Raw genomic sequence first — 60595 nt, 5'->3', positions numbered from 1 at the left:
CTCTCTCTCTCTCTCTCTTCCTCTCTCTTCCTCTCTTTTTTGAGTTGACAGAATAAACGCAACAAAAGACCGAAGTTTCGCTGCGCTTCCCAATACTTATCCGTACAGGGAATCGCTCTTGTCGGTAAAAGAAATGCTGTCTTAACCAATCTCCCGATTTGATTCATCGATGAGTTTTCCGGGTCAACGGAGCACCGGTCATCCGCCGGGGAGGGCCAGCCTGCAGATATGGCCAGGAGCGCGGCAATTTATGGCCGATTCGACCCGGTAATCTGTGCCCAGCTGCTGATTTAGTGTGCACGTCAGCGTATTATTCGGCCGGCATGGAGACTGATGATGGTGCTCCGGGGTCTATCAGACGGCCACCGCTCGAACGTCTCCATCGGTGCGTGGACCAGTATCAGGCCGGAGCCGCGCCGGCTGGCGGCAGCCCCACGCACGTCCGGAGGGCGTGCGTGATGTCCAGGCCCCATCTGCCGGAGGCGTGCCAGGACCAGTATCACGCACGTCTGGAGAGCCGTGACGTCCCGGCCCCGTCTGCCAGAGGCGTGCCAGGACCAGTATCACGCACGTCTGGAGAGCCATGACGTCCCGGCCCCGTCTGCCAGAGGCGTGCCAGGACCAGTATCACGCACGTCTGGAGGGTCTTGACGTCCCAGCTTGATCTGTCGGAAGCGCGCCCTGCTCTGCGAACCACCTGCAGATAGGCTGGTCGTGATGCAGGTTGGCACTTCACGTCTCACCCCTGACATCGCCATCGGCACTGACGTCGGCTTCACCTTTTCTGTAATATGATCCCATCATTGCGGCGTTTGCCTTATCATCGCTGCTATCGACACCCACGATTGCGCTTCCCCTCTTTTTCTTGCGCAAAACAAGCAATCCTACAACGAGGTGAGGAAAGTGAAAGAGCAGCAGAGGAGGCTTTGACTTTTCAATGGCATTACACACCGCTCTTTAAATGTCTTACCAATCATCAGTGATTTGTTTTCCATCTTTGTGCTCTGCAGACAGTCAAAGGGTCGAAGCCAAAGTCCGAAGTCTGCATTCGTTGCAAGACGCATCATCGGCATGCACCGGCATTAACAAGTCATATGTATCGCCCGTCAGTCAGCGCGCAGCTTCGGACAGCACCCACGCAGCTCCGGGCAGCACCCACGCAGCACAGGGCGTTACCCACGCAGCTCCGGGCAGCACCCATGTAGCTTCGGGCAGCACCCAGGTAGCACGGGGCGGTACCACGCGGCTTCGGGTAGCACCTACGCAGCTCCAGACAATATCCACGCAGCTTAGAGCAGCACCCACGCAGCACAGGGCGGTACCCACGCAGCGCCGGGCAGCACCCATGCAGCTCAGGGTGGTACCCACGCAGCTCCGGGCAGCACCCACGCAGCTTAGGACTACACCCACGCAGCTCCGGGCAGCACCCACGTCGCTTCGGGCAGCACCCAAGTCGCTTCGGGCAGCACCCACGCAGCACAGGGCGGTATCCACGCGGCTTCGGGCAACACCCACGCAGCTCCAGACAATACCCACGCAGCTTAGAGCAGCACCCACACAGCTCAGGGCATCATCCACGTATTTCGGGGTGGTACCCAGGCAGCTCAGGACGGTACCCACGCAGCTCCGGGAAACATCCACGCAGCTCAGGACGGTATCCACCGCAGCTCAATGCGGTACCTCACGCAGTTTCGGGCAGCACCCCCGCAGTTCGGGGTGGTACCCCACGCAGCTCTGGGCAGTACCCATGGAGCTACGGGCAGCACTCGCGCCCCCAGTGAGCACCAGCCTCCGTGCCGCCCGCATGACCCACCACCCGTCAGATCAAGAGGTCACCCGGAACGGCTTGCGGCCCATCTGCGGCCAGCCATACCCGACCCCTCCTCAAAGATTTACATATGCAAATCGGCCCTTCACAGGCCCATCGGAGCGCCATTTCGCGTCCAGTAACTGTGAAGTGGCTGCCGTGCGCCGGGCCTGCCCGATCGAGCCCGGGCCGGTGCCGCACGAGCGGCCCGGGGCGGCGCAGCTCCGCCGTCGCGGCCTATTACTGCCGTGCTTCCGCGGCTGCCGGACTAAGTCAGACGCGTCCGAGCCGTCGAACAGCGAAAACGGCTCCGTCGTCGGGCGATGGGCCGACGACGCACGATTGTACGCACTTGGGGATGGGCTGCCAGTGAGCGGCGGCATGGGTTGGAGGGGCGGGTCGCCGACGGGCGGTGGTACGCGCTGAAGGGATGGGCCGGCAGCGGAAGATTATACGTGTTGGAGTGATGGCCGTTGGTGAACGATTGCACGCTCTTGATGGCTGGGCCACCGTTGGATGGTGTAACGCGCTGGAGCGATGGGCTAGCGTTGCACGGTGGCACGCGCTGGAGGGACGGGCCGCTGGGGGTAGATCCACTGTATCTCTGACCTTTGTTCAGCACACATGAACAGATTTACACAGTGACGGGTTCACCAAACCCGTACCGTAACCGATTGCACAAGAGATCGAACATGCATGTATAGTTTCCAAAATATACATGTGTGTGACAAGCTTGCAATGTTTCGACTAAACTGCGGTTGGCGTTTGAAAACATGTTTGTTTCTGTCATTTTTTCAACACCCTACCTCTGTTCAGTCCTACTCATCTGACAACAGCCGCATCACCCCAATAAGTGAACTGCATCACCCCAATAATAAGAACCGGCAACATTCACACCGATGAAATCCATCGAGCTAACCAAAATGTTAGCAGGAACAAGTTCCACATATCTAATATGAATTTCACAGTATCAACTAAAAATAATGTTAAATTAGCGCGCGGCGACGAACACCAGCGCTCCAATGGGTAATCGACGAACTCGCGGTCCAGAATAGGTGGCGCTGGGAGCGCACCTTGCATTCGCCCAATCAGGGACGTGCGCCATTGCTGCCTCGGGGTTACGCGCCCCCTTCCCTACCTTACCAAATGTATTACTGTGTAGTTGACCAGATTTTGACAGTCCAAAGCTTCAGGTGGACGCGTAAAATAAGAGGATCGAGAACATGCGATGCCGTTTGATGACACATACTATTAATCGAAATCTGTGCGTCGTGCTTCCGCCCCTCCCATCGTAAAATGTCGCGTATTTCCCCACACCCCACCAAATTGCAGACGCATTGCTGGCACAAAGAAAACATAACACGATATTCTGCGAACCTTAAATGTTCACTCACACAAAATCCCGCTCAGTCAAAACATCCTGAGCTAGTCGCACATGCGTCTAAACCTTCAGAAATACCTGAATTTAGTTCTCCATTCAAAGATCAGTAGTCAACACACGCTTCGTCGCTGTTCACACAATGTCATTCACCAAACAACCCGGCCCAGCCACAAACGCAAATAACTAACATGTCACGCTGCTTCACATGAACGACCCTTGGTCTCCATCCACCTACTTCCAGATCAAAACGTGACTCGTGGACCGTGCAGTCTGACTCGACCACAACAGCAGTATGCGCGTGGGCTGGTGGCGATGGAGGGAGTCACAGCGGTCTGCTTCGGACTGGTGGGGAGGGGGGAGGCCACAACAGCCTGACCCGGGCTGGTGGTGGGGGAGGAGATCACGGCATACTGACGTGAGCCGGTGGTGGGGAGGACCTCATGACAGCCTGACCCGGGCTGGTGGTGGGGGAGGGGATCACGGCATACTGACGTGAGCCGGTGGTGGGGAGGGGATCACGGCATACTGACGTGAGCCGGTGGTGGGGAGGACCTCATGACAGCCTGACCCCGGCTGGTGGTGGGGGAGGGGATCACGGCATACTGACGTGAGCCGGTGGTGGGGAGGACCTCATGACAGCCTGACCCCGGCTGGTGGTGGGCGAGGGGATCACAGCATACTGACGTGAGCCGGTGGTGGGGAGGACCTCATGACAGCCTGACCCGGGCTGGTTGTGGGTGGTGGGGAGGTCACAACATTCGTGTTCCAATCTCATTGTCTCTTATACATGAATACGGCTCTGAACGGGGGTTACATCTTTCTTTGTAAAACAGAGTGTGATTTGTAGCCTGGATTTCATCTCGTCCAGACATCAGATTTTTAAGACAAAGCAGCATCCACGTCTCTGCTTTAACCCGGCACCGCTTGCCGTGAATTGCGTGGGATGGCATTTTTGCAACCCATTTTTCAGGGACTAGGGAACGGGGTTCACCTATTCAAGTTGAAATCGGTGTCACGAAGTTCAAGCTCCAAATAACATGTTCATTTTCACCCTTAGGTCACTGATCATGTTGCAGGTCATGTCATGGGAGTTTTTTTGGAAAATCTGCCGTCACTTGCTACTTCTACGTAAAATGCGGTCACGTGAAATCATATGCTGTTAGCCAGCGTTAGTGCAAATGCAATGCAAAGGCTAAGCTTGGAGGCCATTGTAATGCCCTTGCTAGGAAGCTGAAGGATCGATTCCTTCGTCAGATCGTCGAGATCTTAACCTGTTTCATCTCAAAGTCTGAATTTCTTTGCAAAATTTAGGTGTTATGTTTTTTTTTAATGAGATGAGGGGCACCATCGCTTCGATAATGCCGTGTTCCAATGAAAACCGACCTGATTGGATAGCTTACATCCAAGCGTCGAACATTCCATGTATCTTTAGCTTTATCATACATCAGCTTTCAGCGATTGCACTATTTACTGTTGAAGGCTATATGAGTCTGCAACCGGTAGTTACGTACGAACAGCTTCCAAGAAACAGGGCGATCGGGCCGGGCCTCACGAGCTTAAAATATCCCCGAAGTTTGAGCAGGCATCGCTTTGGCCCGCGACCTGACACCTGCGACCTCGCTCGTGACAAAGCGCTTCTATCATCAGATAGAGCTCCTCCGGAGGTCGAGTCTTGACACTGTTAAAGATTTTGTCAAGGGCAGACCTGTGCTTCATTCAAGGTGGATCGATTCATGAACCGAATAATTTTTATGGGTCACGAGTGAATCGGCTCTTTTATATAAAAATTAAGAGCGAATCATCGATCGAACTACTTACTCTACTCTACAAAGTTGATCTACATCGAAAAAGTTAAAATAAAGACCAAGTGGATCGGTTAGGATTGATCTTTTAAAACAAATAAGCAAACGATCATGGTACAGTACAAAACCGCTATGCATTGCATATAAATAAACATTTGATCTAGTATAACTCGTAGAATCAGCATGCAAACGCTCAATGAGGAACGATTCTATTTCGAATCGTTTCAAACACGGAGATGATTATTTGAATCAGAACTGAATTATTGAATTAAAATCAGAACTGAATTATGTGAATCGACAAAGAATCGTTTCACATCAGACAAAGCCTTGATTTGAATCAGATCTGAATCAGCCAACTCGACTTGCAAAACTTGGAATCGAACGCAGACTTGGTCTGGGGACCTTCCGGCTGTTCTCAGTGCCTACCGCTCTGGGCTGGTGGCGCTATCTGGGCGTCAGCTCGCTGAGACAGATGGCGCTGGTGCTTCTCCTTCGCCGACCTGCGGACAGACCGCTGAGTTCGCACGTAGCACGTCAAATCGTTCGTGATCAATGTTTTGTTGCACGACGCTCCTAGGCCATGACACAAATCTGTTCGCCTCCACCTCTTCAGCAGCCATGAAAGGAAGTGTATTACATGCTGGCAGCCTGTGCAAGTGTGAAACTGCAATCTTCCCACGGTACGTAAAACTGGTTTTGTTGTTCGGTGCCTTCAGTCCCTTGCCTTCATCTCTTCTCTCTCGGCCGTTCACCATTGACCTTCTCTTTCTCTTTGCCTAGACCCAGGAGGTTTACCTCAGGTACAATATCAATCCAATGCATCAGCGGCATCGGTTTAGGGTGATTATTTCCAGTAACTTGAATGTTTGGACCGTGACATTAGTTCATGACCCCCTCAGCGGATGAATTGAAACTTACATGACCATGCAAAGGATTTACTGCTTTAAAAACAGCTCCAGAGCTGCTCCTTGCTTGAACATGCACACAATGCGCATTATATTGCATGCAATGGCAGAATGAAGCCAGTTTCTTCTGCCCCAGGTTCGGTTCTCTTTCGAAAGCGAGTCGACAAATAGCAGGTTAAGTCGTTACAAATAGCAGCTTACCCCACAGTACAATTATTGAGATCATACCACGCAGGCTGGCTGACTGCAGTGAACTCTCAGTTTTCTTACCTTTCTGCTTCGTCCTATGGTCAATGGATAGGATGAATAAACTGCGGGGGCTCCATCCCAACCTAAATTCGCCCCTTCAGTTGCCAAAAATGGTCGGCAATCGATTAGTTGGAAAGCGTGCTAAGATCAGAAACACGTAGCATGAGAATTACTTGTCAAACCCAGGCCGCGCAGATGCAGTCTGAACTCACTCACATTGTTGAAACGTGAGAACCTATTCAATGATATTGTCCAGGAGAGCAAAGAAGCATCGACTACAACACTTGTAAATCTCTGCATCCACAGCATATGATAACTGTATCGGAGAATTATCCCAGGCATTTCAATGGTCAGGCCGTTCTCAATCATGGTACAATGCATCCAAATTTGGCCCCATCAAATGCACACGATCCAGCGCGATGGCAGCTATGTAAGGTATGCTAAACAATGGCAGAAGCAGACAATTTTAAATAATGAATAGCATGGCTATGATAAAGCCTGCATTGATATTGTTAACTGTTATAACTAATCTAATCTCATCCCGTCAATTCCATCGGCCGCGAGCTTTGGCTGACGCGACTTGCCAATGAAGAGCGGGAAGTCAATGCCTTAGTCTTACTGAGAAGTCAGCTCCTTGATAACACCAAACACAGTCGACGAAACCCGACCGTTACCGCTCAGTCATAAAACTGAATTCGTGTCGACGAGCCTCTATATTACAAATTGGATGCAATCATGTCGATCTGCCGTCGACCAGTCGGAGAGTCATAAAGTCTGAGGCTGCAGCAGAGAACATTGACCTGAGCGTTCTGCGGTGCGGGCGCGAGCAGGCTGGCAACTGTAAAACTGCGCTCTGCTGTGCTGGGGGGGGGGGGGGGGGGGATCCGCGTCGGAACGCCGGTACGTCGGGCTGCTGGCTTGGCTTTATTCGCTGGGTTTGTGTACTTGACAGCGCTGGGCCGGCGACATTTCTGCACCTTGTTTTTCCATGCCTGATATTCGTTTTCATCATACCTTGTCGTCCAGTTATCCTCGCAGAGCGGTTTGCAGCCAATGAAATCAAATCTGCTCGTAAAACAGCGTCATTCCCCAGATAACAAGGCACTGAACCTTCCCATCCTGCCGATGCAGTTTCATCCCTCGGACAAGTGGCACAGTTCTATCGCAAACGTATGGCAAAGACCCGCTCTCTGTCTGCAGAAGCTACTTTGTCCAACCTACGAGTGTCGAAAGCGCGGTGGCCGGTTATTCCATGCAAGGCTATGCACCGGTGAGAGCGGGGAACTCTAACCTCACACCGCCGTCGTCAGGGACATTAGTGCCACCGGCAGCAGCGTCTTGCCAGACAGAACTGCCATCATCATGGACAGCAGGTCGTCGTCCTCGACAACGGGTCGGTGCTGCCACGAGCACAGACTTTGCCAGGGCTGCCGGTTATCTGGTAACCGTAGAGAAAATCTAACTCGTCGTGTATCGCGACGGGAGGCTTTATTCGAGCTTTGTTTCATTTCATGTCCGGGAGCAGCGGTATCAGCACTGACGCATGTTGTACTTCTCAACAAAATTTGAAGAAAAGCTGCGTAGAATTCAAAGTGCGGATCATTCTTGATATAACTAAAAGACCTTGCAGCTTTGACCGGCGCTAGTTGCTGTCTTCAAACCTCTTTCATCGTTGTCCCTTCAGGACTCCATCTTACTTGGTAACCCTACATGCGTCATGAGATCACCAGGGCCTTATACAAAACGCTAATTCAAGATAACGTGCAAACGGCGTCACTTATTCGCTGCTGGCAGGAAAAGCTATGTTCCGAGTTTTTTATATCCGTGCATGTTCCATTCACCCTTCATCCTGTTGGTAGCCCATAGCTGGTTGTCAAAACGCATGCTAGGTCCCCTCAAAGCCCAGTTCATCACGCTAGCTGTCTAAAAAGCTCATGATCGGGGAATTATGGAGAATTGTCTGTAAAAATGTGAGCGCATATTCCACCAGTATCCCACACAGATATTCCCAAATGTGTTGTAATATGTGGTCCGTGTCTGATTTTACACACGGATTATAATTATAAGCTTCGAGGCATCTGTTACAAGAGATACCTCACTTTTCAGCGCGTAAATGAAAACTATTTCCGAAAGCCAGAGCAGCGGACAAATACACATGATGTGCAAAGTTCTGTCTGCGCCTTGTTGGGATGCTTCCGAAAGAGATAATTGTCGACTTTTGCCTTTCATGTAGACCTTATGCCGCTATTGGTTCTTCAAAGTGACTTTCTTAACTTAACAATAATGTGTTTGCCACAACAGTAGCATCGTAACATTATAATGGCAATACACTGCAAGCTAGCTTGAAGCTAGCTTGCAATGCATAGGACTTCAATAGGACTTGCAGAGACCCAGGACTTCAATAAATACAAAAAATTCGTATTTATTGAAGTCCTCGGTCGTGGAGACACTGGGACAATGTATTTTACCGCGCTGTTGCTGATACACCCATTTTCGAACAAGACGCATAGATGGCTTTGCTTAACATGGGGAACGGCGAATGCGTACGTTTAGGAAATATCCCAGACATGGCTCAGATCCGGCCATATTCTTCTGCAATAGTGAATTTGAAGCCTACTGTACACTGTGCTTCCCCAAAATGACTCTGAATGCCGTTGGCGTTTCTCGGCTCATCTGAATGCCGGTAATCAGCCGTTGACAAATGCTGTAACGAATGTAATCATCAGGGCACAGGCGGTATTGCGTCAGAAAACGGGTACCTACTAGCACGTAGCATCATGTTTTACTACTGTCATATAACCCAAGCCCCGCTTACCGAAACATTCCCAAAATGCACCTGTTTATGAATAAGTCGTTATATTCCGGCTGCAGTCGTCATCCTTTTGCGACCAGCGGAGCATGAAGCCGAAACCTGTGTGGGCGATCCTTTAAAGCCTCAGAATTGGTTATGGTGGGCTACACGGGCCAGCTCCGACAAAGCAAAGGAATTTGCCTAAATTGTTGTGCATGAGGCTTCGAACAATCTGTAGTTGTTGACAGACATTAAGGAAAAGACTACAACTGCTTGGATGTAGTCGTAAACTATTTGTCGCACGATGCAGCTTACTTCCGAAAGCTCACATTAATAAGGCAAATGAGTCAACCGCGCGCCCTTTTACATTTGCAATCCACTTGTTTGCCACTTGTCAATGTGGCATGACAATGTCCATGCAAGCATGGCATGTTCATGCAAGCCAGTCAGACTAAGCGTGCCTCGGAGATGCAAGCCTGCCAGGGAACAAGATCGGGATTGTGACCTGATGTCACCAGCCTCAGGAGATCTGATCAAACCTAAAGCAGCCGTAAGCTTTGTATTCGGTTATAGCTAGCATTACTTCCGATGTCTCAACGTGAACAAGCTGGTTATCAAGGCTGCTATGATGCTGATCAAAGGCCCCCTGGCCAATGCATGCTCGTAATAGCTGTTTACGGATGTTGGTGATAAATCTTTCTGAACACCCGACGCTTTCTTTCGGCTGTGATTAAGCGGGAGCAGCGTCATGTCATTACAGATCAAGCCCAGGGAGCCAGTGACCCGCGATTTGCGGCGCGGGCCGTGACAGATGAGACAGCTGTCAGACGATATCACACAGATGATGCTAAAAAACTAGGCTAATGGGAACAGACGCCGTTGAAAACTGATTTTGATGGGTTTCATCGACGCGTATGGAAGTGCCTTGCATGACAATTTACCAGGCGTAGGTCCACGCGCGCGCAAAGTCACATATTGAGATTTGGAATATTAATAGCGGAGAGTCCGGTCGGTGAGATTTGACCTTTTTAAATGACAAAATTCATTAATTCACAATGATAAATGAAGTTGACATACGTGCCAATTATCATATAACAAATGTTTTGGGTGGATGTTAGCCACAAATAACAAGACCTGATTTCGACCGCATTGTCATGCGTTGGAGATAGGCTTTGAAGAAAGTATTGCTCGCTGTTTTCTAGTCGATAACTGGTACGCCTATAGGCCAAACTATTCCGTACAGTTTTACTTAGTTGTGGCCAGTATATTCTGCCACACCATGCAGTTGGTTTTATGTTTTCATCTACCTGGTTGTTGATGTTCGGCTTGAATTCTTAGAATCGCACCAACACGAGCAGATCCATGCTGTACTCGTGCGCGACGGGCCGCGGTCTTCTGTGCATATCGGCTCACCTTTGCCAGCATCATTGTTCGATTTCTCTTCTGTTAGATGAGACAGTACCATTAGCCTTATTCCTCGGAGAAAGACCAGGAGAATGGAAATATAGTTGGGTTGATATTTAGGCAACGTACCCTCATCGAAACAATAGAAGAAGCCTTCTGCTATTGTTTCGATAAAGGCATGTTGCCGAAATATCACCCCGACCATATTTCCATTTTCCATCATCCCAACTATATCTCCATTTTCCTGGTTTTTCTCCGAGGAAAAGGGCTAATAGTACCGTCTTATCTATGTGAATACTGTTCCTCGCTAATGCACTGAATAACTTACGGAGTTCTCCTCCGTCATTGTAAGTTAGTCTAATGTCGCGGTATCTCGCCGGTGATCGGAATTTGGACATTGTTTGGACACGTGGACCCCTGTTTTAATGGAATTTGAGAATTTTGCCACGTTGACATTTATCGAATGGAGGAGGGGGTATCGTGTTGATATTGCAACGTTGCCAGAAAGCTCACTTGATCAAATACTATCATGCATACGCCCAACGTTTATCCAGCACATTTTCGATTTAGATGGTGCTTCTAGTGCTCCTGAAACCTGTGTGAACGTTTAATTGGTAGTTACGAAGGCATTGCATTCTGGAGGGCGTGACGGCCGGGTCGATCGGACCGAGCCGCTCCAGCTGAGGTCGTTATCATAGGTCAGCTAAGACTCATCTGATCGACTAACCCGCTAGTCATAACTTGCCCATTGGAAACGGCTGCGCATGGCTTTAGTCATGTTGATGTTACTTTACAATTATCAAATTCCTACTTTTATTGATGCAATAACAAGAACTGGTCACCAAGCTCAAATACGACATATGCGTTAAGTGAAAAAATCTTGGGGATGTAGAGCTTTACTTCGTGGTCTGATCCAATATGTTTAATATCGCAATAACAGGTGTTTCATTCAACATGACAAGTGTCACCTAGCCTTGCTTATTTCGTTGCACCTTGTTTGGTGCTTGGGGTAGCGGGATGGAACAAACGCACAAAATGCACGACCTGTGTGACCTGACCTAAAATGCCACAAGCTACAGTGTTAATAGATTTCTCTCGATGAAGGATTCATTTTGACAACCATTAGACAACGCCACTTTCTTCCGCTCATTTCCTGGCGACTATATCTCTGGAGATAGAAAAGGACCTAAATTAGCTAATTCTATCTCGTTATCCTGGGCCTAATTTGATAAGTGAAACAACAAGCTTACGCAATTCTTAGCTGTGTCGTGTAAGCATAAGAGCCTAAAGCAGACGCATGCTCGTGTACGCATAAGAGCCAAAAGCAACCCAAGTTCACTTAGTCTCTCGATCCTTAAGCCATTGCTAATAAAGACTTGCAGATTATACTAAGTTATTTTTGCTTTGAGTCCATGCGACCACATCAAGTGCGTGTATTCGTATTCCTGTTTTATGAAACTAAGCCCTGATTTACCTTATCGCAAGTTACTTGTACTGGTGTTTCATAATGCTTGAGGCCCTAGTCTGGTGCAGTTTGCTAAGTGTTGCCCGGTGTCGCCTTCTACTCGGCTCCAGCCTCCAGCTTGGGATTTTTAGGATCGCAGGATCCGGTGTAACCCGCTCATTCCGAAACAATTTAGGGAAAATCATGCCGCTGGGCTGACTACAAGCGATTCGCACTGGCTCGATCGATTTCAGCGACGTGTTCCACAGGAAATTGAGTGGGTTTTGAACTGAGAGAACCATCAAAGATCATCCACTGCACTTCACAGTCATGAACTTTTAAAGATTTAAGAATATCCCCTGTTTTTTTAGCAGCTTAACGCCAAAAAACTTGCGTAGACTATTTGTTGCAGACTATTTCGAGGTCACCCAGACATTCACGACACCATAAAAACGTTACGCAAATGCTGCCATCTCAGTGGCCGTGCAGTGCTCAAGCCTCGAGGCCAAGACAAAAATACGATCGCCGAATTACTGCTGTCTGACGTACGTCAGCACGACAATGGCATCGATGGCCATCAGTTGTTCTCGGTCAGTTTGATATATTGAGTACAAGTTTGAACACGAAGCACGCTTTGTGCTACATAATACAGGAAATCGGGCGATGGTACGAGTTATGGCAGAGGTAAGACATGGAGTAAAATGAGCTAAGAATAGCACCACAATGAGGCATGCGAATGCGAGTAAACAACGCAAAATAATGAAAAAATATGCAAGAACAACACGAAAAAGGGCCAATACACGCTCACATCACGAAAGTCGGGTTTCGGAAACACGCACCAGCACGCGTGCCACTTATGGGTAGGTTGAATTACTACAAGTGAGTCAGCCCGTCTGCTGCAGTGGCAACTCTGGTACAGCCATCTGGCATTGACTCCGACGTAGTACAAACGGTCTATGACGTAATCAAACTGTGAAGCAGCGAGGATCTTATTCACTGAGCAGCGAAGTGTTGTTGTCTAGAGCAGTCTTTTGCACTTGAAGGCATATCAATAGTTGTAAGTGAGTTGATTTTATCGCATTTGATGTTTGTCTTAATATCTTCAAACGTGAAACATTTCTTTACGAATGTTGGCTACTTCATGAAATACCTAAAGCAAACAACCCAAAAAGCAAAGCTAGCATGTATGGAGTCGTCCTCAGCTCTATCTGATCCTGAAGCTGACATGAAACTTGACTTGACTAAAGCTGAATCTTAATTGTCTGTTATCAGCTCACAAGTTCCTTCACTCGACACGTGTCCCCTCCGTGTCCCTCGCCCAGGCTGTGTCCTCAGTCCCTTCAGCTGCTCTACAGCCATCCTCCAGTCACTGCTGCCGTCCTCGGTCCGTCCCGGTCCCCTCGGTCCGCCTCTGCCCCTCCCTCCCTCCCCGTCTACAGCCAGCCTGCAGTCACTGTCTACAGCCAGCCTCCAGTCACTGCTGACGTCCTCGGTCCGTCCCGGTTCCCTCGGTCTGCCTCTGCCCCTCCTCAGCCCCTCCCTCCCCCCCCCCCCCCCGTCTACAGTCAGCCTGCAGTCACTGCTGTCGTCCTCGGTCCGTCCCGGTCCCCTCGGTCCGTCTCCGCCCCTCCCCAGCCCCTCCCTCCTTCCCCGTCTCGGGCCAGTGTGTCAGATCGTCTGTGTCGACGGAGGCTGTCCGCCCGGCCGCCTCTCGGCCCCGCCCCACAAATCTGGCCGCCCGGGCCGGGCGCCGCTCGTCAATAAACATCTCTCAGCCGTGTGCAGGCCGGGCGTAACTCGGCTGCTCCGCCGGCCCCGCCGATCTATGGCGTCCGTTAGCGTCTCGGGCGGCTGGCGGGACGACCTGCCACAGGGCCGGGCCACAAGTCAGGGCCAGCGCAGACCGGAAGTGACCGCATCCGGGCCGCGGCGGCATCCGCGCGCCGGCAGTGCCGAAGTCGCCGTGGTCGCAGCCGCAGCGAAGTGCGTCAGGTGGCGCATTTCTGACCGGGGCCGGGAAGAAGTGATGCAAGTGCTATGAGAGCAACGTGCGGAGAAAGAAATATCGATAAAGTTAGGTATCGCCAAGACTTTTTGAAACCAAACGGTTAAAATGCCTCTCGTTCAATATTGCCTATTGAGTTGCCGACTGGCTTTTCCGTATGTTGTTTTAAATTCATCATTTAATGGTTAATGGACATCAGGTTGTGGATAAGAGTCCATAGTTCACACGCATGTGCGCCTGTCATCTCACTTCTGGTGGCTCCAGTAAGCCGGTCGGCCGGCGCCCGCCGCATGGAGGCTCGGTTTCATCAGGCTGTTCCTGCCGACTCTGGGAGCGACGCCGGCCGGTAATGGCTGACCTGTGTACCAGGCCACAGCGTGCGGTCGGGCCGGCAAACAGCCCCTGTCGCCAGGAGCCCCGCCGTCAGCGGCGGCGAGTCAGCGGCCGAGTGTCAGTCGGTCGCCCTCGGCGCTGCAGGTCAGGTCGCTCAGGTGCGGCCCGTCGCAGGTCAGTGCTGAGACGCCGTCGCGCGGACCGGCGGCCGGCCAGCGCAGACCAGCGCGACCTCGGCCGCCGGCGCGGCCGTCAGTGACAGAGGAGGTCGGCAGGACGGAGCGGATGCTCTCGCTGCCGCCGACTCCTCCCCGCCGCGCCGCCGTTAGCCGGCGCTGACAGGTGTGTACAGGACGCTGATTGTTTGTTTACGGCAAGGGCCCGCCGCGGTGGTCCAGCACGCCCGGCGGCCGCACGGAGACCGCCGGACAGCGCCCTGAGCATTGTCAGCGCTACCTCGGTCGCAGTGTTCTCATTCTGCAGCCGCTTATCGAATCAGCCCGTCCTCTTCAAACAGCTCTGGCATCGCTGACCTGTTGACATCGACCCTATCCATCAACTAACTCAGCGCACTCTCCCGCTCCGGCAAGACCGACGGTGCCGCGCATTGCGGCCACTCTGATCCGAGTCCGTCACGACTTCTAGGTCCCTGGCGTCACAGTCCGTCACATCTTCTAGGTCTTGACTTGACTCTGAAGCACATGAACGCTCGCTCTTGAGAACGAAGACCCTGTCGCTGGGCAGAAGCAAACGATTGGCCGACCATTCAGAAGTCTTGACTTCGATAAATTAAAAGGCACGTCGAGTGAGCATTTCCACAACGTACACAGTGTCTACACTCCACCCTCCAGACGTCGACAAACAGCGTTCTCAAAGCTTAAGACTGAACGGGATACGACCACGGCGTGATGCTCAATCTCAATGATCCGTGATGATCTCAAATTTCGTCCGAGTTCTGTGCGCGTATGCAGGCGCCGCTGTACTTCAAAGTATCTGCACGTCGGAGTCCAGGTGAGACAGGGGTCCTCGCCGTCGACCCGCGTGGCGCACACTTCCTCCAAAGTGACGAACGACACCGGTGGGTGCGTTCTCTGCCGGGCCCCACTCGCGTCGTGGCGCGAGAAGGCAAGAACGGACACGATCGATAACAAATACAAACGCCCGTGTTATCCAGAGGGGGCCGAGGAAGGGTCGGCGGCCATTACGCGGTTATTGCCGACTGCTGTTGTGATTGGGCTCGGCAGGGCACGCCGGATAGAGGCTGCGCTGGTCGGAGGAGCACGGACTGATAGCCGGATTCACGCCCTTCGCCCCCGGCTCCGACCAACGCGGGAGCGCGGCGTGCGGGCGCAGGCCTGCTGTCTCGTCTGGAGCGGGGCTCGCAGTGTGTCGCAGGAATCGATGTGCTGAGGTTATGCGTGGAAGATCACAGTGTGTGCCGGGAGCTGCTTCACTGACGTCTTCTCTGGAAGGGCTGACGGTGCGATGCAGGGGCTGAGTTGTTCAGGTCATCCGGGGACGTGCTGACAGTGTGCTGATGGTGCTAACATGCCGAGGACGCCCGTGGAATAGGTCCCACCGTGAAGCGTGCAGCACTGGCAGCTTCTGGAAGGGCGAGTTCGTATGCCGAAAGCGAAAAGTGCTCGACCATCCCAGTGGTCTGTCAGAAAGCCGGCCTCTGCAGGACGTCCCGAGGGTCGGTGAACAGCAGCTGGGTTTCTGCAGGACGTCCCGAGGGTCGGTGACAGCAGCATGGTTTCTGCAGACGTCCCCGAGGGTCGGTGAAAAGCAGTCGGTTTTGCAGGACGTCCCGAGGGTCGGGAACAGCAGGCATGGTTTCGGCAGGACGTCCCGAGGGTCGGTGAACAGCCAGCGGGTTTGCAGGACGTCCCGAGGTTCGGTGAGCAAGCATTTGATACACGCAGCATCGCCTAATGCTGTCACGGAAGGCCCCTGACGTCACGCTAAAGATGAGAGCTGGCGTACCTCACCGGCCCGGCCTAGCGAGGGCCGACGCGCTGGACCTGGCTGACGAGGAGGCGGGCTGTGCCCCGGCGTGCGGTGGCCCCTGCGAGGGAACCTGCGCTGCCGAGCTGGCCGATGGCCCGGGCCGGCAGCGGCCTCCGAGCGGCGCTCTCTGCCCACCAGACGAGGGCGGCGGTCCCGGTGGAGGTCACCGGTCCCCTGGCGCCCCCTGCCGGCCCGCTGCCCGCCGGAGACGTCTCTCCAGCCCTGCACCAAGTCCGCGCCCGATCAAGTGCAGCCCGGGCCGTGGTGTCTCTCAAGAGCGGGGCGAACGGCGGCCGAGCTGGCGGAGCCCTCAGCACACCATGGAGCTGAAGGTGGACCTCCAGCGCTCCGGAGCGGTGCTGAGGCCGGCAGGGCCGGCGCGCCGGCCGCCCCTCCTGCGCTCCCAGACAGTAGCGCTGAGCGCCGCCCGGCTGAGTACGACCGCCGACACCCACGGCCGGTCCATGTCGATGCCGGCGGCCGCTGGCGGCACCCTGCCGCCGCTGCACCACCTGCCCGACCAGACGGTGCAGGGCATGCACACGCACTACTACCCCGAGGGCGGCTGGGGCTGGTGCGTGATGGTCGGCGCGGCGCTGCTGCACCTGGCGCCGGCCGGGCTCCAGCTGGGTTACGGCGCCCTCTGCGCGGCCGTGCTGCGCCGCTTCCTGGACGGCGAGCGGCAGCCCGAGCCCCAGCAGGTGTCCGCCGCAGGTCAGTTAGCTGCCTCCGCACGCCCAAGGCGTGGAGCGGCGTGATCGCTCCACACGGAAGCCAAATAGGCCGGGTGAAACTATTGGCAGCGCGTGAACTCTCTTTTTGTCGGAGGTAAATATGAATCTGATGGTGCAGCATGGAAACATTTCCTTCAGAACGCGGTTCGGCCGACTTCCTCTCCAGAAACGTTTGCACAGTGCAAAAACGTGACTCTCATTTGGAATGAGTGACGTCGTAAAAATATAAGCCTGAAATGATCCAAATGTCAATCCATTTCAGAGTCGAGCGGCGCAACCATAACCTACCATGTGCCGTATTTTGGAGCCTTAACAATGAGCTGCTTGCCATAAATGCATCTGAATCTTTCGCTGGAAAGTTGAATGTCGTAATAGTGATGTCCTGACACTACATTCGCGATTGATCAGGGCTTTATTGCCACGAGAGCTGTTGTGCACTACTCCAGGTAATTCACAGCAGCAAATGTGGAACATTGCGTGCGTGCAGCAGGGTGAACATAAGCCGTATTTATCGTTTATATAAATGTACAATTCAAATTTCGTGCGCAACAACAAATGCTATTCTCTGCGCCAGCCAACGCACAGCAGGTTATGAAGAATAATGCTTGTGATTTTGCATACATTACAGTGCTTAGTTATATATATATATATATATATATATATATATATATATATATATATATATATATGTGTGTGTGTGTGTATGTGTGTGTGTGTGTGTGTGTGTGTGTGTGTGTGTGTGTGTGGGTGTGTGTGGGTGTGGGTGTGGGTGTGGGTGTGTTTGTGTGTGGGTGTGGGCGTGTGGATTTACATTGCAATATATTAGTTTACGTCAGTCTACATGTAGGAATGAGGGTATGATTTTTTAGGATTTGGTTGAAGTTAGATATGGATCAAAGCCGTATATGCGCTGACGCGAGGTACTGGCCCAAATACAGCCAGCGTGCTGACGCGGGGGACTGACCCAAATACAGCCAGCGTGCTGACGCGACGAATTGACCCAAATACAGCCAGCGTGCTGACGCGGGGGACTGAGCCAAATACAGCCAGCGTGCTGACGCGGCGGACTGACCCAAACACAGCCAGCGTGCTGACGCGGGGGACCGACCCAAATACAGCCAGCGTGCTGACGCGACGAATTGACCCAAATACAGCCAGCGTGCTGACGCGGGGGACCGACCCAGATACAGTCAGCGTGCTGATGCGACGAATTGACCCAAATACAGCCAGCGTCCTGACGCGGTGGACCGACCCAAATGCAGCCAGCGTGCTGACGCAGCGGACTGGCCCGTGTACAGCACGCTGTATGAGGAGGCAGCAGGTGGACTGGCCCGTGTACAGCCAGCGTGCTATGGAGAGGTAGCCTGCTTTGCAACGTGCACAACGTGCCCAACGTGTGCTTTAATAGGAGACATAATAGACGTTCCATATAAATAAAGAGCACAATGCAGCGCAAGCCTGAATGATGGATTATCTACACCTGAGTGACCGGTCATTGTAACAGCGCTTTGGTAACGGAATGTATGGCGTGTGGATCGCATTCAAATGCGCATAACCCGCTGTGTGCTAGGGTTCTCTTTCCCTGCTTCCCCTTTCAGTCGGGAAGGGGACTAAACGCCGCTACCGTTGATTATTTTGGAACCAATCAGCCGTCTGGTTGTATCAATTGTCCAAAGGTAGAGGTCTCTAACTCGCACACGTCCAGCAGATGCCGCTTAGTTGTAACCTGCAAGCCATTGATGACACCACAGACCATGTCGCAAGTCGCGATCTTTGGAAGCTTTTTTCTGGGTCGGACATCCATTTAATCATCTCAGCCATGCGACTTACTAAAGCTGAAATGAGTTAGACATGAATTATGTTATACCGTACACGCGAACACATCTATGGACACAGTGCCACTGAAGGTCAGACCACATTGAAACATTTGTACGACTACATGCTTCAATTCACCTGCGCCATGTCACTTCGGCGTTGCCACGTAGTGTGGGAATCATAGGTGTGGAAAGCATTTCAATACATTATCCATCTTTAAAGATCTGTCGTGTGACATATTCACCTCTAAGGTTATTCCCAATCAGCACACCCAATACAACGCAGACGTATTTGGGGGGGACCAGTTTAGGAAAGCTGTATCTAATGATCATTCAGGCACTGCCCGACGATTAAAATGTGTTGTCGACGATTTGCACATAACATAGCACGACCTGTGATCAACTGCAGCTGGAATTCCTATCATAAGCCCACGTCACGCAATGTGACTAAAAGGCAAGATGCAGTTCCAGCGCATCATGCGTGAACGCAACACAGACACTGAAGCTAAGGAACGCTTTCAGAGTTTCCCTGTAAAGCGACATTTTAACGTAATGCATGACTACTTTGGTCTTAAGATGGGTTATATTAACAGAACGAAGTCCCAATGTAGCGAGCAGAGACATAAAAAATCTTTAGTCCATTTGGTTAACAGAGGACTGGTGAAGGTGCCACCGTGTTGCCACGTGGGATGAGTTGACCAATTAAACCGTTGTGAGCAAATGCTATCTTATATGCCAACCACAGCTTTTGAATCGTATGTAGGTATTAAGCAGGCCGGCAAGCTGCAATAGGTTGCTTCTTCCGGTTAATCTTATCACGCCATCTTTGCGTGACTTACGGTTACCACAGCCCAAACTCTAACCACGGGTTTTTATCTTTTAGGTGCACAGCAAATATATTTTTGTAGTCGTGGTCATTTCGGACTTATTGTGGAACAAAAGTGAAGAAGTACAAAACTTTCAGCAAAGGATGGGTAGTCGAACATACCTTATCGAACATATTTAATGTTATCACACCTTCTATAGCTAGCACAGGGTCACTAAGGTCATGGTCGTGATGCATACAAGTACTGCATGAGCCTTACCAATCTTTTTCTTCTTCTTCTAACCGAGCCAAATGATTTTTGCTGTGAACAAGGTGCATGACTTACTAAACATGTGCAACACATAAACAGTCGCTGGGACTTTCGACTGAAGATGTCGAAAGCTCTGCTCAGCTGCTTATCAACATGTCTATGTCTGAAAAATAGCTCACGCACTCAGCCTGCGCGAGAACACACTAATGTCGGTGATGTCAAATCCTCCCATAATGCAGTAAGACCGAATATTTTGTTGAGTGACCGTACTGATGATTCTCGCTTGTTATTTCAAAACGTCGAGGCACAGGACGGTCCGCTTTGGCAGACCAGTTGTGCAAACAGGGCAGACGGCCTAAAGCGCTGCACACTGGCGCAGTTTACCAAACAAACGTCTGTCTGTCCTGAACGCAGCTTGTAAGGTTGGCGCCGGGTTCGCTTCATGAGAGAGCTCCTCCCCTCCCATTGCAATATTGGGGAAGGAGGCTAAGTAAGAGCTTAAAGTGCAAGACGTATGACTGACCACTAATGAATCTGATCGGTGGAAACCTATGCAGAGCGCCGACCAACAGCTAACGTCCGAATTGTGCCAACCTTCCTTTAAAACGCAAGCCAAGACGTCAACGTGTGCGAATGAAAACTGATGGCACCGTGAATATATAGCGCATACATGACTCAGAAACACACAGATATCCAACAACAAATGGTACAAACGACCGGATTCATGACGCTTAGGGCCATGGTTTCGACATTTTTGCCTTGACTCGGGCAGAAATCGTGGAGTTCTTTATAACGCTGCCTTTTATAATTGGGAACGACCCCAGCTAATCATAGATGTAGCAGCCAGATATTGGGCGCTCGCGGTTTCTGGGACGCGAGCTTAAACGTAGGTGACACGTTGGTCCGATCGCTCGCTTTGCTGCGTTTTATGGACGGAGTAAAGTGACCAGCATCATGCCGTCATCATGAGAATCATCGCGTTCATCAGCAACATACGGTTTGGCGGAGAGACAGACAATCATGAGATGCGTTGTTCAGGACGCGTCTTATAATTAAGGAAAGGGAAAAGAAAATGACAATGGGGAGCAAGCAGTGGAACAAGGGGAATAACCAGGAAATGCTACTGATTCGGTCTTTCAGCAACATGTTTTCATGTCAAGCAATGCCTACGCTAAAAAAGGTGATACGGAAAGGTGATGTGAAGAATCGCGTACGCAAAGGAATGTGTTACGAAAAATTGCATGGACGGAGAAATGTGTTATGAAGAATTGCGCATCGAAGAAGTGCGATGCGAACATGTTCTATATGCAAGTTTGGCGGATAGCAATACGCGGACAATAACTTGGGTACAATTTTTGGGGTTTCTTACGAAGTTTTGAGCACAGAGAACTGCAACACACACGAAGTTATGCCTGCGATGAAAAGCATTACGACAAAATGCGATATGTATTTTTTTCTGGTGACGCACCGCTGCAGCACTCAAGGCTAAAAATGTAATAGAACTTCAGACAAAAGGGAGGTGTCTAAAAGACATTTGTATGTTAATCGGCATAAGGGAGCTCTGAGACAGCGAATGGCGATCCCTGGACAGGGACAGGGTCTCGAAGCTCATTTCATTGTAATAACTCAATACAAAAATAGCGCCGCACATGCGGTAGGGGTAAAATGTAAAACAATTGCGGTTTGTCACTTCGTACTCTACTGTCGATACTGCCGATGGACAATAAAAATTGGTGTCTTTCTGGGCGGCGTCCTCCCCACTTTCCATATCAACCAGCGTGCATGCACGCCTGGCTCATAACCCCCAAAATGTAATGGAGACACACTCGCGAGGAGTTCTTCTTTTCACTGCTTGATGACGCGACCGAGTCGACCCTTGCCAAGAGGGTTTCGACAGGGCAGAGGGTCGTGACGCCGTTAGTCCCAGTCTGCCCCTGATGCAGCGTCCAGTATGCCGCGACGGAGCTTGCCCCTGATGAAGCGTCCAGTATGCCGCGACGGAGCCTGCCTCTGATGCAGAGTCCAGTATGCCGCGACGGAGGCTGCCCCTGATGCAGCGTCCGGTATGCCGCGATGGAGCCTTTTTCTTTGCGATTGGCTTAGTCGGCATCATAAACTTTTCAGTTGGGCCCCAAGAAAAGGCCCTAATATCTTGCAGTTTCTAATTGTGTCATCCGTGGCCACTTGGCTATGTTACCATCTTAAACGACCAACGGCAGGTGGTCGATGTTTCAGTCTGCGTCCACACCTGTACACCCAGGTAGGTCTCCGCTTGCACGCAGGAATATGACACGACATCTCCCGATGGATTCTTGATGTGCTTTCTCCAAATATCACGCATAACTCACAAATTTTGTCGGACGCGTCACCAAACTGTCAGGATCTGACAGATGATCGATTGGGCGCATGCTGGAGAAAATCTGTTCCATCTATGTACAGCCATGACAATATTATATCATCAATGTAGGTTTGTACAAAGATATTTGGCTGTACGGAAGACTAGTACTTGTTGGTCAGACGAACAGTTCTTGTATCGTTAATACACCGACCCCTGGAGCCAAACCAACAGGTATGTTGCCAAGCTTATTTTATGTATACTTACTTTATTTTAAAAAATATATATGCATATACATGCGTGTGTTTATGTTTGTATACACATGCATATATATATATATATATATATATATATATATATATATATACATGAGCAAACAGATTTTCTCTAATACATGTTTCGGTGAAGGTGACAGCATATTGGGCATTTGTTTGCTCCCTGCCAAGGTGTTCTAGGTTTCTTATAACCCGTTTACCATCATTGGAGAAGTGATATATCATTGCGTCTGTTGTGTTATCAGTAACTTTTTGTTAAATCCATTAGCATCATCAGACATACAGGGAAGGCACAATACTACGATATGGTATGTTCGACAGTGCCTCGGATCGGTAGCGGTTTCGTGTGTTATTTTCCGGTGACTTGAAATATGTACCATTGAAATTCCTGAAATCTGAGCAAGATAAAATGTCTCAGATACAAAGGCACCTCCAAAGAAACGAAATACTGCACACATTCAATGCAGCTACGACAGTTCTTAAGGTATTCGTGCATGGGTACTAAAGGCACGGGTATTTATTTATAAAATGACACACGTGCAGGATAAACACTAATATTATCCACATATTGAGTGGTATTACATCACACTAGTCGTACGTTCACGCTCTACAGCCTGGGTGTGAGAGGACTAACGTCATATACAGGCAAGGCACCTACCTCTCTTGTCCATTTGCCGGTTAAAAATGTCATTCCTGTCTCTAAAACATACGGCTTCTCAAGTCATTTCTGTGCCTTTGGCTATGATTGTGTGTCATTGACCATGCTGTTTCGGGCCAGTCGTGAGCCAGGTATTACTCTTGCTTGTCTTTCTGGATCACCATTTTGCAGGTGCATGGTGATGCTGCGAGACAGTGATGTGGTGTGACCAATATACAATGGGCTGCTGCGGCGCGTAAACTCATCGAGAGGACATAGGAACTCATGCACGATATTGGTAGCCTTGAAGGCGGATGCGTCTCGTCTGTTTTTTGGCAAAAAAGTATTAGTTTAATTTTGTCCTGGGCTCTAGCGGCTACGTAGCTTTTTTGAGACGATATCAGTCAGAACCTTTTACGCTCTTGTAGGTGGTTGACACGCTTCCTCTGTAAAGTAGTTGCATTTGCCTGATTTGGTCACCTTTAGGTTCGTGTTCTCTAACGGTGCGAGAGAAGTGATTATCTAGTCACCTGATATGGTCGTCTACGTTGTTCAACCTAAGGTTGTTGTTTAACAAGATTTGTGTCGTTTTCTGCAGCTCCTGATACAGAAGAGTTCAGGTCGAGTAGCTTTAATTCCGCGGTGAATATGTGCGCAAATGATGCTATCTTTATAACTGTCAGAGCACTCACTGGCATCGTTTAAGCAGTGTTCGGTGCCAGTGCCAGTGCCCTTAACACATCTGTAATAAAGATGTCATGAGATGCGTCAATTTGGACATCAAGGCACGATATGTTATGGTTTTCAGATGGTTCAGCGGTGAATTTAAGAACTGAGTGCTCTGTAAGTTTTGCATTCTGGGAAAGGAGTTGTTGCTCACTTTGTAAATCCACAAAACGTCAACAACATATGCACATCATATGTAGGGCTTGGTATTCATGCTGTTGATCGCCAAGGATTTGATGTGTGCCATATGGCTTTCCACGAAGAGCACACCAAGCGGTGAGACCACCGCCACACTGTCGACTCGGCGGTACAGTTTTCCTTGAGGGCAACGGGAATGCATCTCCTTGGTGCAGCTTTCAAGTATTTTCTTACGAGCCCCTTTGGGAAGGTGTAGTGGTAGTATGGAGTCATGCTCATAGACATTTTGTAAGATGATCTCGATCGTTGTGTCAGTAGCTTTTTTACTAAAAAGTGACGCTGCGTCTACGAATTCATCAGGCGGCTTCAACGGATAGGTTTTTGTAACATATGGACGAAGAGAGCATCAAGATATTTTTAGATCTTATTCGAACGTTTTGATTGGATGGACTTCTGCGATCAGAACTCACGCCAAGCAGCGCCTGTTGTGTGAGTCTCTCTACCATCTCTACCATCCGGCCGCGCAATTCCAGACAGAATTTGGTGGCGAAGGTTTAACATGCCGCAATGCTCGGCACGGTGGGTACTGCTCGCTGACCTTAACTGACCTTTAGCGCGGCCGCTGCAAACGGCCACAGGCCACATCTGTCAGGGACGAATAGCTAGCGCCTAAAGAGATTCGAATCTACCCACCGCGGGTGGGTGGATTGGATGGTGGGAGCTCTAGCCAACTGAGCGAGCGGGACGGACTGCATATTCAGCTACCTCTATTTATTATTGTTATCATTATTTAGCTGCTACTATATAGCACCTTATATACTGGCATGGGTATTTGCGATATAATGGGACGAATTGGGGTCCCAGTTGTATGCGTCTTTGGATTGTCATAGAAATGTCCTGGCTCAAATGACCATTAATCCTTCAAATTTCCATGTCACGCCATTCCGGCCACACCATGCCAAATAACGCCAGGTCACCATCACAGTTAATGCGGGAGTCCAAAACTCTTGGCTGCGTTATGTGCAATAATCTAACCCTCGTTCTGAAAGGAGGGGTCGATGCGACCCCCCCCCCCCCCGTCGTGGGTTTTCTGTCGATATCTTTCCGGAATCTTGTGCGATCGCGTCAAATTTTCGGTAGCCTACGGGGCATCCATCGCGCGTATATTGACGCAAAAAATGTGTCCTTAGGCACTTTCGTTTCGTAGCAGCGGCGGTCTTTTAGGTCGCTACATGGTAATCCTGCGCCGGCGTCGGCGGCAGCCGACGATACCGCGAAGCGGGCACGCCGGGCCGACATCGTTACATTCATAGAGCCATATATCAGAAAGGCAGATGACCGAAACGCACAAAACTATGCACTTAAGTATAAAGGTTTGACCAAGACAAGCGTTTGTTCAAGCTTTGTGTTGCTAAGAGGCAAAGCCTTCGACTTATGTGCATGTAAACCTGACAGAGTGAAATTTTGTGGGAATGTGTCCTTTAACCTGGCAAAAGGGGGTCAATTATTGACCTAGGAACATAAAATATCTTGCCAGCCGCGAGATCATGCTGATACCAAGCCACTGGTGTTTTTTTCGGCTCTGTCGTTCTTGGTTCGGAAATGCAAAGGATTCGCTTCGGTCCCTCTATCTGATCTATCGCGTCGCATTTCGCGTTATGACGAACGGCGAATCGGGGCAATGATTTACTAGCGTAACTGACTCATTGAGAGCCAATGGCTTCTAAGCGCACGTGTACGCCGTGTCACCTGAAGCGAAGAAAAGTAGCATATGATGAGCTACCATGACCTTGATCTATTATGACCTTGAGTGGGGTTTGAGCCTGGGCCTCTCACGCATTATGCCGCCTGTAAGTGGCCGGACCCCTGTCGTAAGGTGACGTACTATTGTTTCGGCCTGTCGCCGCCAGTGTCGCTTCGCCTACCGTCGCCGGCCACCAGCAGCGATAGCAATGTGCGTCGTGTCCGGTGGTGTAGCGCGCCTGGCCAGCCGTGACCCCGACAGTGACCCGTGACCTGAGTGACCTGCTAGTCCTGTGAGGTGCCGCGGATTGGCGGTGTGTTAGCAGAAGACCGCCTCGTGGGCAGCGTACTGGGCGACCTGGGAGGCCCGGAGACGGGCAGGGGACGGCTGCTCGGTGCCAGCGAGCTTTCTCTGTGGACAGCCGAGCTGTGCATTGGTTGGGGTACTCTAGTCCAGGTCAACGTCATGAGCTCGTTGCATAGGGAAGTGCTGGGATAAAATTACTGTCATGGGTTGTCCGTAGCTCTCTGCCCCGCTAGGTCACTGGCCAGACTGGGCAAAGGTGGTGAATGACTAAGATGGCACTGCACTCTCGGAATCTCACGTAGGGTGGGAAATCCAGACACTGGTATATCCGGTAGCTCATGGCTCCCAGTGTTGCGGATGTACCTGGTGACAGCGACCTCCGCACCGGCTTTTGGTGCAATAACGCGCATGACCCTCTTTTTAAGTTACCCATCAGTGAAACCAGTATTATTATCGGGCTTTTTGTGCTTAAGAGAGGATTTTCTTGCCATCTAAGTAGCGCAAGTTTTTTAACATGTAAAAAAGTCTGGGCTGAAGGGCAATCGGTGACGTCCGCAGATTCTTCCAGCAATGGTTCTGGAACCGCGTCTTCCTGGTGGCTTCAGGGCTCTATAGTTCCACAAGACGGTGACCTGCCAAACGCGGATAATCTTTATATCAAGTTTACTTTGCAGGATTGTGAGTGGTTTGGTGAGCCTCGTTTCCCGCCCTATGGTCGCTTTCCAAGCCGCTGATCAGGTTTAGAGCGTTCTAACATTTCCATGGAATCGGCGCGATCGCTGAGGCGTAAGAGTCCGTACAGCATTCCAGCTTGTTTTTTTAATTAGAGGTTTCTGTCCAGCCCAAGAGGCCTGGTCTATGGCCCTGGTGAAGTGTCCAAAAGTCCTAGAATTATATGTGTCGTTCCGGGATATTTCCCCCTGCTAGGCCCATCTCACGTGCGAGAACGGCGATTACTTCACGCGCCCCGGGCACAATTCCCGAAAAAAAATACACGATAAGAAAGATTCCAGAAAGAAATTACATTCGGGAAGATGTGGATTCTATCCGTAAAAGTTGTGGATCTTCTCCTTATGTATACAGTGTCCTTATTCTCGTCAGCCGTTCGCTCTTACACAGCAATGCTTCTGAAAACCGTTGATTTCACTGTTACGGTGTAGCCGTGCAGGCATCGGGCCGCAGCATTCATGGCGTGGCGCTACAATACAAGAGGCGGTTGTGTAGCGCACATCTGGTCTTTAGTCATGTTTCTGTCTACAACTGGACAATCACATGTATTGAATGGATCGGTCAGTGATCTCTACCGAGCATGACTACATATGTGGCCAGAAGGCTGCATCGTCAAAACCTAACATCCAAATATGATTTATTTTCGAAAAAGTGGACCATGAAGTCACATGGATTTAAAACAATGTCTTATTGGGACTTAGTGTCAATATTGACAATTTGCGTGTTAAATCGCGCATTGACATGCTAAACGTGGTTGTCCCGTTTTAGAGTCGCCCGTGTATATGCGTGACCTGGTAAATACGGCTTGTTCATATTTCCAAGCGCACGAGACGAGCGAGACTGATGCTCTATACGGACCTGGGTCACTGAGTGTTTCAGCCGCTGCCACCTATGCCGCTCCATCCACCATCCGTAGCGCGGGGATGGAGGGAGAGAGAGGGAGGAGAGACTCCTGCTGCCCATTCCACACCTGTTGTGTTGAGTGTTGTGTGTCATGTGTTGTGTGCTGTGTTGTATGTTGTGTTGAGTGTTGTGTTGTGTGTTGTATGTTGTGCTGTGTGTTGCGTTGTGTGTTGCGTTATGTGTTGTGTTGTGTGTTGTGTTGTGTGTTGTGTTTTATATTGTGTTAAGTGTTGGGTGTTGTGTTGAGTGTTGTGTTGAGTGTTGTGTTGAGTGTTGTGTTGAGTGTTGTGTTGAGTGTTGTGTTGAGTATTGTGTTGTGTGTTATGTTGAGTGTTACGTTGAGTGTTGTGCTGAGTGTTGTGTTGTGTGCTGTGTTGTGTGTTGTGCTGTGTGTTGTGATGTGTGTTGTGTTGTGTGTTGGGACTAAAGCGGAAATAAGCACCCCGTGCGCATACATAAAACACTAGTATTAGCTTTATTCCTCGGAAAACTAGGAGAATAGAGATATAGTTAGGTTGATATTTCGGCAACATGCCTTTCTCGAAACAATAGCAGGAGTGTTGTATTATACAGTTAGCACTTCTGCTATTGTTGCGAGAAAGGTATGTTGCTGAAATATCAACCTAACGTTATCCCCATTCTCATGGTTTTCCTAGGAATGAGGCTAATACTCGTGTCTTATCTATGTGACTAATGTTCCTCGCTAATGCACTGAGCAACTTACGTAACCCTGTGCGCAACGTAAAACCGTTGCAGACGCTAGACTAAGGCCTGCAATTTTCATGTCAGGCTCAGTCAGACAAGGCGAGATCGTATTTTTGCCGTGTACTCGTGGTTTTTTATACGTGCACGGCTTAAATCTAAGCACCAAAGTCAGAGAGGCAGCAGACAAATCAGAGCGTGCCAATGTTGACTTCCTAGGAGTAAGGCAGGGTCATACGAAGCCATGCTGCGATCATGTCCCTAACCTTACATTACCGTGAGCGTGTGATTATCACCCATGATTGAGATATTTGCACATTGTTTATGGTCTAAACACCACTTCGAAAAGTTTCAAAGACTTGGAAAGATTTGTATAGCTTATAACACTCCTGACACAATTCACCGACTTTGGCTCGTTTAAGAATTTTACTTTACTCCACCCTGACATGGAATAACCTTACAAATGCCACAAGCATCATTGCGATGCTTATCGTACATTTAGTTCAGCGTCGCTGTACAAGAAGGCCTGGGGAACCCAGGGCTAAGCATGCGTCGCGAAACGCGTTTTTCTCACATTTTTGCCGTATAGAGATTTGAGAACGATGTCATGAGTCCATTACCTGATGTAGTACGGTGTTGAAACTCGCAGGCTACGAGGAGGACAAAATGAGTTCAAAATACATTCAGATGCTGTAGCAGCATAGATATGACTTTTTCTTCATACGTTCGCAAAAACTGCAATCCAAGCCTTTTCCTGGCACGCTTTCACTTTAAGGCCCCTTTACATAAAGATTTATGGGTGTGAAGTTCCTTTTATATTCCAGCCGTCTGTCCGTAATAATTGTATCGGGTTGATCTGTCTTAACTCGCCGAGACGCATCCAGTTCGACCCTAAAATGCTGGGCTTTTCTTGATAGCTTGCTTGTCTCCCTCACGTTGCTGGTCCTACAATGACTAGCTTATACCCTCGCATGTCCACTTCACCTCAGATGCACACTCGTGAGTTTTTGGAAATGGAGGCGATTGAACTAGACTGGCAGGACATGACTGGACGCCGTTTTAAGTGAATGAATTGGGTGAAAAAGGGTGTGTGTTAAGCCCCTCTCCCTCATTTCATAACGGTCATTCGACTTCAAACGTTGCACTCTCAAAAGACGCCTATCTCTCGCGCACATAACCCGGTTGCCGGTAGATATCTTTCTCAAAATTGAACGAAGGGAAGTTGAAAAATGAAAGAAAAAGAGAACGGAGGTATGTAGCATTTTACGGAACCCAGTATTCTCAGAAATGCCGCGTAGCAAAATATCTTTTGTCAAAATTCTCCTTTCAGCTGGATTGCACCATCGCGCAAATACATGCGTGTGTAAACAAAAAACTGCGTTGCATCTAGAAACATATCAACAGAGCCCTGTATACATAGACAGCTAAACACACCAGCCATAATTAGATCATTTCCAAGGAGCTACGGAGACATCGAGACAAGCAGTGTTCACAAAGGGGTCCGGGGATACATAAAAGCCACCAGCTCTACGCACGCCCAGGCTCTCATAGGCCCGATGCCTTGAAATAGCGCAAAGAAAAAACAAATAAGTTTAGGTCCTAGGAACAACCAAGCAACTGATGAGCGGTAAAGGAATCTACGGAATCGGCGGGCCCTGGACGTTCTTTGTACGAGGACCAGACGTCGGAAGGTGGGATTCCAGGGAGGACCTATAGGACGTCAGAGGGTATGCTTCCAGCGCAACGCTGTCATGTCTCAGGGCTTTGAACCGACATTAAACAAAACCCTAGTATGTTGCTGCGAGGACGGGCAGGGGATTTTCTATGTTTTTGTGCGAGGCCAGAAATCTCTGCCGCGTTTAGATTGTCATCTTTTCTTCAAAATAACTCTGAGCCCTGTTCAGAATCATTACTATTGAGTCACCTTATTGAGCCTACTTGCTACTGAGTCACCACTAACCTTCACCGAGCAACCTCTAAAAAGCCACATTAGGATAAACGTCGCAGTGACCTCTGGTGAAGTATTTCTTACGTGCTTCGACATGTATTTCCAAAAAGTGTCGGGAAGTAAAAGACATACCTTATTTATAAAATCTCAGAAAAAAAGTCATAATAACAGGTTACGAAGTTGTGCGAGAGGTTTATACGCTTCATGCTCGAAAGAGCTGGTTAAGTATTCACTGTACGTAATACCAGACGATATCTAAGCGCGTATGAAATGTCTATTACGTCTTTTCTCCAACCCCTTGATTGACATTCTCATAGGTTGATACGCAACTGGTACCAAAGAAACCAGCGCGCACAACTCTGCTATTTGTTGTGATCTGGGGTCAAGCATTTCGTACTTTACCTGGCGTTTCAAATGTGCTGTGAGGGCTCACGTAACAAGCGCTGCGCAGCGTGGGTGGTCATCTCAAAAGTCCATCAAATCAGAGGGTTGTTTTAACCAAATTTGCAGAAAAAAATGTTGGCCCGTTGGCAGGAGATCACCCATTTCATGGAGCAGAGAGGCTAAGGGTACTCTGAGAGGACGGGGAAGGGAAGGAGAGCAATAAAAACAGAGAGAGAGAGGGAGAGAGAGAGGGAGAGAGAGAGAGAGGGAGAGAGAGAGAGAGAGGGAGAGAGAGAGAGAGAGAGGGAGAGAGAGAGGGAGAAAAGGCCGGGGAATGGCCCCAGAGTAACTAAGCGGGTAAGATGTTCTCCGGGAGAATCAGCATAGAGACAAACGTGAGCAAGTCGTTCCTTACCTGCGAGCTCGTGTTCCTCTCAGCTCGGTGGGGACGGTGGCGACCTGGCTCTCATTGACGGCTCCTCCTCTTCCCTCCCGATGTTATAGTTGCGGTCTTCAAGCTTCATCACATGACTGCGAAGGACGCTGTGCCGTCCCAGCACCTAGCTTTCAGCACGCGTTGTACAGTGCCGGCTCAGGATCCCCCACCGCGGCATAAACAAACCATTGAAAAGTGGACCACCGCCACACATACTGAAATGGGGAGTGGAACAGTTGGTGAGGAATTTCCTCTGAGGAGTTGAGCCATGTTCCGCAGGACCCGATGCAGAAGCTAGATTGTCCGGCTCTCATCCAGTCTATTGAAAGTCTGGTCGATGTCAAAGGGTTATGGCCAAGGTGCTCAGTGCTGATAACACGCCTGTCACAGATCCTCTTATTCCTAAAGGCTCCCGGTATGATGTAGGGTGCCTGAAGCAATGCTCCTGCATTAACAGTGCAAACGCTGCCTTTAAACAGTAAGCTTTGCAGGTTGTGGTTTAGAACATGGGAGCTTACGATTACTTTAACTGTAACGGAAACTAGATGCGAGTATTCTCTGGATTATGTTTCTACCGCCGTAGACGATTTTTTGTATTTCTCGTTTCTATTCAAGCCTTGGATATAAGCTTATATTCATAAAAGGATGCGCTCGTTACTGAGTGAAAGATGATGTGGTGCTGGAAGAAATATATGATAAACATGAGCATTGGTTTTCTACGTTTTATTTATACTACATAAAATGAGGCATTATCTGAATGATGTATAAATACGGTATCTCCTATAGGACTGCGGCATGGGGAAATAACGGGCAATTTTGTACTGTATGTCAAGATATCTAGAACCGAGGGAATTGATAAATTTGCTCGCAATCCAGTGAAGCATCATAAACCGTACTGTATTTACAGAAAAAAGCATTGATAAATTACAAGCTAAATTATAAATTATAAGCTAAATTATAAAATTTAGCTTTGAATTCCCAGCCTGGCGGCCAAGGACTAATCCAGTACATTGCATTCCTCGTAGATGTCCTGCCAGAGCATAGCTTCCTCCAAGCTGGATCAAGATTCTCCGGCTTCTGGCCATATCGGTTTGGTCTGCTTGTGCAACAGGCCCAGTTTGTTCATTCATGATATAAAAGCATGATGTGAAATGTAGTGGCAGATTCAGCCGTAATTTGTTCGAATTAAGGATGGTAACAGAATAAGCGTGTTCGTGGCATGTGATAGTTGTAGTCTCCAAAAGTTGTTTCGTGTGGCACTATTCATGCTTCATGCGTTCATTTAGCGGGGGTAAGCTTTACGAGCCGATTTCGATGTTTCATGACATTGGGACTCACATATTCATAATGTATATGCGTGGCGTAATTGCTTGCCGCGCTCACTAAGGACCATATTCGTATATCACAATATACTATACATACGAGAATGAACACAGTTCAAAAGTGCATCCCAAGCAGTCATGTGCCTGGTGTTAATAACATTTAATCATTAATAATGATACTAGTTGTCAACTGAATATCACTATAGTTATTAAGATTCCAAAATGACCACACTAGAATCCCGCCCAGCACTTCCACCAAAGCAGGTAGAGAGCAGCATTCGTGTCGAGCACGTTCGGAGTGACAACAGTCGCCGCGAGCTATTAGCATGCCCATCCCTGACAGAGCCGTGGTGATCTCGTGCCAATCCACTGAGCAAGACGCTCTTCAAACCATTGCCGACAGATGTGGCGGATACCAGCTTCTGGAATGGCGATGAATCGCCCCGCATATTCCTCAATTGTTAAGCAGACAGACTTTACGACGGTCCATTACGCCGACTGAAGTTTCATTTGGGGTGCCCCGCTGACGCGCCTCCAAAAGATTCTCATTTGCCACCCCCGGTCCCCGCACGCGGAACGTTTCGAGCTCGGCGGCCATTGTCCTGCTCAGTTGGAAATTTATCTGATGTGGCCCTCGTAGATGCTGCAATAAGTTGTGAAATAGCTACATCGAGCAAAGGAACGTCGACGATTAGAGTCAGCAGCTTGTCACGTCTGTTGAATGCGGGGGACAAACGAACATGGGAGGCGCCGGGCTTTGAACGCGAAACATCGGCGCTGGGTTCTACGCGTGCTCCCGATATTTTTGGGTTTGATTACATCACACTAAAGTTGGCTTCAAGCAGCAGCACCGACACAGTCTTCTCAAGGCATTTCGGTGTTTTGAGGAGACTACGTAGAATAGCTCGCCGCGTATATATGCTGTTCTTGCACACTAGACATCAACAAAAAGTTCACTTATTGCCAGCGTCTCCAACAAGACAAAGTTGTCTTTAGACTGACCACGGCTCGCGCCGATCGAAGCGCTTTCGCAGCCGAACAAACAAGATTCCTATCTCGCCGAGCGCGGCACCTATCTGCTCCAAAACTCGCACCTCTTTATCTCGCCGACGAGGCCACTTTGCTCCGTCGGCGCCGACGATAGCCGGACGCGTTCTGCGTCGGGGCCGACGCGGAGGTCGTTTGCGCGCCGACGCCGGCGGTGGCCGGCCGCCTCGAACCGATCGCCATATACAAGCCGATACGGCGCCGGCCGATCGCCCGGGGCACAAACAGTGATCGAGCTGTGAGACATGGGCCGATAATACGGCTGCAGCGGGCGGACGGGTCTGGCCGGTCGGCGCTGCCGCCCGGGGCGGCTCTGGGGGCCATGGTGCGCGCCCTCTGCGCCGGAGACGCCGTTTTCGGCGACTGTGGGGGCTCGGCGGGAGCGGGAGGGGGCGAGGATGTTGATCGGCTGGTGGACTCAGAACTACAGCAGATGGGTCTCAGAGAGCACGGATGGGTCATGGTCGTGGGGGATAACGGATGGGATCACGCAACGGGGAGCACAGGGACCAAAGCCTTGCCCAGTCCGGCCAGTGTTACAGATAAGGGAACTGACGGGGCTGGAGCTCCCCTCATTTTCGCAGCATTGCGCGGCACGGCGCCGTTCCAAGCGGGCGTCGCAATGGTGGTGTCCGAACCGCGAAGGTCACTGAGGTCACGGACGAGGAAGGCTCCTCACGTTCTCGCCGGCTCGGTGGCGACTTCGTAACGGTGGTTCAAAGCCACCTTACACATTGCCATCGGTGGTGGCGAAAATACCCCTGGACGTCAGCGGGTACCGCATCTCGAAGACGCATCTCTAGCGGCAGTGCTCCCCCGTCGCCCGGTACCAGCCCAGTGCGCAGGCGAGGTGCGCCCAGCGGCGTCAGCGGCGCCGCTGCTCCGCCGCGCCGCAGCTGAGGGCGTCGGCGCCGCTGAGGGCCGCCCGGCGGCGCCAGTGCCGCCATGGAGTGGGTGCCGGCCGACGCCCGCCTGCTCCGCTCCTGCTCGCTGCCGTCGCTGGCCGGCGGCGCGGCCGACTCGGGCGTCGACTCGGAGCCGCCGAGTGGCGCCGCCATCGAGCCGCTGCGGCCGCGGCCCTCCCGCCGGCACGCGCTCGCCGCCACCATCGCGCAGCACTACTACCTCGAAGGACACTGGGGCTGGGTGGTGGCGCTCTGCCACGCCCTCGTCAACGTGCTGGTGCACGGTCTGCAGAGCAGCTTCGGTGTGATGGCGGCTCCCGCGGCCGAGGAGTTTCGGCGGCCGCCGTTGACGGTCGGTGAGTGAGCCGAACGGGCTGAGGAGCAACGAACGGAATCCTGGTGGATTTACGCCGACATGCTTATCTGAATTGTAATGCGATGTATTTGCGAGTTGCTGCACGTTTGGCCGATAGCGGAGTTCGTAAGAGTAGATAGCAAGAAAGGTATTGAGCAGTACGTACGATGTGTTGCAGGGTACAGGCGTGGGTACAGCTCTGTATCGTGTCGAGGGTCTTTTTTGCATTCCCTCCTTGTTGGTTTCTATCCCTTAGTTTCTCCTCCACTCCTCCGTTAATGTCACTTACATGAGGTCATACTTTGGACACAGCTTTAGCAGGACAATGTGTCACAAGCGTGCGTGCGTAAGAACTGTTTTGCAATGGTGAAGTCTCCCTGACGTCTAAAATAGCAAACCCTTGTCGTATTTTACTGGGCTTATTTTGTTAATGCTTTCATCCTGCAATAATCAACATGTCGCCTATTTAAACCGCAGGAGGGCAATTTTTAACATGCTGGATGTGTGTAATTCGGCAAACCTATGCATCAATGACTTAGCCAGTTTATGGAGCAGCGCAATAGCTGTTTTGTCCATATACAATAAGTACGTGCTTGAGCGACACATACATTGGTTGCCCAATAAGAGGGTATTTGACATCATCCATGACCTGATTGGCTAAAACTTTCAAAACAAGGTTTACCCGAAGCATGGTGAGGGAGTAGTGGCTAGTGTGTGATTAAACCGACCACCGTGCGTATTTCGCAACACGTTTCCAAACCTTAGAGCGCAACAAGGTGATTCCTCTCGTGTTTAAAACGGACGGCACATTTAGTCGTCAGTCAACATGTTTCGTTCTCCTCGTTAGACGACACATTTAGAATTTTCAGGCATTCAAACATGTCTACAGTTTGCATGCATTTTATAGGGAGCGAAATGCTTTGTGCACGATTAAAAGATGCCTGTTCCCTGCAGTGCGCTCACGAACTCTGGGAATTATAGCATAATTGACTTCCTATTTGATTTGACGGTACGGCCAAGCAAAAACAACACATGTCTTTTTTTCTCACTGCGTACGTTTCTCAAACTGGAAACTTCATTTGCTTACGATACTGTGCCGAAGCTCAAAGGGCTACAAACGAATCGTTACCATTTTCCCTCACATTATGTGCACGATTGAGCGTCACCATGCGTTCGGCGAGTAGGACGGTGTACATCAAGGGATAGCGCTGTTGCAAGTTATATACGGCAGTAGCAACTCAAGGCATTGCTCCTGTCGCTTATGCGTGGTTTGAAGCCGTTCGTATTCAGAGCGGTTTGCACTGCAAGGAGTGATAGGCCACGGAGTGTACATTGATATGCAAAGCGTGTAAATGGTAGACCAGAGTAAAATACTTGTAGTTAAGCAACAAAATGATAAAAACAGTCAGACTCCAAGACGTTTAAGGTCAGTTGTCAAGCTGCAAACTAATCTATCCAGAATAGGCTCTGCGCTGCATCTTATTAAGATTTAGAGTCGCAATGGCAACATTTGAACAGAACGCCAATAATAGAGAGCTTAAATGCCGAGGTGCTGGTCGTACTGAACGCTAACGTCGCGTTGAAACCACTTGTCGCTAACGTCGTATTGAAACCAAGTGACGAGGCATAACGACAAAATATGAGATTCCAGTATGTGCTCACATTTCGTCACCAGTAGTTCACAGAGCTTGCTGATTTGTTTCTAGGTACTCAAAAGCTTTTTGCTACTTAAAGCACAGCAAAGGCTTGGAGAAGCGCTGTGCATACACATGCATAGATTGCGTCAGATATACCACACTGAACACAGTTTTCACGTTACTGAACTTTGGCGCAGGTGCACCTCTGATTTGTGGAACCCATCAGATCATCTCTCGCGTACCCAAACCTTCCCTGTCTGCTTAAAGACGTTTGCTATGAGTTTCTATAACCGGTGATATCTTCACAGGATTCTTGGCAAGGTAGAGAGTAGCACAAAACAGACCTTTGTAACATTGTTTTTGTGTACAGGACGAAGAGATTGATGTCGCTGGATCAGTGATGTCGCTGATAGTAAAGTTGTTCTTGATATCATGCACACAAACAGACGATTATCATCGTAATCATTAAGCACCAATCGTCAAGAGATCGTGATCATAAGCACAGGGCTACCGATAGTGTGGTGGCTAAGCTGCGTATCTGGGAAAGCAGGGATAGGGGGTTCGACTTCCCACTGTGTCCGCCCTTCCTGCCAGGGTGAGAGGCAGGCGACACCTTATAGCCTGAGCAGCTGAGAGTGTCGTAAAACTCCAATAACGATTGTCATAAGCACGATTTGAAAAGTCGATAGCTGTCAACACGTCAATGTCTGCTTTATAACGTCGTTTAACCAGTGCTTCCTGGAATACTGAAGACCGATAACTCAGCAGAAGACCACCGAACTCGTAATGCCGAAATAATTTTGCTTTCATTGTAGCGTCGTGCTCAAGTCCTCGGTGTTGATCTGTCTCCCTCAATTGTCCTGTTGCATATCTAACTCCTCGTCTATGACGTTGGCTATTGTGGCACTTTCTCTGAGACCTTGCGCCAAGAGCTGGCGAGCAAGCAGGTGACCCCACCGTCGTGACAGTGAATATGACCTCCAAGATTGGCCACCGTTATCATTTGCTCAACAAAGGCTGGAAGTAAATGACCACTTAATAGCCACTCTTACACTACCTATGGGCAGGGTGAATAGGCACATTATGGGTACACTGAGTATATACTTAAGTGTCCGAATTAGTACATGCACGACATAGCCAGGCTTATCAGACAACGTGCTCATTGGCAGCAGGGGTGAGATCTGAGCGTAAAGGAGGGAACGGCTGGACACTCGGCAGGAATGGTTTCCCTCTCTCAGCCACTGCAGAGGACGCCTGTTTTTGCGTGCACCTGGCCGTCCCGTTTTCTGCAGACGCGCGTAGGCGCGCGCGTTTTTACCTGTCGACCACCTATTCATGGCCGACGCATGCCAGCTCAAGAACAATGGCAAGGGATGCTGGTGCACCAGACGGTCATTGGCGCGATCAGTCATCCGCGCTAACACGCGCTCACATTCTTGGCGTGGCTCGCCCGGCGGGCGGCGTGGCCAGCTGAGGGATCCTTCCCAGGAGACGAAATGAATAAAGGGGCGTTATCAGTGGGTGTGGTTATCAAGCGGGCGTCGCAAAAGCATTATCGAACTAATTGCTAGAGGCTGTCAACCAGTGGTGAGAAATCAGGGACAATTGTGACCGACAAGCTTTGTCAATGTATGGTAGCCCAATGTAGCAAATCCAGCAGCGCGATCGAGGCAACGTACACTGATTTTGGTTGTACAGTACGTGCTGACAGAGTTGACAAACCACTCGTGTCGTTCCAGCGCATGCCTTTCCTTTAATACAGTGGGGAATCGTTATGTACAAAACTGTTCTCCACCGGGATTTCCCACGCCCAGATGTGTATTCAGTCTCTTCGCCTAAACGCCCTGCCATGCTACAACTTTTCTTCAAGCTACAGACCAAATAAGTATGCGATCTATTATAGGCTGCAATCGCGCTCCAAATGCAGGCGCGCTCACCGACTTTTCTCAGGAGTGAGTTTGGGCAGGAATGGCCCAAGAGGAGCACTTATGCAGCAGCGCTGAACCCTCACAGCAGCTTTCCTTTCTCATGTTGCGCTTTGGTCTGCCGTGCAGTGATCACTGTGGAATTTCACACTGTCGCGAATCTCATTTTATTGTTTTTCTTAATGCTCTGGTTCACTGCTTTTGCCACCGAAGGAGGTGTAGGGGCCAGTATCCCCATCCGCTCGTGAGCACCACTGGCTCTTATCTGTCCTGTGGCTATTAACTGGTTTGATTTGTACTCAAAGGAACTTACTAGCTTCCTATTTTACCAGATTTGCTTTGATACAATGCTGCGGCAATGCAACATTACCTTGTCTTCTCCAAAATAAGAGCCAGCACCGCTATGGGTAACTTACTTGCGGTCAAAACGCCAGCAAGTTACCAACACACATGCTGCCGTAGCTTTCACCCTTCCGTCAGGCACGTAGCAGTTATCGGGGGCCGTTAGCGACAGATACTACGTGATACACGAGAACAGCTGTTCGGGAAGCTGCTGATAGTTTTCAGTCGATGGCGCCGGTGATATAGACGGTAATAAATTAGGAGTTATGTGCACGACCTCTGTTGGCTGCCATCTCACTGATTGCAGCACTTTCCAGGCGCTGGACCGCCAAATAATGACGTGTCTGTCAGCTGACTATGTTCAGTGCGCCCGGAACCCGACCTGGGAGACGTATTATGCTGGCGGAAAGCAACAAAATTAAAGATATTGTACGTGTTTTTCATAACAATGGAGTTTATTCTAGAATCAGTAGATTAAGGCGGCAGAAATCAAATGGTGGGAATCATTCAATAAAAATGTCCTAATCTGTGCGATGTAACGTTAAAAATGCGGGATCACGCCACCGCGTGCCTGAGTTGTTTTAGAGTGGCTTGAGTCATTTACTACTTTATTCATAAGATGTACGTAAGTTTATTCATAAGACTTTTGCTGCGCAGAATACGTAGTTTTCTTTTCAACTGGTAGTGACACCTAGTTGTCCGTACGGTAGTATTGAACAATGGGCTTGATCAAGTGCACCATTTTGTCCACCAGCATCAAACATGCCTACTTTTCAGATGATAATAGGTCCAAAGATTTCACGCTTTCACGGGAAGTGGTGTGGCTCACTTACAGCTGAAATAAATGCATAGGACAGCATTTCACTCTAAGAAGGAAACCCATAAACACAGAAACCCCATTTAAACAATTTAGTTTTTAAAAATGCTATGCACTATATTGTTGAGGTTTTTGTTCGGAGCAGCTTTGGTGTGTTTTTGCTGAAACTGACGGTGTGAGCCGTCTTCAGAAATGTTCCCCGGCTTAATCAATGGTAGAGTTAAAGGCACAAGTAAAGATCGTTCGAGCCCTATGCACATTTAATTTCACATGTATGAGTACCCGTCCAGTGAAAAATGTCGGCAAAAGAAACACTGAATGGCCTAGGCATTTCGGAGAAGCGTACCACTGCATATACTACTCTCCGGGACCGTGAGCTCCAACGCTCTCCGCCGTCTCGCCCGTACTCCGTCCCACATCGTCTCTCTCCGGGATCTTGAGCCCCGATGCTATCCGTCGTCTCCCCCGGACTTTGTCCCACATCGTCCCTCTCCGGGATCTTGAGCCCCGACGCTATCCGTCGTCTCGCCCGTACTCCGTCCCACATCGTCCCTCTCCGGGATCTTGAGCCCCGATGCTATCCTTCGTCTCGCCCGTACTCCGTCCCACATCGTCTCTCTCTGGGATTTTGAGCCCCGACGCTATCCGTCGTCCCGCCCGGACTTCGTCCCATATCGTCCCTCTCCGGGACCGTGAGTTCCTGCCCGGCCCGTCGTCCCACTCGGACCCTTCCCAGATCGCGGCTACTCTGTGTGACGGCCGAGCGCTGTCGGCGGCGATAAACTCCGGTGCAGGCGGTAATACGAGGCCGGCGCGACGGCCGGGCCATGGCAGCCAGCCGGCGACGGCGGCGGCAGCGGCCGAGCGCCGCGCCGCTGGGCCCGGGCGCCGCGCCGCTGCGGCCGGACGCCGCGCCGCTGGGGCCGGGCGCCGCTGCGGCCGAGCGTCGCGCCGCTGGGGTCGGGCGCCGCGCCGCTGCGGCCGAGCGCCACGCCGCTGCGACCAGGTGCTGCGCCGCTGGGGCCAGCGCTGGCCGCTGCCGTCGCCACTGAAGCCAGCGGGCTCAGCTCCGGCGACGTGCCGGACTAGGCCACCGGCGCACTGTCGGCGATTCGGGGCCGGCGGAGCCAGCTGCGGCTGAAGAGACGGTCGTCGGCACGCGACGTCAGTGGCTGGATGCTGGCCCGACCCGGGGAAAAGAGGGACAAGGCGGAGGGCTAGTCTCTCTTCGGAGAGGGACTAAGGCCGGGGGGCCGGCACGTTCCGGTACAGTGGGGAGGGGGGGCGTGGCTCGAGCATATTCGACAGTGTGCCTGAGACTGGTTATGAGGCCTGGAAAGAGATTGTGCTGTGGCGACGTATGAATGCAGCTTCACCAAAATTTTCGCCAAATGATACGAGCGTCTGAGAATATATTTGGATTTGACGATGGATTTTGCAATGACGGATTTGCTTATATATCATTCGGCTGCGTTGAACGCTCCCAACGAAGCTTACAACCGTGCTTCAGACTAAATTTTTGGAAAGACGCCTTCGATGCTGTGAAAGGTTTACTGACCGGTGTATTTTACTTTGAGAGGTTATACATTAATACGGCCCTCACATCACGCTCAGCAATGCATTCTCAGGTCGGAAATATATAATACGGAAATAAAAAAACGTGGAAGGGTATCGGCAGATCAAGGCGAGTTAAACTATATGTGATGTCGCATAATTCCTTTCGTTTTTCGTTAGTTGCAGGCATGCTACCAACAGAAGCATGCAGCGATATGTCAAACACGCGCCGGGCCACTGCTAAGTCGCCTTTCTTTGATTGGGCGGAAAATTGTGCCGCTACTTAGCGCATCAGATGACACTTGAAGGAATTTTCATCGAACGCTGTGAGATGTCAACATTGGCCTTCGGCACTTTGTCATGCTGGGGCTTCATGAAGTTTAAAAACTTCCGAGTTATTTCATTTAGCCTGAACTTTTGAGTCTGGCAAGTCAATATGCTGATATGCACTGGGTTTTCCAATCTAGTGGTATCTTATGTTCTGATTAGCGAAGTAGGTCAATTGGTCCTGGATATTAAAGCTGCCTCCCCCAGCACAAAAAAGCAAAGACCGAGCAGCCGCCGGGTCATAACGCAGCTTTAACTCACTTCCTTCAATGTCAGTGTGAGTGATACAGCTGTCAGGACAGTTCATCGCAGCTCAAGGACAAATAGACTTATAGAATCATTTCAAAGTCTACAGCACTGATGCAAATGATTTGGTGCACGAGAGGGATCAGCAGGAAAACTGCATACTTTGATTAAAGATAGGCTAACGAGAACATGGCAGTATTACGCCTTCAGCGTGGCGGCTGACCAGCATCGGATAGGGGGGGGGGGGGGAGGGAGGCTGAGACCTGCGCAGTGGCGCCACATAGCTGACCGACGGGGTAGGGGCAATTGGCGACGCGTCAGTTGACATAACCCGCCGTGGTTAATGAGAATGAGCACGGATATTTGCGGACTACATCATTTTGTCGACACCAGAGACGAAGAGCGGCATATCTGACACTCTCTGGTGGACTTCCTTCGCCAGGCTGCGCCTTGGGACCGCTTGTGAGCGCGCGCAGCGTTGCCGGGGTGCCTGGCTGACCGCCTTCCGTACCTGTATTCGGGGTCGCCTGCCGGCGTGCTCCACCTCGCTGACCGTCTTCCCGCCTGTGCTCGAGGCCGCCTGCGGGCGTGCTCCACCTCGCTGACCGCCTTCCGTACCTGTATTCGGGGTCGCCTGCCGGCGTGCTCCACCTCGCTGACCGCCTCCCGCGTCTGTGCTCGAGGTCGCCTGCGGGCGTGCTCCACCTCGCTGACCGCCTCCCGCGACTGGGCTCGAGGCCGCCTGCGAGCGTGCTCCACCTCGCTGACCGCCTCCCGCGCCTGGGCTCGAGGTCGCCTGCGGGCGCGCTCCACCTCGCTGACCGCCTCCCGCGCCTGTGCTCGAGGTCGCCTGCGGGCGTGCTCCACCTCGCTGACCGCCTCCCGCATCTGTGCCCTGCAGGCTGGCTGGGGGCCATGTCGATAGCGCTCTCCTGGCTGCTGTCGCCGCTCACCATCGCCATCTGCCGGCGCAAGTCCACCCGGCTGACGGCTGTGCTCGGGGGCCTGGTCGCCGCGCTCGGCATCCTCTTCAGTTCCTTCGCGTCTCGCTTCCACCAGCTGTTCATCTCGTACGGAACCATATTCGGTAAGCAAAGACGACTCCAGTCATCGTATTACGCTGGTTGCGTCACAATCGCAAGAGTTCACTGAAAGTGGGAGGCGGCAGAAGCGATGTTGAAGCACGTTTTAATCGCTGTCTTGCTTGAATTTGCATCACTATCCTCGGCCCATGCAATGTTCAATAGGTCGAGGGAAACGTTGAATTTTTATAAGGCTGTGAAGAGCTTCCTGCAGCATCACTCGCCTTTCTGGCTTAACTCCCTTGGCGTGGGTTTTGTCAGGTGGTGGACCATACGCAATGGCTTGTCGGCAGTCGCCAGAGTTCGGTGGTAGATGGCGCGCGTTGCAGCAGTGAGCGCGGGAGTGTGGGACTCCGTGCTCGTGGTGCTGCGATCTCACCGCGACTGTTTACCGCAGCGCACACTCGTGGAAGCATGGCAGCATATTTCTACATGATTCGTAAAAAGATAATAAACACTCAGGGACCGTTTACACGACTGTAAGGCCCTTTTGGGTAACTCGGGGACCGTCCACACGACTGCGCTGTCGTTTCGGGTGACTCGTCGCTATGGTTACGTCCTTGATGCTGTACATAAAGCCGAATGGTGTGAAGACAATGTCCGGATACGGGTTGACGGGTGAAGGCCGGCTTGGTTGCCATTTTCCTTCCTGCCACGGATGCTGGACTTCCTGGCTAGCTTCACCAGCAGTTGTGCTGGATATCCGATAGTGCGATAAAGTCTTTGTTCAGCACAAGTCGTGAAGAGCCGCGAAGGAAGCATTGCCTTCAGTCGGTTTGTTCCAGCAACGATTCACGGTCGGCCTAGGACCAACGGCTTTGTTCCCCTCCCCTTCCTCCCTTCATGGCTAACTGATTGAAAACTTCATGGTAAGAGATGGCCTTTTGCCGTCGTAGTTCAGGCTGGTTTATACCCTGAATGTAAACACGAAGCATGCAATTTTTAAAGAAACCAGCAATATTAAAGGGAGTCTAAAACCCGAGCCACGGATCGCGAGACACGATCTCGCTTAACAGAATTGGGCGTCTACCAAACCAGATTATCATGTTCAATGTGCTGAAGTCCCAGAGGACAGGCTGGGTTATAAGTGTATGTTGATTTTTATCTTGACATGCACACGCATGCTGTCGCAGATCCACATAGGCACGTGTGATTGTGAGGCCACATATTGTAGATAAACTAAACTAGACCAGACTGAAATAATTGATCACGTAGACTGAGTAACCGTGGCTCCAGGTCTTACGATGACGATGAGGTTTCTAGGGCCCGAGCGATGGCGTTTTCGGGTTATTACAATAATGCGATGCAGCTTGGGGGCTTCGATTTCATTGCTCTCGCGACATTTGTCGGTGTCTTCTAGACACATCATGCCAGTTCGCTGTTGCTGAGATGTGACATGAGACCCATGACCCGTGACTTGACCTTCTGGCACCGATAGCCTTTTCCGCGTCTCGGGACGTACTCCCACCGGTCACATCGGGCCGGTCCTGTTGACCCGCGGCCCCGCCGGCAGCGGTGGGCGTCTCTATGACCCGGGACGCGTCCACGCTGATGGTGGGCCAGTACTTCAAGCGGCGTCGTGAGCTGGTGGAGACGGTCGTCATGTCGGGCAGCGGCGTCGGGCTGGCGCTCATGTCCGCGCTGCTTCAGGGCGCCATACAGTGAGTGGTTGGCCCAGTCACCTGTCACTTGCCACCCGTCTGAGACTTTCCTCTTTGAGTGACACCAGGGAATGGGCACAGCAGTGGTTTGATTATTTTATTCCTAGGATTCCCAGTAAAAGAGCCTGAAAAAAGAATATAGGCGAACCTTGACTCCCAGTGCACTGACTTTCACCTTGGAGCTCAGTGAATTCGGCTAAAGCTTAGTGTGAAGGACACATATGTAGAATTGAGCCGGGCCATTTTAGAAAGCCGTTTTTTGTGTTTACTATGTAACGTCTACCAATCATGAAAGCCCGCGTCCATGGCAGGCCATGCATGGGTGGTGGTGCCGAGCCTGACGTATTCGTCTCACGTGCTCCCTTCACTTATAGTTTTGTGAGGTGCAGCGCGGCGAGTGTCTCCCAGCCCTGACAGCGCTCTCCCAGCATCCGCCAGCTCATGTCCGGCTCCGTGTGCTCGTCGGCAGGGCGGCCGGCTGGCGCCTGGGCCTCCAGGCCGTCACCGGGGTCATAGTGCTCACCTGTCTGTTGGGCACCTTCTACCGGTCCGCCTCGCTGTATCACCCGCAGCGCAGGGCCATCCTCCACTTGAAGCACTCCAAGAAAAAGGTGGGCCGTCACTACTCACGGGTCGCCGCTGTAGTCACAAAAGAAAGGGAAGGCCACCAATAAGCAAGGATAAAACCAAGCTCTAACGAGGTGCCATATGTTCGTACGCATGCAGGTAAAAATGCATAGGTACGTTCTCATCCGTGTGCTATGGAGCCGAAACATCATTCTATTGATCCTGTCAGATCACCAGTGCGTCACGCTTTCTGCGTGCGCAGCTCATGAGCGCCGCGCGACCTCCGGCAGGTGAAGGGCAAGACCAAGGTGGAAGACAAGCCGCCGTTCCTCGACTTCTCGATGCTGAGGTCGAGGACGGTGCGGGTGCTGCTCGTCTCCACCAGCCTCAGCTCCCTGGGCCTGCACACGCCGCTCATATACCTGGTCAGTCATCACAGCGGCCGGCGCACGCCGAAGCGGCGCCGCTCTGCAGGCTGCCACGGAGCGGCACAAGGGCGCAGATGACATGATGTAGCGTCCCGCGCGCTTTAATTGCACACAGAGCAGCTTCTGCCACATTGTCACAACTCACAAGTTCGTTCGCGACAGGACCCGGGAGTAGCAAAGGCTCTTTTGTAACTAGAGAAGGAGAAATCGTTTCACCAGCGGGATCCGGAACAGCTGCATGGCAGTGTTAGGGCTGTCACATAAAGCCCATTTGTTTTACAACTTGTATGGAAAGGTTTTTATTTCCTACCGGTTCGTTGCGCAGTTTCAAGTATTGATTGCGAGCGTGGCCTTACAGAGGATGAGTTGGTAATGTGGTATGATCCGTTAAGAAACTTAAGAGTGTAAAATGCTTTGGACCTTTCGGGGTAGAACTTAAGAAACAAATCTTTATTGGCCGAGACAGAGCTTTCCAAGCTAGTTGCAAAGCAGTGCGATTAAGTTGACAGAGAAAGCAGGCATGTACTGTCATTGTTTCAATTACGACAATGCTCCGAAGCTGGTGTGTTCGGGTGCTGCCTGACGCGGAAGTAACAGTTTTTTTTTTCTGTAACAAGAAGTAGCGCCGATATAACCAACTTTCCAATGAAAGCTAATATTAACTTGCGTTGTGAGACTAGCAGCCATGTAAACAAGATTTAAATATACAGAAGATATATCCACTGTTCCTTGCAGATCCGTCTGGTTGCGATTCATTTGCTGTAAACGTAGGCTACAAGATCCCGATTCCAAGTGTACTTTGCTGCGTCATTCATAGCCGTAGCCGATATCAGTTTTGATGAACGGAATGTGAATTTGATTTCGACATAAAATGCAAAGCAAAACCAATCCAATGTTTCTTGTTTTGGTCCATTAATTACACTTTCAATGACAGCAATTGCATGGTGAATTGACTGTGATTTATTTGCGAGGGTGATAGGTTACAACAAAACATTGGCGTTGACACTGCTAGGCGTTTTGCATGAGACTTCGCGAAAGGCCACGTATGTGACAGCCCACAGAGACTCTATGGCATGGAACATAACTGAATACCCACACATCATGCTCCAGTCATAGCGACTCAAGCCTGCCTTGACCTGACCGTGGCAACGCCATGGGAACGCTCTCTTGTTGAGGCTGTACCCATCGTACCGGTCAGCGCTCCTGTCGGCTGCCGCTGCCTCCGTTGTGAGCTTCACGGCTCGCGCTGTAGAAGGGCTGGGCTGGGCACACCCGTTTTCAGAAACACGTGGAGCAATCCCTGGAGTTCGCTATCATCCGTGCCTCTTACATGGTATGTCACTGTACCCTGCCACCCAACCGAGGTTCACCATCACCATCTATGTCATGAAGAACCTCGTGTGGCAGTCTCGCCGTCTGTGTTCTGAGGCTGTTTTTCGGGCGTTCGTAAGTTCTGATTGGCCCCGGCAGGTGGTGCTTGCGAGCTGTCCTGACCGGGGCGGCGGCATCCGAACATAAAGCCGAACATAAAAAGTTGAGTGGGAAAACTTGAACGAAAAATCCAAAGAAAAAAGTTAACAGGGATAGACGTCGACGTCGACAGTATGGTTTATGAAATAACGGGTCGGAACCAAAGATCCAAGATCTTATTTTCAGAAGGGGAAGCGGGAGCTAGGACCAAGCATTGGTAACCAGGCGCATGCCTATCCAACATTGGATTAACGAACGGACGGATCTGGTGGGCACGGGCACGGGCACCGCACCGCCGTTGTGCGTCGCCTCCTGCTGTAGGCGCCTGTGTCTCTCGTCACCGTCCCAAAAAATCGCTAGACAGGGAATTTTCATGGGCATTGATCGAAGCTAGCAGCGTACCCACAGCAGAGTGGTCCCGTGGTAGCCTTAGGGCGTGTTCAGTACGGCTTGGTGGTAAAGTTTCGAAGGCGGCGGTCCTGCGAGGAGCGCTCGCTGTTTGAGTGCGGTTGTGCCCAATTTTGAGGTAAATATGACCTCATGAGCATAATCACGGCGTAACACATTGAATTCTGTCAACACAATGTTTGCCCTATAACGTCATTTAATGCGTGTCCGATGGTGTATTAAAGGTCGATGACTCAGCATAAGACCTTTGAATTCATAGCGCCGAAAAACCAGAAGCTGCAGGCCTGTCGTGTCTATATCGACTTTTTGTTATTCGAGTTTTATTCCTGTTGGCTCTTTGTCCGTTCCAATGTTGTGTACTGCTGTCGAGTTTGATTCCTTCAGCTTTTCTCCGCTCTGGCTTTTATCCCCATTGACTTTTGAGACTTTCTCCAACTCTAATTATATTCTCGTTCATTTTTTGCCCGTTGACTTTTTCCGACTCAACCGACTTTGTTCAACTTCATCCCTGTTGACTTTTATACCTTTTGTCTTTTTGGCGCGCAACATTTTTTCTATTCGACTTCCATTCTGGATAACTTTAATCCTTTTGGACTATTCGCGCTCTTCTTTTTCGTGCGACTTTTTCCATTCGGCTTTTCCCCAAGTGGGAACCCAAGGTTACTGAGTGGGAACCCAAGGTTACCGACTCAGCCCTGACATGCTCATCCAAGCCACCAGCACGGCCTGTACGATGTCTTCCGGACACGCCATTACTGCGTTTCTGTCCATCTTGCTCTCCAACATGTTCAGTGAATTGCCAGCCAGGCGTTGCCGCCTCCTCTGGTCGCCAATGTGCCGTGACGCGTCCACGAGGTCAATCCGAGCCTCGATGGCGACCACGGGCCACCTACTCACTGATGACTTAGCATGCCAGTGTGCTCAGGTCGACACCGGGACACCAGCCAAACGGCTTTGAGATTGGGAGAGAGAATGCTTAAGACTTGTACCAGTGTGCCTGGCGACGCTGGTCAACCCGCGCTGACTAAAGTGGTGCAGTAGTGAATTGACAGCACCCCGTCGGGCAGCCACCAGGCTGTGCCAGGGGCGCTGTCCCACAAGTTGAATGGTTGGACCACGGGGCCGATCACCTGGGCCAGCCCCATTGGAGATATATGGCCTGTGAGAAGTCGACGACACGTCCGTGGACCCATTCGCGTCCATGTGGTGTGACGAGTTCCCTGACCTGCCGGGTGATGTCTGGTCCGCCTCAGCAAGAGCCTGTCGCTGCTGTATCGTTGCGTTAAGTGTGTGTTGAGCAGTGATGGCAACAGCGTCACACGTAGAGCGCAACGTAAGCCGAACACGTAAGCCGAACCAGACACGCTGGTACACGGCTGATAGCTTCCGCCTCCGGTGTTTCGTGGCTGGACCGTGCCGCAGCGTCGAGCTGACCGTCGTCGAGCCATGGCACGGTGCGTGGTCCGTGCCGGCGTGTCCACCGTGTTCGCTATCAAGAGTCAAAGTGACCTTGCGGGCATCCTCCGGAACATACGTGACCACATTAGAGAGCAATGCCAAACGCCGAGGGAAAAGCCACTGGACTCGGTCGGGGGACAGCCTGAACAAAAACGCATTCATGGAGCATCGGGAAAACGTCGTGCTGGTCATGTTGACGACGAGGATGGACCCCTCAGGACTGAGGCAGTCGCTCCGGTCAGGATAGCCCGTCAGTACTGCCGATCAGAGCTTATAAACGCTCGAAAATCAACCATGGAGCCAACACCTGCTCACGTGAATGAACATCTGTAGTCGCCTTTAGGTGGGCGGCAGAGTAGTATACAATGTGAGAGGTACGGGTGATAGCGAACTCCAGGAGCTGCTCCACGTGTTCCTGAAAACGTGTGGGCCGCCAGCACCACTCTGCTGCAGACCGAGCCGTGAAGTTCACAACGGAGGCAGCGGCAGCTGTCGTGAACGCTGACCGGTACGGTGGCTACAGCCTCAACAGGGGAGCATTTCCACGGCATTACCACGGCCAGGTCAAGGCGGGCTCGAGTCGCTGTGACTGGAGCATGATGTGTGGGCGTTCAGTGACGTTCCCAGCGACAGAGTCCCTGTGGTCGAGCCTGTGGGGGAGAGTGGGATGAGTCGCATCATGTCTAGGTAGTATCAGAGCGATTTGTTCCAGATTTAGGCGATGGATGGCAGCCTTGAATCACTCAGCTGACGCATAGCAGCTACCCGTGCCTGTGTTAGTGTGCTTCCGACCACATTCCTGCACCCGTCTTGGGATTCACGCGACAGCTATATGTCTTGCACATCGGTGTAAGCTATTGATCTGGATTTCAAACTGATAGCTTTTTCAGTTTTGAAATGTAAAGGCCTTACGGCATAATTAGACTAATCTGAAATCTATGCAGAGTGGTGGGAAATTGCATTTGTCGTATACACTGCAAAATGTTTGGTGTCTGCTTCCGAAGGATTTCGGGGTGACACGAGCTTTTTTCCAAGATGTCGGGCGATACATGCTGTATTAGCTGTGCATGTGACATATTGTACCAATGATATAACGCACCGAACCGTCAATGATTGACTTAAATGATTGTCATGACTTATTGTCATTCAGAATACAAGTCGACAACTACATTACTTGTGAGGAACCATGATTTATACCTGAGCAGCAAAACCGCAGTGGCAGCAGTAAAAGAAACGCTGATCGATAAAAAACACAAATGTGTCATGCTGCTATCACGATGAATTACGAAATAGCACAGACGAACGCATTGGGTGCACATTGGGCCACATAAGGCGTGCTCCTCAAAATTTCATCTCGACATATGAAGCTGAAGGTGATGTGTGTTTGCAGATATAAAAAAATCAGTTCTGTCTTCACTTTTGTATAGCATGAGAGAGCTCAGAATAAAAACCGACGCAACGCTCTCTATTTTCCCCTGGTTGGTTTCTAATGTAGTTTTGTCAGTTTCACAAAGTCTGATGCAAAACGCGTGGTAGTGTTAACATCATTGTACTGTTGTAGCCTATCACCATCGGGTAGAAGTGCGTCGGCCATCGGTGTTAGAAAAAGAGCGATCAACAAAACCACGGAAAAAGGATGCAATGACCGAGCGGGTGGCACCTTCGGCTCTGACTTCGGGGCTCGGGTTCTAATCCCGGCAGCTCCATGACACCTGAGGGTCACTGCAGTCGCGGGGGCTTTTTAAAAGAATGTGCCACGGTTTGCGTCGCGTTCCATCAAAAGCCAAGATGTGCGTTACACCACTTGCAATGTGAGGTTCTTGCGTTCGATCAAAAAAAAAAGATGCGCCAGCAACTATTCATGGCATAGCAAACTGTACAATTACAGCTTTGTGGCATTTGATGTCGGGGAGTGGTAGTACCAGCTGGACGTGCACGGGACTGTCATATCTCTTTTGAATCTTAAAATTATTTTTCACTCTCCTGCTGGTCATAAACCACGATTCAATCCCGGTTCAGCAACGGGCGGTTAGTCGTAGGGGGCGGTTAGTCGTATTTCTGGTTCTGGAAGGAGGAGCCTACAAACTACGTTCGGTCAAGTTCGAGCCGAGATCAAGCAACATTCAGTATACAGCTTGACACTAAGCTGAGAGATCCGGTAAGAGCCAAGATCCAGCTTGGAATGTATACAGGTGACCAACAAGAAACAGTCTAGCAGTGTCTAAAGGCACAGGATGAACCAATCTCCATCCTTACCAAGATCCAGCCTGAAATATGTCTAGATTTCCTGGAATTATTCCAAGCACGTAGAAAGCACCAAAGCCCAGAACAAATCAGAGGGAACTAGTGAAAATGAAGGTTTTGCCTAGAATTCTTGCCAGGGACCACTTCGTCCAAGAAGTCAATGGGAATCAGGAAACCTGGTCTAAAGTTGGTGAAGGAACAGTGTCTGGTTTTTGAAAAACAACCAATGGGATCCAGGAACATGGAGTTGGTGTTTATGAAAGAACCAATGGAAACCACGGCCCATGGTTTGGTATTCCCATTCGTCCCCGTGAGCGAGAAGCCGGAACCAGAAATCTGCGTTGGGAACCAGGCGCATGTCAAATCTTGAACTCGGAAATTTGTTAATGGGTTGTGAGCCATTTCTATCTCATATTTTTCCGAGCATTGTTTAAAATCAGGTCAATATCAGCGCTGGAACATGTCACCGGAAACCGATCGAAAGTCAAGCCAGTTACCACGAGGGGCAGTAGACGGGCAGGCCCATTGAACCACCTGCGCCATGTTTGGTGTGCAGGCGCAGCAGGCACGGCAGGAGGGGATCGCCGACGACTCGGTGCTGCTGCTGCAGAGCTACCTCGGCCTCGGCTGGACTCTCGGCTGCTGCGCCTTCGGCTTCGTCGTCGTCAGAAATAATCAGGTGCGTGCCGCGCTGCCACACTGTATCAATGTTTGTAACGTGTCCTTACAGGTTTTGGTCACTCATTGCATTCTCTGGTCGCATCCCGTAATCGCTTCAGCAGAATAGTCGTGAATTCGTCACAGCTGCATAGTATGCGTCCATCTAAGTTGGTGAAAGAAGTGCTTTTATTGTCATGCATGCCTGCATGCATACATGCGTATGCGTTGATAAAAGCACGCGGGTACTGATAGATGCATTAGAAAGCATATGGATATTTTGCAATCTGGCGACATGCTGTCATTATTTTCAGGATTTTTTTTGGAGGAGGGCACCAAAGCCATAGATCAATGAGCGTGCAGCTGTAATTACTAAACTTTTGGAAATTGTTCTTTTAGAAATGGTTAAGTATTTTACGTGTTCAGAGACAGTATTTCAGTGTCAGTAACTAAGATGTTTGCCGATGTGGCTGAGTTTTGTGCAACCCTAAAACATGTGACCCGTGGCATGCCTCCAAATAGCCTTCCTGCGAGACATATAAATATATTGACTGTTGCCGTACTAAATGTTATATGGCTTGGTGTCAGGCTCTACTGAGGCTGATGACATCCATCAACAGGCTTCAGCTGTTCAGTCTTCCCTTCCCCAATCGCTTTTAGAATATCGCTCTTGAGCTCATTGCATTCAGCGATGGGCAAAGCGCGATAACATGTTTGGCTTGCATGGTCCACAGGGCATACTTAGGCTCATTCTGGATGAAATAAGCAATCATGTCTAGTAAGTAAGGTATCTATGAGGTCACAATGGACCAACAAATCGGTGTTTGTTCATATAGCTGATTTCTTGGAAAACTGGAGGGCAAAGGGAGACAGTTGGTAATGGGTGCAAACTCTCACCTCACAAGCGGCACAGGTGTAAACAATTTACATCGATCTCGCCACAGAGAGAAGGCTGGTGTCGCACATGGTGCTGGCACCTAGTTTTTGCATGTTCCGGAATGTTTTCGTATGATGGCGATCTAATGGTGGTGGTTTACCATTACGGGGATTTGTCATGATAAACCGCCGATAAGAATACATGAGATAAAAATAGTTCTTGAAAGTCGTACTTTAGCGGAGTTGTGGTGATATTTCTGATAGATGGTGATAGGAATATTGATTTCGTCAATGTAATAACCAATGTATCCAAGTGATGATACTTTTCAGTCGAATCATGATCTCAGATTTTTCATCTTACCAAGCTGCAAGTCTTCTAAAGATTCGCGTACTGAGTAACTTGCTCTGCACGTGTATATCTGCAAATATCTGCACCCTGGGGTACAACCGCCTGCCTCCTGTAATCACCGTGCCCTAGGAGCTGGTGCTGAAAGCATTTTGAAGACCGCTTGTGTATATATGGGTCGTGATCTGGCTAAGGTAATACAAAAGTATGTGCAGTGATGGGCTTTACATTGCATTGCGTATCGTACCGACTCAAGTTGAACAACGAGGGCATGGTCAGTTGAGTCGCTTACTCAGATGTCAGGACCGCTGTGAGCTGACCGTCGTGCCCCCCCCCCCCCCCCCCCCTCTGGTCGGCAGGAGTGTCGCATCAGCCGGCAGTACCTGTACCAGGCGTCCGCCTTCGTCTGTGGCGTATGCCTGCTGGCCCTGCCGGCGGTGCAGGGCTACAGCGGCTACGTCCTCTTCGCCTGGCTGTACGGCATCTTCTACGGCGGCTTCCAGTACAGCCTGAAGATGTGCACCTACGAGAAGGTGCGCGCGCGGAACTTCGCCAAGACGTGGGGCTTCGTACAGGGCTCGCAAGCAATTCCCGTACTTATCGGTGCGCCCGTCACAGGTATGTCCGAAGCGCGTCGGCATAGTCATGTTGTTATCCGCTGACCGCTAGATAGGTTATGTGGATATGTTTAAACATATAGGAAGACATGCTGTGGTATGGTTTCGTGGATATTTTGGCACACAATAGGGTGTCGACTGGGACGCACATCGGTGGACACCGATCGCTTCCGGGCAGCGTGCGTCGCCAGAGGTCGTCGTCTCTCATCTCTCTCGCCGCTCATCGTCATCCGACTCCACTCTCCCCAGGCTACATCAACGTGGCGATCGGCAGCAAGGCCGGCTACTACTTCAGCGCCACGTTCGTCGTGATCGGCAGCATCAGCATCTCGCTGATGGACTTCCAGCGGCGTCAGGTGCGACGGCGGCGGCGGCGGCACCAGCACGCGCACGGCGGCGGCGACCGCGGCGCGGCTCGGCAGCCGGAGCCGGCGGCGCCTCCGCCGCTGACGCGGGCCGACTCGCTGCCGGACGTGGACGAGCGGGTGCTCAGCCTGCTGAAGCAGCGCGCCACAGCCATCGCGCACAGCAGCGGCGAGCAACGCAAACAGGAGCTCACCTGCATCTCGGAGGAGGGCATCGCCGACATGGACCTGCCCGACGCGCTCTTCGAGGACATCGAGCTCGAGCTCAACATGCTGCAGGGCGACATCACCTCGTGCAACAAGGTGGAGAACTACCTAATGCTGAGTGAGTACGAGAACAACCTGATCGCCGAGCTGCCGGCGGGGCAGCGGCGGCCGTCGGGCCGGCCGGCGCTGGGCCGCGGTCGCGCCGGCCTGCCGGCCCGCCAAGCCGACATCCCCGAGGAGCGCAGCGACGTGGAGAGTGACCTCAACTCGGACTCGTCCATCCCGTCGCGCCTCTTCCGGAACTTCCGGCGCGCAAAGAAGCGGGACGCGCCGGGCGCCGGCGGGGCGCCGCTGTAGGCGCACCTCGCTCGCCCACCCGCTTCCCGCGCTCACGCGCTGTGAGCGCGTGGGCCCTGCCCAGTGTTGATTTCCGGTCAGGCTGAACGAGTCCCGGTGACACGTGACACGTGTCGCGCGTGATGTCAGCCGGCGACACGCGGTGACACATGGCGACCATGTGTGCAGCTGGTGTTTCCCGATGGCACATGGTGACAATGGAGGATGTCGCCGCTGCTAGTCGTAGTGGCAACCGATGCAACTGTTGATACACGGTGACATCAGATAACATTTAATGATTTGTAATGGCATGCTAAATGTTCGTGTCGTTTTGGGTGTACACTGTGCTGTGCATATTGTTGTGAAGGGGCTTTAGCAATGCTCAACAGGTATGTTTGATCTGGATGTGATTTCTTTCGAGCCGCGAATCCGTGTAGGCGCACCGCTAGACATGGGCTTGCCAGCAGGCGCGTGGTGTGGAGTGCGGGCCGCCATGCGTTGGATCGTGTATGGTTTATTATGAAGTTCTGTGGGCGAAGGTCTGCGTGTCGTGACAGGTAGGCCATTACTGGTGGCTTATCAAATTGATTATGTGTCGTGATGACGAAATACATTGTTTCTTATTTGAGCTCGTTTTGACAACAAGGCTGTGATTTTAATGTGTGTCTCCTTATAAAGGTCTGAGCTTCCGTTAAATAGGAAATGAGGCTTCGAACGCGCCATGTCTTTACGCCCGGTGGTGATACTGTTCACCTGGATGCGGTGTTGATCATTATGTCATGGCTTTGTTATCTTGGCACGTGCAGCTTTACGTTAAATACATTTACACCTGGTTTGCTCAGCTGTAAATGGCTGTAATGGCTCTACGTCAGACTTAGGGGCAGAGCTGCGGCCGCATAAAAACAATGGCATGAGAGCGGTAAGATCAGATCTCGCGTCGTACGAATTATTCAGTGACTTTGAGATAAGATGCTTCTAATAATATCATAATATGGTTAATTGTGGCAACTGCTGGGGGAAATACGGACATAATGACCAACTTTGTTCTGTACATATCCCATCTTGCTCTTGAGACTCGAGCGCAGATTGGTCTGAGGCTCCCGAAACACGGATTAAAAAGCGCGACGCTTTGATACCCTCCTAATAACCGAAATGGGCCACCTCCGAGCAATGTAGACGTTCACGAGATAGGGGGATCACGCCCGTGATATGCCTAGGTACATCCGTGATAAGCAGTGCGTACCCATAAGACATCATGGCGTTCGTGGTCTAACTTAGGCGGCCACGTGATGCTACAATGCCTACAATTGGAAGTAAGCACCTTTAAGGCGCCAGGGTGCCCTCATTATCGGAGTGTGGCATCACCGACGGATTTTTCTGCCCCGCAGTATTCGGCGGCTCGGATATCCTACGGCGCCGTCGTGGTCAAAGTCAAGTTCCCACGGAAGCTGTGGTGCACTGGTGAGCTGTGGCATAATGATCAGAGTTGACAAATTAAAAGTTCTAGGGGGTTCTGCAGGATCAGTAGAATGCTTTTCCTGGACACTGACTCCAAAAGGGTCAGTGTCCAGGGCAGGTCATGCGGAGCCCTGAGTCGTGTGGGGTCAAGAGAGTTCAAGAGATAGTTTGCTCGGCTCCTGCTTCTGGGGTCATGTTTACTTTGCCATATCACATTTCTAGCACCACCGTAATTTAGCAAATTGACGCCGTAGATGGTTCGCGAGCTTTCAGTGGATCGTTGTCAGTGAGCCAAACCAATTATATGGATGCCTTTGACAGAAAAACATGCTCCAGTGCCAGCTGACAGTCCTGGTGCAATGCCTTCAAATGCACTCGCACTCAATCAAAGTTTTCGAGTACAGTCAAAAATATTTTCCCTGGCTCCCCTATGCGCACAAAATTTCACCAGTGTCTGTCTGGTGATGACAAAATAATTATGGTTACGGATAGCAAGCCTCTGCTCAAGTTGTTTGGGGAAAATGAGGCCATTAGCATAATGGCTTTAACAAGAATAGCTCGCTGGGCACTATGGCTATCTGCATACAACTACAAAATTGAATCCGGGGTAACCACAAGCATCAGACATGTCATTGTACATACACGTCTTCATCTACCTATTTTGGTTGACCGCATACACACAAGCCCCCAGAAAACGTTTGCCTGCTGAGAAGTGTGGAGGAGAAGCTGTTTCTGGACGCCTGGCAGATTGCCCAGGTGATCAGTCGTGATATTCTTCTCAGTGGGTGGCTGACTGCGGTCTAGTTAGGGGAGTGGCCTGACGACGAGAGTTTAAGACCCTACAGGATCCGGAGAGATGAGTTGTGTGTCGTGAGGGGAGCTCCACTATGAGGTAGCTGAGTAGAGTTCCGCCTAAGGCTCGAGACTGTGCGTTACAAGACCTTCATCTTGGTTACACTAGAGTGATCTGCATGACATGTGCGGCACGTTCATGCGCTGGGTGGCCGCGCATTGGCGATGCCATGAGTCGTTTGTTCGCGCTTGTTCCGCCTGTCAGCGGCAATGAGCGATGCCCGTCAAGATTGACCAACAGCAGCAGTTGTGCTCAATAACACCACTATCGCGCGCGCACCTTGGTGACGCTGATTTATTGCAAGGTGGAAAGTGCCTCCTAATAGTTGTTGATGCCATGTCCAAATGGGTCGAAGTCGATGTGACTACCTCTCAACGCCCTGCGACCAGTGTTGACAGGCTCAAATCCCCCTCTACAAGATTTCGACTGCCAGATGATGTCGTGACGGGCAATGGCCGGTTTTCGTCGGCGATGAGTTCCGAAAACTCACCAAAAGAAAAGACATCAAGCATACCATAGCGACATCCACCCACCCAGCGAGTAATGGTCAATGGTCAGCACATTTCACTTCTCCCACATACCTGCAGAGAGGTATGTGGGAGAAGTGAAATGTGCTGTGAAGAAGACCTCTACGGTTGCACTCCAGCTGAGGCTCGCAAGCTGGTTGCTGATGCAGCCAGCTTGCGTGGCTGCATCAGCCGTTATCTGCGCATCTGCGTGGCAGTTACCCCCGTGGCTGTACCACGGGGGTAACTCCCGCATCGCTGATGTTCGGCCGCGAGCTGAGGACACGATTGCACCTGTTGCACCATGACATCACGGGCATGGTGGGTTTTAGAATGAAGACTCACGAGCTGGGTTATGGCTATTCCAGCAAACCTAAACATTGCCTCATTTCCGACAGCGCGCATGCCAGCTACTGCGGTGCTGGGCCCGCATGCCGGCCTGGAGCGGTGGAGGCTCTCGTTGGTGGCGCCATGGCGAGCGTTCGGCTGAGCGATGGGTGCGAATGGCGGCGGCATCTCCATCAGCTGCATTCCGCCGTCGGTGTCCCATCATCCCACCGGTCCCATCACACACGGCCACAGCGCCATCTTGTCTCCCGTCGGCAGCGCCATGGTGCGGCCCGAGCCACGCGCAGCTGTGGAAGACCAGCCGGCAACAGGGTCGCCTGCTGCACCAACGGCCGACACGGACTCGGCTGGTACAGTGTCTATTGTGCCCACAGAGCCTGCGCTGCCGTCTGTGGACATCGAGCCTGCCACGCCCCTGCCGTTTGGGCCTATCTGTGCCCGGTGAGTACACACGACTTGAAAACTCAGAGCCTGCGGCGTCCTGGGCGAGCTGGAAGAAAGCCTGACTTTGTCTGGCTTTGAAATTCGTCACATGTTTGTTTTGAAAATGGGAGGCGAATGTGGTGATTGTGCATCTCCGTTTTTGCACCTCCCAGCAGCTGTGGCCGGCCACAGCTGCTCATACAGTTGCTAATTGAGCCGCTAATGCAGTCTCGCTTGGAGCAGTTGTTTCAGCTTCTACATTGGCTACCAAGCTCGCGGGCGGCCAGCCGTATTAAGCAATGTGACGTCAGGCGGTCTTATGGGCGAAATACGTGCTGTCCACCGACAACCGATTGGTGTTGTGGGCTGTTCGCACTCCTCTGGTGCTATCGTATGCATACGGCCGATAATCAACAAAATTGAGCTCCTCAGCAACTACGGTTCTCAAAATGTCATCGTCTCACCGCGTCATGAAACGTTTTCATGACGCCTGGGTCGCTTCCGGAGCTGTCGCGTTAGAAATACCGCCGTAGCGGACGGCCTGGTTCACTTGTGTAAGGTAGCGGAGGTACCACTCACTACGCGCTGCAAGGTGTAGACGTGTGTTTATACGTGTAAATTTATCCCACGATCGTCATATGTGTGTTTTGGCCATTTCTCGTGGTGTTTTTACGTATTTTTTCCGCGATGGCACCCTCCTTAGTTGCATTTGCATTTTCAGTTCCTGCACTTTTCTTTATTTCTTCAATTCTTAGCCTCGTGGCTTCCACACCTAGTTGTCGCCCAAATGCTTGCATCAAACATGGTGAAACGCGATTAATGATCGAAACATGCAATCAGCAGCGAAATCCGACTTTCGTCGATGGCCGTTTATCGTTGGGGCGCTTGGTGCCAGTGAGGTGGGCGTTCACGATGTTCGTTAAGGGGAGTGTTCCACATCTGTTGGGGCGCTTGGTGCCAGTGAGGTGGGCGTTCACGATGTTCGTTAAGGGGAGTGTTCCACATCCGTATCGGGATTTGGAATGAAGAAGCCATCTTGAAGATCATTCGGTGCAGTTAACAGGCCTGTCCTTCTTAACGCCAATCCCCTCTAGTTTCTGAACTACGCGCCCGCGAAGATGTGAAGACTATTTTGTGCAGACTTTTATCAGGTCATCCAGGCACTTATGACGCTATGATAACACCATTCAAATCCTGCCATTCCATTGGCCGTGCAGCGATCGAGACCAAGAACAATATAATTGTCAAATCGTTCATGTATGGTATTTATGGGCACATTTCTGGATATGACGGCCGCCAATCGACTCTCAAACAATTTTGTGCAAGGTACGATGACGCAATCAAACATACGCGTATTGAGGACCAGCATATACTAAAAATAGAAATTATGTTGTCTACAGCAGTCTTTCCCATTCAAAAGTATACTTTCAGGTAGCAGTGAGCTTATTTCATCACATCGAATGTTTGCTTTAGTACCTTCAAATGTACAGCATTTCTTCAACCTAACCAACACTTGGTGCTGCACCACCGTAAAAACGATCGTTAATTGGTTACATTTGTCGTGATCATGAGCACGCTACAGCCGGTAAGGTGGACTGTTCATGATATTCGTTAGCCTAACCTAACCTAACCTAGCTTTTAGTTGCCAGCCGTGACTCCTATTGCATGGCTACTCAATCCATCCCGTCGTGGTCTCTGTGCTCCATTATAAATATTTGTTTCCCCCGGGGTACGCAATGTTAGCCGTCAAGCGAGTAGCCATCCGTCCGCGTTCAAAATGTGCCGTGAGAGGGTGGGGGTTAGTCGGGTGTCAGGAGATAAGATGAGAGAAAAAAGCAGGTCACATGTACAAAATAGATGTTGTTCACTGACGTCTAATCCACGTTGCCGTCCTACAAACGGCCATCAAACCATCCAAAACAAACCAATAAACAAATGACCCAGCGCCGAGCTGTTAGCTTTACAGCGTTTCTGCCAAATGCACAAGCTCACGCACTTCGCGCCCAACCACGAATATTTGTTCCGGGCTGCAGTATATTGCCCACTGCGTTCACGACTGGCTGGCCGCATCCAAACATGCAATGTCAAGGGCCTCCTGAATTAGATAGGTGGTGTCTTCCGACGACTCACTCACTCACTACCGACAACGCTCACTTCCGGCAACATAATCCGATAGTGCTCCCACACTGTCGCCGCATGCACACGGTCGCATCCCCCGCATATGACCAAAAGTTCGTTGTTTTTTTTTCATTGACGGCCGTCGCTATGCAGTGGCCGCCGCGACTGGCCCGTCAGCATTGAGTGACGTACTGTCAATTGGTCAACCCAAACTATGGATGTCACTCAACCAACCAGACTGATCCAGTGCCAGCTGGTAGCTCTATACCAGTGCCGCCAGATCTGCACTGTCGCACTGTTCACGCGCTGTTGTCAGTACTGTTTTTTTATACTGTCGCACTCTTCACGCGCTGTTGTCAGTATTGTTTTTTACGCTGTCGCACTCTTCACTCGCTGTTATCAGTATTGTTTTCGGGATGTCGCATGCTGGTCAATACCCCGATGCCGATCGCCGTGCGGATTCAGTAATGCTGTTAAAGTGGCATGTGAACAAATAAAACGTTGTCTACCGATGGCCGGTTTTGTTCCCGGCCGATCGCGCCCTCCACGTGCACATGATCGCATTCGCTCGTACGGCAATACGCGTTCTGAATTTGCCTCGTATCTTTCTGAATCGTCGCTGCGGACGGCCCGCCGTCGTTGCGTGATGCGTTAACAACGAGCGAGCTCAGT

The 60595-nt window shown here is 50.9% G+C and overlaps 1 protein-coding gene across 1 annotated transcript; it reads left to right on the top strand.

Annotated features, from left to right (window-relative positions):
• The first annotated feature begins 16451 nt into the window (after positions 1–16451).
• LOC119100538 (monocarboxylate transporter 2) lies at positions 16452–54238 on the top strand. Its single transcript, XM_037223625.1, has 12 exons — positions 16452–16705; positions 34326–34432; positions 34475–34648; positions 42397–42582; positions 44091–44238; positions 44708–44849; positions 45096–45230; positions 51370–51492; positions 53052–53310; positions 53559–53665; positions 53792–54034; positions 54119–54238. The coding sequence occupies exons 1-12, from the start codon at positions 16452–16454 to the stop codon at positions 54236–54238; spliced, it is 1998 nt and encodes a 665-aa protein (XP_037079520.1).
• The last annotated feature ends 6357 nt before the right edge of the window (positions 54239–60595 follow it).

This window comes from Pollicipes pollicipes, unplaced genomic scaffold (assembly GCF_011947565.3).
Source record: "Pollicipes pollicipes isolate AB1234 unplaced genomic scaffold, Ppol_2.1 Scaffold_4881;HRSCAF=5763_pilon_pilon_pilon, whole genome shotgun sequence".
Taxonomy (NCBI): Eukaryota; Metazoa; Arthropoda; class Thecostraca; order Pollicipedomorpha; family Pollicipedidae; genus Pollicipes; species Pollicipes pollicipes.
The sequence above is the reverse complement of the archived record's forward strand: the minus strand, read 5'-3'. Positions and strand labels throughout refer to the sequence as shown.

Coding starts and splice junctions, on each gene's coding strand:
- LOC119100538 (XM_037223625.1), top strand. CDS start 16,452: ATGGAGCTGAAGGTGGACCTCCAGCGCTCCGGAGCGGTGCTGAGGCCG. Junction 16,706..34,325: donor CCCGAGGGCGGCTGGGGCTG/GTGCGTGATGGT, acceptor CGGCGGCGCCAG/TGCCGCCATGGAGTGGGTGC. Junction 34,433..34,474: donor CGTCGACTCGGAGCCGCCGA/GTGGCGCCGCCA, acceptor GGCCCTCCCGCC/GGCACGCGCTCGCCGCCACC.